The sequence below is a fragment of the Ricinus communis genome, chromosome 8, assembly GCF_019578655.1.
Source record: "Ricinus communis isolate WT05 ecotype wild-type chromosome 8, ASM1957865v1, whole genome shotgun sequence".
Taxonomy (NCBI): domain Eukaryota; kingdom Viridiplantae; phylum Streptophyta; class Magnoliopsida; order Malpighiales; family Euphorbiaceae; genus Ricinus; species Ricinus communis.
Genome location: NC_063263.1, coordinates 8,258,004 through 8,316,219, shown reverse-complemented (window position 1 = coordinate 8,316,219; position 58,216 = coordinate 8,258,004). Strand labels below are relative to the sequence as shown.

Here is a 58,216-nt window from a genome sequence, read left to right as displayed (position 1 = left end):
AATAAGAAGTTAGCAATGCAGAAAACAGAAACCCATCTGGTAGAGATTCCATTAGTGGGTTTTTGAGGTCTGCTCAAGGCCATTAATTTGAATCAGAAGAGCTTTAGCTATAAAAAGGCTACCTTGCAGAATTTTTTTGGTGGTACAGTGAAAAAATAAAGACTCCATTGTGCTTTCGAGGAAGAAAAGAAAAGAAAAAAGCTAGTAAACTCTAAAATACGAAAGGGAAGATGGAAAATAAAAATAATGTTACTCTTGTTGCGGCTTTAAACTTTTAATTTTATATATTTGTTTGATTTTATTTCAAATCAGTTATATTTTGGTTTTCAATTTTGCTTTTCTTATTGGATGAATCAACAATTATGGCTGACTCATTCTCCTTTTTTTTTTTTTCTTTTTTTTTTCTGTGATAAAATATACATTACGTAAAAATCATCATATTTGGGTAGTTGGATTATATTAGAGAAAAAAAAAAGAATTTAATAATTTTTATTAAAAAATTGTTAGAATTGGTTAAAATTATTAAAATCTTATGAGTTAAAAAGAATTTTTAGAAAATTAGAATTTTTATTTTAGTCATAAAATTGTTATTATTTTATTTCATTTAATTAAATTTTAATTTTAGTTATAATTCAATTACCTTATCAATTAGAGATTAACAAGACACGTAATTTTTTACTTTTAATTGTTCATTTTTTATTGGTTGTTTTTTGTGAAGCGTTTTATATCTGGAAAGGTATATAAACTAAAATATAATTAAAATTAGGTGATGGAAAATTGACTATTTATAGTAGGTCTAATGATAATGAAAATTTAAATATTTATCTTTTTTTATAAATTTGGCCCATTTTTTAAATTTCTACTTAAATGATCTGATTTGGCTAATTGATTACAATTATAGCCAAATTAAAATCACGGTCAAAATTAGATGCTATCTCTAAATACTAATCTCTTTTTATTTTACCAATATCGTTTGCCTTTTAAAAAAAATATAAAATTATAATAAAAGTGAGAAAAAAAATAACTTCACTCTTTTTTTTTAATTCACGATTTTCACTTGTTATTTACTTTTTTATTCATCTATAACTTGATCTTAGTAACTCGTATAGCAGTGATTTAATTTGACTATAATTGCAACTAATTAGCCAAATCAGATCATTTAAATAAAAATTAAAAGGATGAATCAAGTTCGTAATTGGACGTAAAGATTTAAATTTTTGGTGTCATTAAACCTTTATAGAATTATTCCTAATTGATGAAGAGAGGATTGATACTTGATAGGTAGTCGGTAGAATTTAGTTTGACAGAAAAGGAATAGTGAGCTTGGGATGATCATAGAGTAATTTGCTATAATAATCGAGAGTTTGAAGATGAAGAGGATGAATTGGTATTCTATTCTGCATTGTCAAGCTTTAAAGCCATATAATTTTTATAAAGTGATGGAATAGCTGAGAACGGTTTTCTTGTACTCATTGATTAAATTATAAAGGCTATTAAAAATATGAAGTATATATATATATATTATTTTCTGAAACCTAAAATTTTATTTGATACGTGTGTTTATTTTTTGACAGATAAAATTTTTATTTTGATATGTGTATTACTTTTGATACATGAGATTCAATGTGTAATTTTATAATTTTTTCTATTAATTTATTGATTAATAAATTATATTCCTAATTAAACACCGACTTTATTTCTAAGAGATAAAATATTAATTATTTTTTAATTTATATTAAATAAATAATTTTTTAATAAGATAATAATACTAATTCTATCATAGACAATAGTAGCACATTAATTATATTCTAATATTATATTAACTAATAAATAGTTTCCTAATCAAATAATAATATTAATTCTATCTTAAGAAATAGCATATTATTTATATTTTAATATTATATTAATTAATAAACTATTTTTATAATTAGATAATAATTCTAATATAGGATATAACATTTTAAATTCTATTTTTATATTATATTTAATAAAAAATTAAATTTTTAATTTTAAAAGATAGTAATATCAGTTATATTGATATGTTAATTTATAATATTAAAATTAATTAGATTTTATATTATTGCATTAATAAAATTCTAAAATTTTTAAAAAATTAAAAATATTTAAAAATAGTTAGTTTGTTATTATTTTTTAAAAATTTACAAAGTAATATTAAATATTAAATATTTTATTAAATTGTATATATCAATTTGATTTTTTAATTAAAATAATAAAAACAGCCGTGCGTTGTACGGATAAACAACTAATTTTACTAAATAATAATAAAAATTTAAATAGAAATAGAAAAATATATGTCTATTGATTGATATATAAATGATATTTATGAATTTAGATAATTAAATATTATATAAATCATTAGTAATATATGTACCGAGAAATTACCCATAAAGTAATGAGTATGCAAACTTCCCATGCAAGTAACAAAGAGCTCAACTTGCTTAGATAAAAACAAAATATGATACATAGACCCCCAAGATGAGGATTTCATTAAAAGAAGAAAAGAAAAAAGAGAAAAAACACATCTCCATGTCTGAAGGAGATTGAAGAAGCGAGAGCGCAAGAAAGAAATAAACAATCTTTTATTGAAGAAAAAAAAAAACATGTGAGCGAGACAGTTATGGATGAAAGGCTCATGGGTGATGATGACGAGTGTGAGCATCATGAGGTGGTAAAACAAAACCCCCGCAACATTTGCAGCAATAGCAGGAACAATCCTCCGTAGGATTATCACAGTTACACTCGTCCGCAGGTTCCTTTTTTGGACTTACCTCAGTACTCATACCTGCATGCAAAATTTATAATAATATGAAGAGATAACGTTACTGCTGAAATTGGGGTGAAAATTAAACCATCCACAGAAATATGCCCGATGGATGATGATAATTAAAAAAATATATATAAAAATTATGCATCATCATAATTGAAACTTGACTAGTAATTTGATTAGATTAGTTTAGATGGGATGATTTGGATGTCAATTATTATATACCTTGATGCATCAGCCGAGTTGCATCACCTGGTGGTACCATTAAGGGTAATACCATGATAAGTATGAGGATAGTCGCCATGAGTGACGATCTCCGGGAGGTGGTTATCACCATGACTGCAGGACTTAACAGTAATGATAGAGCTAATTACTGAGCTAAATGAGTGACTAAATGGGTGTTTAGAGAAGTGTATTATTTATAAAGCTGATTATAGTTTACAGACAGAGTTGACTTACAAGATCATGTTTCCCAGTATTTAATTGATTCTCATTATTTCTTAGTCATAGATATTTACAATATTCTGTTTATGATCATTTTTTCGATATGACAGATATCCGCCATTTTAGACCTACTTGTCATTTTGTTAACACAAAAGACAATTAGTTGAAATTACTGATCATTCTGTTGCCGGCAAATTTTAGCTCTTTAGCTCTTTGAGCCATAATTGTTCTTTCTTTTCCTCCCATTGTTGATAAGTATGTTTAGCTGCATTGTATTTTTCATTTAATAAAAAATTAATAACTCTTGATTTCTTTTTTCTTAAATTTCCTTTTATTACTATATGATTTGGACCCTCTTATGTTTTCCTTTTCCTAGTCGTCAAAGTGTACTTTCTTGGCCAGCTTTTTCGTATGGCTTATTATGATCCCTGCGGCATATATAACGAGATGCGTTAATGTTAATTGCATATGGTCACTAAAAGTATGAAAGGAGATTGCAAAAGAAATTAAAAAAAAAAAAAAGAAGATTAAATTATCAATCTATATTATTTTGAAGGCCTTCAGCAGCTTTATCTAATTAAAGTTGATATTAATGAGGAATACGTTTTAAGAGCTAATACATATTGATCTTGAATTGAAATCAAATCTGATGTGGAACAGATATGATGATTTTGGAAGAAGTAGATGATTACTATTGATGCACTTGAAGATTAATAATTAGAGAGCTCCTGAGTTTTGAATTTGACAGAGCTTTAAAGCCTTTTGCCAGATGTGTCTTGGAGAATGAATTTGACAGAGCTTTAAAAAAAGATGTATCATTTATACACATTTATAGAAGTTCTTTTTTTTATTTTTCTGAAAAGTTTTAGAGGTTCTTTAAGTGATACAGAATTTCAAAATTAATCTTTTCACTTGCTCTTACTATATCATTATTGAAATAAATGACTTTATGCTAATTATTAGTTAGTTACCATTATTCCAATGGCCTTTAAAATAAATTTGATTGGCCTTTAAAATAAATTTGATTTGATTTAATTTAATTTAGATTTTAATAAAACAAATATTTCATTGTCTAAATTCTATTTGCTTTATCACAGTAAATATTTAATTAGTCTAAAGATAGACCAAAAATGTTTGATTGGTCAGAATAATTTATAAGACTTCATATGTCTATGCACAACAAAATTTATATTCATGTGAAAAATTGTTAAATACAGAAATAATTAGGGGAATTTAAAATAAATACTTGAAATACCTAATTTGCTTTTATTAGGTTTCAGTTTACTAAAAAGATGGTAAACATTGGGAGAAAAAGAGAAATAAAGTACAAAAAGGAAATACTAAGTAATTAATAAGGATATTCTTGTCAAATATTAATTTTTTCTCTGCCCTATATCACAAGTCATATTATAGAAAGAATTTGCCACTGACCCTATGAAAGTAGCTCCACCCTCATTAATATTATTCAAGAATATACAGGTGCTAATCTCGAACTCACTCTTTTTTTCTAAACCGATCTCGAACTCGCTCTTAAGCCCTTAGAAAAACTACCTACTGTTTAATGATTATACAGCTTAATTTTCTTATATTGGATTCACTTAGAACCCTGGAGCTCAACCCCAAATACCATATTCTACCAGAACAATATTTTGGCCCCTTGAGAAAGCAGATCCTGAAGCAACTTTATGCATACATTAATTCCATGCAAGTAAAAGAGAGTTTCAATTTCATGATTCAAAAAAGAAACATAGTACATGATCCTTAAGATGAAGACTTCATATTGTAATAAACTGTATATATATTATTGTTTATCTGATCTGCTTCTCTGTAGAGATTGGACAAGCAAGACTTGCAAGACACAGATAATTTTTGTTTAAAAAAAAAAGTTATGTGAATATTAGAGTAATATGGGCATGACACATGAAAGACCGACGGACTATGGCCAACTGCTATCAAGAGGTTGAACAGAAGCAGTGCAACACTTGCAACAAGACCCTGGTGGTGGAGCTGAGCAACATGTGCATTGAGGACACATTGGCTCCTCCTTTAAAATGAGACCTGCAAGAAGAGGAAAGGAGAAAGAAAAAATATTAATCGACATCAGAACCCAAGATCAACAAATTATTTTTAATTTGGTATCTATGAATTACTGATTTCTGTACGTACCTTGATGGGCCAACCTAGCAGCATCGCCAGGCGGTACCATCAGGGGTAATACCATGACAAAGATGAGGATAGTTGCCGTGAGAGACATTTGATAGTTAGCAGCTGTCATCGCCATTAACACTAATTATAAGCTTATTAATGAGATAGTTCGTATATATGGGTGGATGGAGGATTTATATAGTTGTTAAGGATGGTTCTTGGGGTTCATTAGGGACCTATGTGAACCGTACTGTTTGAATTCAAACTTTTGATTCTTTTTTTATGCTGACAGACGCTGTTACCTTGCAAGCTTATACTTCCAATTTTTATTTGATTTTCAGTTAGTCTTAATTTATTATGTAAAATTTTCTGGTATAAAATATATTTCTAATGATAGGTATCCACCATTTTCAATGTTTTGAACATATATTGTGAATACAAAATAAAATAAAATAAAATTATTGAGTATTTTGACAATTTAACATATATAAATATAGGGAAAATTCTGACTTTTTAACTCCTATTCAAACAACAAAAGATTTGACTTATTTATTGTATATTTCATTTTAGATAAATATGTTTGACTGAACCTTATAATTATAATTTATGCATGCTGGTGGTTTACTTGAATCAATCCAATTTCTAGGAGCCAGTATTTATATAATATGGTTTGTCCAAATTAGATTGTCAAATTGATTAAACCTCTTTTTCTATTATCTTCAAAATCATAAAGACGTTGAAACTGGTGGATTTCTTCTTTAAAAAAAGAGAGGATATGATGACAGAAGTTTGCAAGATATGAAGACTAAGGAATATTGAAAATAAATTAAATGTTCAAAATGTAAGATTGCAAGTTAAGAGTATCTATAATAAATTATCAGCATATAAAATCAAAAATTGAATTTAGTAACAGTAGCTATGTCCCCCAATAAATTCCAAACGTCATTTATGATGATCTATGTAAACCCCAAATAACTATACTCTCATCAATCAATTTTACTATAGTGTTAATATTAATATCAATGGCAGCTAACTATCAAAGGTTTGTCATGGCGACTATCTTCGTCATTGTCATGGTATTGCCCTTAACCGTACCACCGGCCTATGCAGCCCGGTATGCCCATCAAGGTGCATACATCTTCCGTGGTTACTACTTTGAATTAAAGTTTTGATCTTATGTCTTCATACTGACTAACTTATGTTTTGCAGGTATAATTGAGGTGAGCCTGAAGGAGGAACCATTGTGCCCTCAATGCCAGTGTTGCTCAGCTCCACCACCAGGATCTTGTTGCAACTGTTGCTCTGCTTCTGTTCAGCCTCTTGATAATTCCATGCCATAGGACTGTAATTTTTCATGTGGCTTTCTTAAGACAACATAATAAAAATATTTGTATGAATAAGAAATTGTTTCTTATTAATGTAGTTTTGATTGTAAAATCTTTTTAAGATGAGCATCAATTGTACTACATTATTAAGATGCACATGTTTCTCATTTGACATTTTATTTTAAAGAAGTCTATATGTTCTTTCTTTTATCTGATAGAGTTTGGTTAGATAGAGCATAAATAAGACATATAACATAGTTTGTCAAAATCAGATAAGATTAGACTTACTATGTTGTACTTCTGAATTTCTAATATGTCCAAAATTACAACTGATCGGCCACTCAAGGATACAATATGTGATAATGGAATTATAGTCGAGCACTGCTAGCTTTTGATACTCTTCTGCAGACATACAAGCTTCTATAATGGAAATAGGATAAAAAAGAAAAGAAAATAGTTTATTACCATTCTTCAGTTGCATACCGATAATTATTTAAAAATTATATTATATTGCATTGGTGTAATATGAAAAGTATTACTATTTATAAGTAGATGCAGAGACATATATTCAAAAAAAATAAATTTAGGACATTTCATTTATCTATGATTATAGACAATATTATTCGCATTCTCCGTAGAATTCGAAGTTAAACTTCTATTCATTATTTCATGAGCTCCTTTATGGTTAGATATACTGACATATATCTAATTATTATTATTTTATAGATGAATTTTACTGATTCTTATATTTTAGATACGCATATTTAATGTATATATTTTTATACATTTAAAAATTTAAAATTTATATAAAAAACTACATTGTGCTGTAATATTTAAAACACATTAGGATTTTATAATCTTAATTTATAATTAAACATAAAAAATTTACATCAAAATAGTAAAGTTAAATCTTTTAATAATAATTCGATTTTAGAACTACTGATCGGTCACTAATATAGTTAAAACTCGATTATACTAATTAGTAATAGTCGATATATAAATTGGCATATATTTATTATTAAATTTTATAAATTTTTTTTATTCTTATAACCCTCTAAATATTTAGAATAATTTTTCTTTTTGGCCTGAAATTAAAATCCTGGTTATTAATATTTAATTGATCTCGAATAATTAGCCACATCTCGTGAATAATTCAAGTTGGATCTCGACCTTTTTCATTGAGAAGGAAGAAGACAAACAACATTGAGCGACTCACAACATAACTAAGCCACTGTTAGCATACAAATCCATGCAAATTACCAGAAATTGAGGCAGTAGTTTAAAAATACAACATGGCACATGGGCTCACAAGACGAGGATGTCTGATTTCTTAGATTTCTTATTTTCGTTTTTCTAGGCCAATCCAATTTCAATCTTTAAGAATGTTTCTAGATCATGTAGACAACAGTTTTCTTTTTCTTTTTTCTTTTTTTCACATTTTTGGCAGGTAAAGATTACGTTTAATTTTGGGGCTTGACCTGATCATTTCAGATTAAACTATAGCAATTTGTGTTCTGTGTACATGCATCTCTGCTTATAATTGGAGGATGCTGTCCAATGATCAACTGGAATGTGTCATAGATGATTCGTCAGTTGAGTTGAATCCATAGTTTGAGTAATACAGTACCTTCTTTTAATCGGAAGTTAAATTTTGGACATATAACTTCAATACGTTCAGTCAAATTTACTAAAATAAAAAAATAATAATTCACTCTGAGCATTTCTTTTATATTCCAATAGTAGTTGGCCAAAACTTTGTCCACATTATATTGTCAAGATGATCAATATTTTTTTATTATCTTCGAAATGACAATTACAATGAAAATGATGGGAATCTTTTTTGTAAGATATTAAAAATAAATGAGGTGATGATTGCAGAAGTTTCCAAGTTCATGAAGATTAAAAAATAATGAAAATTAAATAAATGCCCAAAATATAAGCTTGCAAGTTAAGAATATCTATAAACAATTATCATCATTCAAAATCAAATTTTGAATTCAAACATGCATACAGCATAATTGCTCCATAATTTAGTAAAACTATGTCCCCCAATTAATAAATCCCAAAGATCATCCCTGATGATGTATGTATAAACCACAATTAACAGTTCTCGATCATTTTTACAAGTGTTAATTATTATAAAAAATGGCACTTAACTATCAAAGGTTTGTCATGTCGATTATGTTCATCATTCTCATGGTATTTCCCTCTAACAGTACCACCGGCCATTGCAGCTCGGTTTGCCTATCAGGGTACAGCACGTTTACCCTGTATAGTACTTAAAAATTGAAGGTTTTGATCTTGTGTATTGAGATTGAGTAGTATATCATTTTCAGGTATAATTGAGATGTGCCTAAAGGAGGAACCATTATGTCCTCAACGCGCATGTTGCTCTACTCCACCACCAGGCTATTGTTGCAAGTGTTGTACTGCTTCTGTTTAACCTCTTAAAGAAAATCCCATGCCGTTGGACTCTCATTTTTCATGTGGCCTTTCTTTAAGCCAACATAATAAGACAATATTAATATGAAAAAGAAGAAACTGTGCGTCTATTATGTATTAAGAATTCAAGTCTTCTTTCTCTTTTAAAGTTTGGTTTAGATAGAGCGTAAAAGAAATCTGTCAAGTGAATGAATAAAACATTTACGTTGTCAAACTTGGAAATATATGTACTTTTAATTTCAATAGCATGTGGAAAAATACATCTGCATCTCAAAGCTCTGCTACTCAAGGATGCAATTGTATAACAAAATGCAGCCTTTCGAGCGCAACCAGCATGTTTATACTCTTTTCTAACGATAACAAGTGACAATATTTCAATAAGCCATTTGTTAAGACTGACAGAAGGATTAATGAGTATGTAATTACAAGTGCCAGTTGGTTTTTACAACATGGCAGAGGGGGCTAACAGACGAGGATGTCATTTTCTTTTTTTTACTTTTTCCCTTAATGCCAGTTGAGTCACTCATAATGAAGGTTAGTACACCATGAATGCGGTTCGTACATCTTTGGCAGGTGAAGGTTACTTAATTTTGGTGCTTGACCTGATCATTTCAGATTATATTTAGCAGTTTGTGTGCATGTACCTCTGCGTGCAATTGGAGGATTCTGTTCAATAATCCAAGTCTTTTTGTGAGGTGAAGGTGGAAATAACTATCATGCCTCGTTGATGACTCATTTATTGCTATGGGTGCATGCCGTATTTCATGAGCGGCAATTCATGAGTGTTACCTGAGTCGACAGTTTGAATGATGCAGAACCTGCTTTCTAATCAGACATTTAATCTTGAATGTAAAACTTCAATGTGTTGTTAAAAAAGAAAAAAAGAAAGAAGTTAACAATTAAATCTAAGAAACATAATTACCATTAATATGATATCAAACAAAGCTCAAACAAACCTAGTAATGAAATGATAAAAATTAAATCACTTAGACAAAATCTTGTCCACATTAGATTGTCAAAATGATCAATGTTTTTCTTATTATCTTCAAAGTAATAGATACGTTGAAAATGGTGGATTTCTTATAATACTTTAAAAAAATAAAATAAAATGATGAGCAAAGAAATTTGCAGGCCAAGAATACTAAGGAATAGTGAAAATGAATTAAATGTTCGAAATGCAAACTTGCAAGTTAAGAGAATCTATAAATAATCATTAGCATACAAAATCAGAATTTGAACTCAAACAATACGGCATATTTGCTCCATTATTTAGTAACACTATGTCCCTAATAAATCTTAAAGGCCATCCATAAGGATCTATATAAACCCCAATGAATTAATCCTCTCATCAATCATTTCTACTCAGTGTTAATTAATGTCAATGGCAGCTAACTATCAAAGGTCTGTCATGGCATTTATCTTCATCGTTGTTATGGTATTACCCTTAGTAGTACCGCCGGCCAATGCAGCTCGGTTCACCCGCCAAGGTACACACATCTTTCTTGTATACAGCTTAAATTTAAAGTCTTGATCTTGTCTCTTACTGTTGGATAATTTATCTATTGCAGGTATAATTGAGGTGAGTCTAAAGGAGGACCCGATGTGTCCTCAGTGCGCATGTTGCTCGTCTCCACCACCAGGCTCTTGTTGCAAGTGCTGCACTACTTCTTTTCAACCTCTTGATTATCCCATGCCATAGGGCTGCCATTTTTCATGCGGTTTTCTTAAGCCCAACATAATAAAAACATTCAGGATAAGAAATTTGTTTGTCGTTCTATGTAGTTTTGATTGTACACATCTTCGTGATATGAGCATCAACAATTAATAATAATTTATAATCACTTGTTTCCACATATTAATTATAAAGAATATGCATAAATTTTTTTTTTGTAAGATCTTGTTTACATATGGTACCTTTTTCATACTCTATCTCATTAGAATTTTTCGAGAAATTCTTATCTAAACTTGGTATATACATCACAATTAATAAAAGAGTGACACGTATAAATACGTATTTTATATTTTGATATTGGATGATTGACACATATTTTATCATTTAAAACTAATACATATGTATTAATGATTTGATATACATATAAAAACATATACCAAATCTAAGTAAGAATTTTCTAAATTTCTCACCATTATTTAATAGTCAAATAATCAGTTTAATCAGGTGTCCATTGTGTTTATCAAATTCCATATCTCTAAATGCAAACACCCTTTTAATCATTTCATCCTCTTCAATTTCCCTTGCAAAATTAGATCAAACACTCTTTGATAGTAAGTGCTCTCTCTCCATTCCATTTTTCTTACGAACTGTCTTTTTCCAAAGACTATCTCCTCGGATCACTTGGAAGTTTTATTAGCACTAAATATAATAATCTTCCCTTTCCATCCTTTTCATTTTGTTCGGAAACTTACAAGCCACTTTTGTCCTGTGAGCCAAGATTTTTATACAATAAATTACAAACATGTAAAAATACAAACTAAATATTTAGTTTTCAATCCAAAAAGATTGCCAAGGAAAAATAATCATGCTCTGAAGCAATTTCGGCATAAGTGCATTTTCTTATAGGAAGTACATTTCTTTTTCTTTTTTTCGGTATTTTATGAAATATTGCTAGAATGAATCATCAATGAAGCATTTGAATTGATGAAATGCCAACAGAAACTTAAAAATTATTTTCTTCCTCGTTTCAGATTCATTTATAAGAAATGACTTGGACTTGGACAGAATCCTCCAAATATATGGGAAGAGTAGATAAAGTACAGAACACAAATTGCTAATAATGCAAACCATATTAATCTAAAATGGCTCGAGCACCAAAAGAAACCCTCGTCCACACAATCCTTCCTAGCTTTTGTGAAACAGAGTTTATGGTACTCAAGTTATTCAAAAGTCTTGAATTGCAAGGGGGTGTTCACTGTTCAGTGTTCTTCACCCACTAGCTCTTCTACAGCTTTTACTATGTAGCCTTCCTTTGGAATTGCAAACAATATGGCAGAGTATCTTGTCTTGTTTCCACCAATCATAACACGATGGTATGGGCTATGTAATCGACCATTTGTCCATGCCTACAAGAAATTAAAATGCAAATTTCAATCAACGCATACTGTACTAGATAAGATTGCAGCTCATATTCCACATAAAATACTTAAAACTGAACAAGAGAGATAAAAGAACAGCAGGTTGAAGAATGGAGGGTCATACAACATGAGGTTTAATTCGAAATAAATGGAAAAAATGACTTACACTGAGAGATTCTCCAATTAGGACTATAAAAGAATGAGGGGAGAATTTAACATTGAACCATTCACCATCTTTAGTTTGTACCTCTAACCCATCAATCTGATTTTGGTACAATATGCTTGTCATGGTCTTATCTTTATGAGCATTAATCCCTGTCTTCTTCTCAACAGATTTTGGTGCTTTATATTGGTAAGCTTGAAGAAGTTGTAGGTATAGTTCATATGCTCATCCATATATTTCTCTAATCCAAAGCTCTCCAATATCATGCTTCTTATAATTCGATCCAACTCTGGTAATATCTTAGAGAAGGAATGTACAGTTTTGCTGAAACCAGAAAAGAACCCATCAATATTAAGCATTCCAGTTTACCAGCCAAAGAGAGGTAAGAATAACAAACCTGAAATTCAAGTTTCCGTGAGGCCACAAAATGTTGGTGAAGCTTTGGACATTGTCAAAGTTGTCAGCTGCTTCAAAGCCTATGCTCTCATGATTAGGCAATGACGGAGATGGTCCAATATAACCATGGTAGGGTATATCAGAAAGATGAAGCTTCTTTATTTCTAAGGGTAATGCAAATAACTCTTCCAATGCTGCATCCATTGCCTTTCGTAGCTCCTGAGGAACATTTTTTACCAAAGCTTCAAAGCATCCGTACTCCTCTGCTGCTTTCCTGACTTGGGATTTCACCGTCTCCCACACAGGGGTCCCTGGCTTTAGTTCTGTGCTTGAGAAATCTATGACTGGAAGACTAAGAGCAGTTTCCGAGCTCATTTTCGTTTCCAGCTGGTTTTTGTCTTTTTGGTGAATAAAATGTGGAAGAAGTGTAATTGAATTCAGCTTTCTTTTTGGCACAAAAATGGGACAAATGCCACAGGGTTAGGGTAAACACCCTGTAGCCCAAGAAACACCACCACAAGTACCTCTTAAGTAATGCCTTGAGTTCCACCGTAGACCCTCAAATATGGAATAATTTCTCATGTATACTTGGTCACCAAGCAATTCAGTGAACTTGGAGGGCACAGCTTGTCCACGTGCAATCAACCCTTTTATCCAATTTGGGACTTGGGCACCAAGTTTTGGCAACGCCATATAAGCACTTGTGCTATCATTTTCATATATATTTTTGGCCTTTTGGGTAATGTCACTTTTTGTAAGTTGTCCAAAAAGAATTTGTTGCTTTTTACAATAATTATTAACTGGAAAAAAAATATTAAAGCCAAGAACGATGAACCGGACCTCTATCTCTAGGCGCTACGATGTTATATTATTATGATCATGTCTTGCTTGAGGGTTCCAAACCTCACCCTTCTCTAATAGGGAAGAGTACAGACCCACGCCATATAAGCACTTGTGTTATCATTTTCATTATTATTTAAGTACGTAAATTATTTTTCTTTTATTTTAAAATTTTATGTGTTTTTTTAACAATTAAGTCAAGATTAATATAGTGTTGTAGTTTTATCAATCAATAATCATTAACGGTTGAAACAACTGGCGACGGCCATAGACTGCTAAGCGGTATTAAAGTCCTTTTTCTTATATATAAAAATTAAGTTGGAGAGAGAGTGTGTATTTTTCAAAATCCCCTTTTACTGACAATACAACTCTTTTATTTGATAGTTGCATTTTGATAATTATGTAAATTTTTCTATCCGAATTAGGTGATCATCTCAAGTTGGATAATCCCTTAGTTATAGCTTCTACAACTTGTTTTATGAGATGAGCAACTGCTCGCAATTTATCAACGCGTTATAAGTAGTAATTATTTTGATTTTAAATAATAATTTAAATTAGCTTAATATAAATTTTTAATATTTTATAAAAATAATAAATTAAATATTTTTAATTTATATATATTAAAGATAAATAAAATCTAAAAATTAACATAAATTATAACATAATTTTTTTATTTATTCAATTAGTCATACTCTGAAAAATTAAAAATTGATAATATATTTTCAAAAAATAATAAAATAAATTATCTATAAAACTAATATAATATAATCTTTAGGAACTCTTAATATTCTAAATTTTTATATTAATAGTGAATGAAACTAATCTTTTGTACATTTGACAATTTAAAATTTTTAATAATATGCAATTGATAATTTCATAATTAAAAGTGTTATGTTTTTGTAATGTGCATCAATAATCAGCATTCATAAGATAATATTCATAGTTTACTATAATGATGTTTAGTATTTTCTCAATTTTTAAATGCTCATTATTTTAGTGAAGGATGTTCATCATTTATAATCTACATATTCATTAATTTGTTATTGTCAATTTAGTAGTTATAGCTTTATATATATATATATATATATATATATATATATATATTTCTCAAATCACTATGAAATATTAACCTAAAGTTATAATATAAATATTTATATTATTGTACAGATATCTTTGGCCGAATGCATACGTGGCCCCTTAAGCTTTCTGAGAATAGTCACTTGGCCATTTAAACTTTTATTTGGTCCTTATAGCTATCTAAACTAATTTTTTTAGATAACATAAATTATATTTTGTTGACTTATATATACGACTGTATTCACGTAAATAAATGTAAGTAGAAGTAAATTAGTATACATAGCCTTTTAAATTTTCTAAGAATAGTCCCATGGGCATTTAAACTTTTATTTGGTCCTTATAGCCACCTGAACTAGCACTTGTGAACCACATAAATCTTCTTTTGCTCTTTTTGGAAATGCATGCAAGACAAATACTCTAACATGAAATTCACTTATACAAGTGTTAAAAGAATACTGAAAAATAAGCTGGAAAAGTAAAAACAAAGCTTTCTATAATTTTAAATTCTCAAATTTAAACTTTACTTCTCATCTTTAATAAATTTAGGTTTTTTATAATAATTATAAAATTTTATTGTCATTTTGAATACATTCACTCTTAAAATTATAGTATCTTTTTAAAGAGTTTCATAAAAAATGATTTGTGTATCACATAATCACCATCATTTGAATACATGTCAACCAAAGCTAATGGCACAGAGAAGTAAGGGGATATAGGGTTCCAAAAGGACTAATTTTCATATGCTACATGCACTAAATAAAAATTCAAGTGACTAAGTGATTATTTTTAAAAAAATTCAAAAGACCACATAGATATTCGGTTGTATTCTTTTAACACTGGACAAGTAAAATCAATGTCAGACTTTTTATCTTACATGCCTTTCTAGTAACAGGAATATGAGATTTATATGGACTAAAAGAATTAATTTAGGTGGCTATAAAGATCAATTAAATATTTAAATGACTAAGTAACTACTCAAAAAAAAATCAAAGATCCACATTCAGTCAAATATTTTTTTAATAAAATAACAAATAATAAATATTTATGTTTAAATAATTAACATTTAATATTAAAATAATAAAAATATTCAGTATATAGATTTAATAAATATAAATCATTTTAAAAAAGACATTAAAATTTTGCCACACCATTATATTTAAATCGGATGACAGCGACCAGGATATAATAAGGCCCCGGCTATTATTAGTGGAAATACCTAAAAGAAATTGCTAAACAAAATCATACCTCAAATGTTGTTCCATGGATTCTTTATTCTTTTCATGATTATATATTATTGTAATCTTTTTCTTGCTCCCAAATTGGGGCACAAGTCCTTGTCAGGGCATCTTGACCAGTTAATTGAAAATTCATTACAGACTTTCATGTCCTACTGGCAATAAACAGAAGAGAAAAGTCAAAGGTTAATCCTTTGACAATCTTCTGAATTGGTCGATTTCTTTGTTTAAAAATACGGTGGATTAACAGATTTATTATTTGGACGTTGATTTTTAAGTAATTTATTATTAAACTAACTATCACAATACTCATAAAATTTACTGTAATCAGTTTAATAAATTATTATGAAATTGTCAATATAAAAATAAATTACTTTATGACAATTTATTTAGTTGATTTCTAATAAATCCTAACTATGAATATTTTCAATTCCTACATCTCAATATGAATAGAATTTAAATTTGAGTCATATATTATCAATTTAAAATTTTTTTATTTGTTATTTATTAAAATATTTAATTGTTAAAAAAGTTATGTACTCTACATTTATTATCAAAGTTAGCTAAATTCTAAATTTCAATATCGTATTTTAATATTAATTTTAATTTTAAATTCAGATAAATACATTAGTCAAATTTGTTAATGTGATATAAATCTTAATGATAATAAAAGAAGTAAATGAACAATTTTATTACTAAAATGTTGCCCTATAAGTATATAAGATTAATAAAATTTTAAAATAAAAAAAAAATATTATATGTTTAACAAATAATATTTTAATAATACATGAGTCGATAACTAATATTGATTTATTATATTCACACTACGGAGTTAATATTTTACTATAGATTAGAATTAAAATTAATGCTGAAATTATAAAAATCTAAAAATTCTATATTGAATTTAATAACAATAGGAAAATATGGGACTATTGTGTCAATTAAGCTTTGTTTTTTGACAAATATGCAAGAGGATAATTCTTGGCTGCGTCAGAAAATTACTGGGGAAAATCAGTGGGAATAACTTGGTGAGCAAGCACAATTTCCTCCATAAAATCTCTCACTCTGCTAACTCATTGAAAGCGAATCAGCCCCAACTCCAAGCACCAATCTCTGAACTTTTCTATAGCCAAACCAAAAAACCTTGATTAGATCTATACAATGGCACCAACATCTCTCCTTGGACCACCAGAGCTCCACGACCCAACCTTGCTCGCACCAAAAAAATCACAAGTTGCAATACAAGCCACAACAGATCATCTCGTGGATCTCATGGTGGCAAAATTCAACAAAATCGCAGTTGATCCTACGCCAATTGCTCAGATGGGCTCCGCTGAGAGAGGCTCAGCAACTTATCATTCATCAGGTAATCCATGCCTCGACTTCTTTTACCATGTAGTACCCAATTCTTCATATAACTCTATCAACAAAAGGCTCACCTCTGCTTGGGGAAGCAACCCTTTAACTACGCTCAAGCTTATTTGTAACCTGAGAGGCATTCGCGGCACTGGAAAATCTGATAGAGAAGGATTCTATGCTGCCGCGATTTGGTTCCATCGGCTTCACCCGAAAACATTGGCATGTAATATTCCTCAAATTGCGAGTTTCGGTTATTTTAAAGACTTGCCTGAGATTCTTTACAGGCTTTTAGAGGGATATGATGTCAGGAAGAATCAAAAACTTGAGTGGGAGATGAGAAAATCAGGAGGATCAGGCAAGAGGATTAACCATAGGCGTCCCACTTTTCGAGGCCCGTTTCAAGAAGTACGATCAAAGAAAGTTAAACTTAGTGTGACTAGAGAGCTCAGGATTGCGAATGCTATTAAAAGGAATGCAATTGAGAAGGAGAAAGCTAGTAAATTAAGGAAAGAGAAAAAGGTTGCTATGGCCAAGAAGATTTATGAGAAATATAATCAAGATCCTGATTTTCGATTCTTATACGAAAGGATATCACATTTTTTCGCGGATTGCTTGAAAGCTGATTTGGAGCATTTGAAGGCTGGGGAGATGAAGAATATAAGTCTTGCTGCTAAGTGGTGTCCGTCTCTTAATTCTTCCTTTGATCGATCAACATTATTATGCGAAAGTATTGCGAGGAAGGTATTCCCTAGAGAATCCTATCCTGAATATGAAGGTGTGGAAGAGGCTCATTATGCTTATAGGATTCGTGATAGGTTGAGAAAGGAGGTTTTGGTTCCTCTGCGCGAGGTACTTGAATTGCCAGAGGTTTATATTGGTGCTAACAGGTGGAGTGACATTCCTTACAATAGAGTTTCTTCTGTTGCAATGAAGCTTTACAAGGAGAAATTCTTGAAACATGATTTCGCACGTTTCTCGAAGTACTTGAAGGATGTGGAATCAGGCAAGGCCAAGATTGCGGCTGCTGCGTTGCTACCTCATGAAATAATTGTCTTTGAATGATGATGATGGTGGGCAAGTAGCAGAATTGCAGTGGAGGAACAAGAAGAAGAGAGTAATGCAAAAGGTGAATAAATTGAAAAATTCTATAGCTATTTGTGATGTGTCTGATAAAATGATTGGGACTCCTATGGAAGCATCTATAGCATTAGGCTTGCTAGTTTCTGAACTAAGTGAAAAGGCATGGAAAGGGAAGATAATTACTTTTAGTGCTAATCCCACACTTCAAGTGATCAAAGGAGATAGTCTTTTGGAAAAGACAGAATTTGTTAGAAATATGGATTGGGGAGAGAGCTCTAACTTCCAAAAAGTGTTTGATCTGATTCTGCAAGTAGCTGTTGAAGGGAAATTGAAGGAGGATGAAATGATTAAAAGGGTTTTTGTGTTTAGTGATATGGAATTTGATACAGCATCATCCACACCTAATGAAACTGACTATCAAGTGATACTGAAGAAGTTCAGTGACAAAGGGTATGGAAAGGTGATACCAGAGATTGTGTTTTGGAATTTGAGACAGTCCAAGGCTACACCAGTACTTGCAACACAAAAAGGAACAGCGCTGGTGAGTGGGTTTTCCAAGAATTTGATGAAGCTGTTCTTGGATAGAGATGGTGAAGGAGATATTGACCCTGTTTCCATTATGGAAGCTGCCATTTCTGGAGAAGAGTATCAAACGCTCGCTGTGATCGATTGATTCCATCCAGTTATGCATTGTATCCTTGAGTGGCAGAGCTTTGGAGAGGCAATCGTATTTTTCCAGAGATTAGAAAAAAACAAGTTTATAGTCGTCGATCATAATGTTTACAATTTTAACAAACTATATACATGTTTTATATTTATACTCGATGAGAATTTCTTTTATGGTCTATCTAAACCAGAATTTATATGAGAAAAGCATGCGCAGACTTTCTGAAAATTAATGTCAAGTCGGAAACATGCCTACCAAATTGAGTCATACACTCAAGAAGATTATATAAGAGAAACTACATAATTGACAAACAATTTCTTATTCATATGATTATTATTTTGGTTTTCTATAAGAGAGCCACATGAAACATGATGTAGTCCTACGGCATGTTAGTATCAAGAGGTTGAACAGAATTAGTGCAACACTTGCAACAAGAGCCTGGTGGTGGAGCTGAGCAGCAGGTGCATTGAGGACACATTGGTTCCTCCTTTAGACTCACCTCAATTATACCTGCCAAAGAGTCAATATCAAGACACAAGATCAAGCCTTTAATTTAAGCAGTATACAGGGAAGCTGTGTGTACCTTGTTGGGCGAACCGAGCGGCATTGGCCGGTGGTACCATCAAGGGTAATACCATGAGAATGATGAAGATAGTCACCAAGCTAGACCTTTGATAGTTAGCTGCCATTAACATTAACTGAAAACTAGTAGAAATATTTGATGAGAGAATTGTTAATTGGGGTTTGTATATATATTATTAGGGATGACCTTTGGGATTTATTGGGGGGCATAGTTATGGTTAATTATGTAGCAAGTACAATTATGCCATACTGTTTGAATTCAAAGTTTGATTTTGTTATGCTGATAATTGTTTATTAGATACTCTTAACTTGCAAGGTTACATTTTGAACATTTAATATATTTTCACTATTCTTTAATCTTCATGGCTTGCAAACTTCTGTCATCATCACCATTTTCAACGTATCATTTTGAAGATAATAAAACAAAATATTGATCATTTTGAAAATGTAAATATGAACAAAATTTTGGCTAACTCAAAAAAGAAAAAATATATCATTTTAATAGGTTTGACTGAATTTAAATCTGGTATCATGTTACTGGTGGTGATGATGTTTGTTGATTACTCATTGATGTGCAATCTGGATATCAATTACTAATTATTGTTGATTTTCTCTTTTTTACAGAAGTTTAATGTCAAATATTAAACTTCTGACTAAAAATCAGCTGCTGTATCATTGAAACTATCGTCTCAAGTAACACTTGTGATTACTGCAATAATAAATCGTCAATAAGGCATTCCATTTTGATGTTCCAAAAGGGAAGTTGCATCATAGTTATTTCCACACCCACATCACAAAAAAACTTGGATTATTGGACAGAACACTCCAATTATAAGCAGGGATACATGTGCACAGAACACAAATTGCTGAATAAAATCTGAAATGATCAGGTCAAGCACCAAAATAAGCCTTTAAAGGCGATTCAAAGTTTTTACCAACTTCTGCATAGCGTAGTTTAAGGTACTCAAGGTATTCAAAAGGCTTAAACTGCAAAGGGTGTTCATCATCCACTAGCTCTTCTACAGCTTTTATCACGTAGCCTTCTTTGGGTACTGTAAACAATACAGCGGAGTACCTTGTCTTGCTTCCAGACATCATAACTCGATGGCATGGACTATGCAATCGACCGTTTGTCCATGCCTACAAGAATTTGATTACATGCAAGTTTGAATCCAGTGTTATGTTGTACTTGTCGAAATAATTGCTCATATTCAGGGAAAAAGAAAAAACTTACATTGAGAGATTCACCAATTATGACTATGAAAGAGTAAGGTGAGAATTCGACATTGATCCATTCACCATCTTTAGTTTGTATCTCTAATCCATCAATCTGATTTTGGTACAATATACTAGTCGTGTTCTTATCTGTGTGAGCCCTTAGCCCTGTTTTTTTATCTGTAGTTTCTGGTGCTGCATATTTTGTGACCCTGAAGATATTGTAAGCGGAGTTCATGTGCTCATCCAAATATTTTTCCATTCCAAAGCTCTCCACAATCATCTTTCTTATCATTTGATCTAACTCAGTTAATGTTTTTGAGAAGGAATGTACAGTTGTGCTGCCAAAACATAGAATTCATAAGTAGTAGTAAACAATTCTTTGGCAGCCAGAGAAAAGTGAATTTGAAATATGTCCATCAGAATTTAGAAACAATAAAAGAAACCTGAAATTTATGTTTCCTTGAGGCCACATGATGTTGGTGAAGCTTTCGACCTTGTGAAAGTTGTCAGGATCATCAAAGCCAATGCTTTCATATAGTGACAATGGCGAAGATGATCCGATATAACCGTGGAAAGGTCTATCAGAAACATTAAGCTTCTTTATTTCCAAGGGTAATGCGAAAATCTCTTCCAATGCTCCATCCATCGCTTTTCGAAGCTCTTGAGAAATGTCTTGGAACAAAGCCTCAAAGCATCCATACTCCTCTGCTGCTTTCCTGACTTGGGATTTCACCGTCTCCCACAAAGGATTCCCTGGCTTTAATTCTGTGCTTGAGAAATCTATAGCTGGAAGCTTAAAAGTGGTCTCAGAGCCCATCTCTGTCTTCTTAACTTTTTCCGGAGAGTAAATGTGAAAGAAAATGCTTGAGAGTGTGTTTAGAAATGCAGCCTTATATATGTGATACTATCTGAGTTCAATAATAGGAGAAGAATGAATTATTCTTCGGACAAAGTGTCAATTTGGCCCCTCAGCTTGTGTCAAAGGATCAAATAGACCGAATTTTCATTCTTTGACAAAGAAGTCCAAAATTTCTGCTTCTATATCAAATAGATCCAAATGCTTGATTAGCACGTTCATAATAATCACATATGCTAGAGAGTGAATAAAATATTTTATTGATAAATATAATTAAAATACTTTTGTTTTTTAATTTTTATATTTAAATTTATTATCTAATATTATATGAAATTATAATTTTTTTAGTTCCGATCTAATCTTTTTCACCTTCGACCTTTCAAACTCCCGATCTCCAACTCCGACATCTCAGTCTCACTTCACCATTGCAATGCCACTTCTCATTTCCACTTCAAACTCAAACCCATCATGAATTCTATGTTTACTGACAATAAAGTTGTTACCTGAAGCGCTTACTTCGCCATTATAAAGGCAACACGCAGCAACAACACTAATAACAACATCGACCATTTCACCATCATCTATAACAATGAGAGAGGTGATTACCATAAGTAGTTGCTCCAAAAAGTCCTTTGCCTATTTATATTTTTCTGGATCTCTTAATGAAAAAAATTTCTATTTGTTATTGTGGAGTGATTTTTGTTCATTGCATTGTGGGTGTAGGTGTGTAGTGGTGGCGGCATGCTGTAAGGCAGTGATAGTGGTGGCTTGTCGTGAGGTAGTGGTTTTGGGTTTGCTTTGAGGGAATAAGAAAGAAAGAAACTACGAAAAGATCATGAGTGATTATTATTGTTATGGGGTAATAAGTGCTTGAATGGAGGCTTTAGGTGGAAATGGAGCAACTAGCATGGTGATGTTGGTAGTGGAATGACTAGTGTGAATAAAGGTGATGATGGAGGTTGAAATGGCAACGTTAACGACGATGGTGATGAAGCAATAGCTTGAGTTATGATATGGTGGTAGAGTGATAGATTGAACGATAGTGATGGTGTTGGGTTTAATTTCTTTTATTCATTTTTTTAGTTAATAATTATAATTTTTATAATTTTAGATAAAAAGTCAAAAAATTTCTAAAATCAAAAAATTATTTTATGGAATTTAAAAATGGAGTTTGTAAACCACCCTCTCTTCCAACTGAAATTTAGATTCAAATGGTCTTCGAATTGAAATTTTTGGGGTTATTTGCCTGAAAAGTTGAAATTTGGTCTATTTGTCCCTTTGATTCAAGTTCGGGGGTAAATTGACCCTTTGTCCATCAATATTCTCCCGACAAAATGTAATGTTCAGCTTCTAGTTGTCTTATTCTTTAATGATGCTTATACATATTCTTAATATTCGTTACTCACTTCTAATAATTGTACTCTAGGATAGTGAAAGCCAAATTTGTGAATTAATTGTGGGTAGTGCTTGATTAAAATGGGAATTAATTGTACTTAATGCAACTTCATTTCATCTGTTGGTGCATGCATAATTGATCTATTTTGCTCAGGACCATTTTGGGTCCTTCTCATCTTAGGTTTTTTTTTTTAATTGATGGGATAATCGGAAAAGATAATTAAATAAAATGATTAAGTTCAAAAGAAACAGATAAAAATGCTTTGTTCATCAAGATTTGAGTCCTGGAATTTTGTCTTTGATGATGCAGAAGATCTGGACCACTTGGGTCTAACCAAATTGATTTTGGTGGCTGTTTTGGCTTATTTGGATGGGAACTGCCTGAATATTTGATGGAATCCATTATACATTTGGGGCTAAAATTGTAAGAACTTAATCAGCTTTATTAGTATAAACAAGCTAACAGTGAATTTATCACACTCAAGCCACAACTAGATACACAAAGCTGTAATCACTGCTATTATTTGTGGGAGATTTTGCCAAGGAAAAAACTGTAGCAGCTTCCTGAAGGACCATCTTTTCATCTAATCTCTGCAAGCTAGTAATTAAGCATCCTGATCTTCAAACCCTTCAAGGTTCACCATTTTAGCTTTGCGGGGAAGTACTGCAAAATCATATTAACAAGATTAGAGCAGTGGAATCAAAATATTGTTCAAAGATCAAACGATTAACAAATAAAATCCATCGTTAGTGGTTTTACCTTTTCAATAAGGGAAAGATAGTATGGCTTGACCTTTTCCACATCAATTCGAACTTTGCTCTTACTGTATAAATCATACTTGCTGCATTTGAAAAGAAAAACAGAAAAAACCAAATCAGAATCACCAAATATATTAAGTCCCATGACTAGTTAAGCTAATTTAATGTGATTTACTTGAATATTTCCAGCCACTTCAGATTTTCAATATCCTCTTCATGCATCAAGTGCTTGTATGCTCCTGACCTATGCAATGCTGGAACACCAAAGTTTCTTTTGTTATAAAAAGCGATGATTAAAATCAACTAATTAGCCTCCTCAGTTCTTTGATTATACACAAGTAAATACCATAGAATGAATGGTATCTGATGATGAACAGAGCTGCTGAAGGCAGAGTTGTCTTATTCCTCTTGGCCACCTGAAAGTAGGACACAAATCTCAGTACTTCCTAATAAAAATTAACCAATAAAACAAGTACATTTACATAATCACAAGAAGATGAATGCAGAATTTTGAAATTTCTTACAAAATTACCAGATACATGTAATCATCATGTCCCCATGACATCATAACATTGTTTAATCCGCACCCTTCAGAGTAAGCTCCATATTTGTTGTTGTAAGCAGGATTATTATAGTCAGGATTTTCCTTGAAGTACTGTGGAGTAAAATAACAGCATACATGTCAGTACATTTTAGCAGAAACTTTTTTGTAATGTGCTTAAACTTTCAAATGAATTGCAGATAACCATGTCTTATGTAAATTCATGATAAGAAATACTGGACCTTGTGGTGGACAATTGATTCGTGGAAAGCACATCCAACAGGATAAGTGTCACCTGCAAGTTGCATCAACGTTAGTGACTATTCGGATTAATATCATGATTTGATATGGTAGTATATACATTATACAGACTCATGATCCTCACCTACAACGGCCCACTGAGGAAGATCGCCAAAAATGGGAAGAAGAAGCACCTTTCCAAGATCTAAAACCAATACAAAAAGATAACACCTTAGATAAATTTAGATTTTTTTATTTTTTTTTTGTGTATATTGTAAAATCAATATGCCAAATCAGTTTTCCTCAGACACTAGCTTCAAAAGATAAAAGAAAGCCCATGTCAAGGGACTGTAACCTTCCCAGCCCAATCCACGAAAAGAAAAATGAGAGCATTTTTTTTTTTTCCTTGGCTAGGTTTGTCCATATGTGAGATATCAAATCTTCTGCAAAGCAAGTTTCATTCTGCCAATAGGCTACTTGAGCTCTACCTCATAATGCAAGGGTCTATGTTCAGTCATTTTCCTTGGAAAAGTTTTCAATATATATATATATAAGGAAACAGGAACAAGAACAAAAATCCTGCTGTAGAGTTGAGAGATAAGGTTTACCATGAATAAGGCCAGTAAGGTGCAACCAATCTTCATTGGGATAATCCTTTCTAAGGGCTTCAGCAGTTTGCAATAAATGCATAATTTGAGGTTCATCCAAGTCAGGATCACTCTCATCCACAACATCATTAAGAAGTTCACAGCACTCCCATATGCTCATTTCCACCCTATTCAGTTTCCCATACTCTTCCCTCATCCTCTTCACCTAATATTTTATTGTTTTCCCAAAAGATCTCTTTAAGTCAGTTTCAACATGATTAATTTAAACTTAAATTTCTAACATATTAAATAAAAATATTAAAAAACTATCAAGATAATTATGCTTACAAAGTCATAGGTTTGGTTGATGTGATTGATCTTGTAAAAATTTTCCACACCTGGTTGCCTTTCACCTTCAGCATCATAATCCCTGTTTTTTGGACAAACATACAATTAGATTAAGATTACAAAACCCACTTAAAATATAATCAATACTCTGATAGACAAAGAAAAATATTAATTCCAATTATTTTAATCCTCATAAGAGTTACAAGGTTGATAGTTAAGCATCAGAAAAGTAAAAATAATTTTCAGTCATTATTCAGTCTGTTCAATGTCCTGGAATGTTTGAATGCAATATTGGTAACTTGTGGCAGATATGAGATATGGGCCATTAGAGAAAGAATTTAGGCATGGATATTTACTTGTTCATAGTCATGTCTCAAACTGCCATCTGGCTCAGGTATTTGTCATACAATCCTTTTATTGCTCACAATTTTTTTGTGCTAAAAATAATATTGGTTTTTTCTTTAAATGTCCTTCATATTTTTATATCCTTATTGAGTATTGGTATTTTTTTAAAACCCTTCTTTTCTACCATAGACAAATGTTTACTTTTTAATTAGCTTATTTTGTAAAGTTTGGACCAAGCACAATAGATCTGGCTCTTTTAGGGTCTTATTATGCAATACAGGGAAAAAAAGAAAAAAAGAAATCTAACATATGAAAGAGAATAACCTAAATGTTTGGCCAAAAGAGTTGGTATGTGGCACAACAAATCCACCATTTAACACCAGTTCTTTCTCATCACCAGGGATCTTCTTTTCCTCTACCTCAACTCCTGTAATTTGTAAGCAAAAAAAGAAAAATGAAAAAAGCTTGTAAATGAAAATTTTAAAGAAAAATGGGAGAGGTTGCCTTCTTCATTCCACTTTTTCACAAAACCAAGATCTGAAAATTTCAGTAAAACAAATAAAACAAAAGGAAATCTAAGGATTTATTAAATCAGTAAGAAAAACTTAAAAGAGAAAGAAAAATTAGCAAAAGAAGATGTAAAAGAATTAAAAGTAAACATAAACCCACAGCATCCTTTTTCCTCATATTCCATATATGACAAAAAGAATTGACAGAACAAAAGGAGAAGATCGCCGAAAAAAGATTTACCAAATTGTGGTTGCTCAATGAGAATAGTCATCCTGAATCGAGAAAACTAGCAGCAATAATTTGGAAAAAGCAAAGAGAAATGCAGAAAGCAAGAAACTTAGAAGAGAAACAAACAGGAAGAAGGGGTGGTTGCATCGTGGAGAGAAGAAAAAGAAGGTATTTATAATTGGCCGGAAGTCCTTCCCCGAGAATTCGCAGGAACCGAGTCCTTCCCTGAAAATCCAAAACTTTTGTTTCTTTATATACTTTATGGCCTTATACGATATTATTTCAAAGTTGTTACTTATATATTTTTAAAAACTCAGCATTTGACAGTTGCAAACACTAAAGAAGATACACTGACACAGAGAGAGAGAGAGTCCCATGCAAGTTGGCAACATCCTCGTACACATACACTCCTTCTCTTTTTCTACTCCTCTTTAAATATTTTTGGCGACTCTCGATGCTATAATATTTGGCTAAACCATCATCGTAGATAAGTATATAATCAGTTAATTTCTAATAAAAAAATATTTAACTAAGTAAAACCATACCAATTAAATAAAAATATTATTTGCTATTAAAGATAAAATAAACACTAAATGAATAAAAAGTCATATAAATTCTAAATGTTGACTTAAGATAATAATATAACCATATCATTCAATAAAAAAAACAAGTATTAATATATCAAAACAGAAAGAAAATATGTTCTCTTTTTTATCCTTTTCAATCCAATCTTATTATAACATTTGGTTTTTAATAGATTGCCCTTGAATATAGACTTCTATTTGAATCAAATCCAGACATTTGAATATTGAATAAAATCTTTTTATGCACTTTGTTATGAAGCATTAATTTATTCTGCTTTTGGGTATTGCCCCTTTTCTTATAAAATTAATTATATTTCTATTCTTTTTTTGAAAAAATACTTAACATCTCTGTTTTTCTTTTTCTTCAAAGCTAGAACAGGTAAGACTTATTAAAAAGTACAGTCAGATCATATCTTATATGTAATGGATAGGAATGAGATTTCACTCAAATGCTAAAACTTACAAAGTTGAGGTCTTAGGAATTAAAAATGGCAAGTTAGAATCTGTCCTAATTTTTGAACTGCAATCTATCCTGATGACTATACATAGAATCAAGTACACTATATGTTAATTCATTCATTTTTACTCAAGATATAATTATGTATTTAAAATGAATATTGCTATTTTAAACCCTATCAGAGACATTTTTATTTTTTAAGGAAAACTATGAGAGACAAGTGTAACAGAACATATGGTTACCAAGTTTTGTTGTTTACTATAGTTTTTTAGTCCTTCACGTTTCATTTTAATTAAGAACTCTTAGAATTACATATAATAAAAATATATCTCAATTTAATTTAAATATAATTTTGAGTTTAATCCTTTAACTAACTTAAGTAAAATTTTGAGTTTAATCTTTTTCGACTATTTACATTAAAAATAATTAATTATTTTAATCTCCAAATTATATCAAATCACACTAATGAATTCTCATACATTAAATAATTAATTTTAATATTTTTATTTTTATTTATGTTAAAGTAATACATCTATTTGTCAATAATGGGCGTTAAATATATTAAAAAGAATCTGAAATACACCTAATAATTTAATTGATTTAACATTTCTAAATTCTATAATATTATTACAAATAAGTTTATGTTTACCAATAATTAATATCTATTTTGTAGTATAAATTATTACATTATTTAGTCAAGAATATATATTAATTAAAATTAAAATATCAATTTATTCTCACTAATATCATAATATTATAAACTAAATTTGTACTTTTTATGTATAGTATTTTTCAGTTTATTCATAAATTAGGAATCCGATAATATTATTAATTCATAGTATTAACTCGATAATTATAAGAAAATGTTATTAATTATTGAAGTATAAAGAATTAATTAGTGCAAGCTAATAAAACTTAAGAATGTGAGTATTCCTTTTCTATAAGGGTAAATTTGATATATTGAATAACAGTTGTCTAAGCAAAAAAACATTGTTTGTGGTAATTATAAGTTATGACGTATGGTCCCACATAGCTCATATCTTCAGAGTCATGACTGAGTCAGCTTTGGGCTGGACAGCACAATTACAATTACGTGACCCTGCTTGTGGGGTCCAGTGACGTGGCACTGAGTCAAAGTGGACAGCGATGTTTGTCTTACTCTTTGTTACGCAATCGCTATTTCCACTCCGAAGTTAATTGCCACACCAAACCATTTTCCACTAAGTTTTATCAACATTATTTAACTCTTCCATCTAAATTATTAATGGATCAAAATAAAAAATAAAAAATTAAAGTCTTAAATATTTGTAATAATAATAATTTAAAACACAAATAAAATTTTAAGAATCTGGTGGCAAAGATCAAATAATTGAAAAATTCTAAAATAAAATATGCCAACGTAAAATCAAAAACTAATGATACTTAATTCAACTTGTTTTAAAAGTTATCAGAGTTTTTGTTTATATAAATGATTGATTCAAATCAAATTAAATGTAAAGAGTATGAGTATTTTATCAAATAGAATTCATATTTAAAAATAAAGCTTAATTAAGTTTTCATTGAAACTTTAAATTTCTATAATTGGACCTGTCTTAAATTTAATAATATTTAAATTTAATTATGCAACATCATATATTATGGCTTAATGACCTATATTTTAGGTTTTGCTCATAGAATTGTATTTGATATAAGTTGAATGATACTTTATTTTAAAATATAGACAATTTTATTAAGTAAATTTAAAAATTTAATTAAGTATCAAATAGTTAAGAAATTAAAATTAAAATTTAAGAGTGTATAGGTGAGATAGTAATGATATTTTTAAATTTAACTAAAATTTTAAATTCAAATATTGAATATGCAGTTATGTTAAAATTCTTGACATACTCTAAATCAGCTCTAAATAGTATACTAAAAATTTATTTAAATTAAAATATCAAATAAAAATTAATTATTTTTTAATTATTTCCAAGAAATATATATTTTACTCAAATCTTTCCCCTGATAGTTTAGAATATTTTCTCCATTAATATTGTCAAATTATGAAACAGTAAGCCAAATTCTATTTAAAGAAAATCTTGATTAGTATCTTTTAATAGTTATTAAAAAAAGTTATTGTGTTGTACCATAAAGTTTCAAGACATTACATTTTAGATGTCTTAACCAAATTTTATAATATGAATCATTGATAATATGCAATGTATCATTAAAAATAATATCTTATTTAACTATATGGCTTCATGATATTTTCTTTATATCTTAAGAAATGTGTAAACTACTAACAAGTACCTTTATGTTATACTAATACCTCATGTTTTTCTTTCTTTGAGCTTCGGTAAAAATTTCCTTCGTTTATTTTTACCAAAAATTAACTAATAAATCTAAGAAAATTAAAAGTTTTATTTAGTCCCTAAACTATTGATGTAATTAATTTTATTCAAAATTTGAATTTAAATTAGAATAAACCATTTATTTGATACACTTAAAAAGAGAATTAATATCTTATCCAAGTTGCTTTAAATAATTTTTTTACCAATTAGCACATATTTATTTTACATTTTTTATTCAACTTATTATTTTATTTAAAAATATAAAATAAATAAATTTTTTATTTTAAGACTATTTCAAATCTTAAAAAATATTTTATATTTATAGTTAAAATCTTACACCTGCAAGTGTACAGGATAAATGCAGTATAGAATAGTGAATCAAAGTCGATCCCACAAGAATAACTCAATTAATATTTGCTAAAAACTTGTGTAAGCTAAAAGAATCAAATTGTAAAGATTATGAATTGATATAATAAAAGAAATTAATAAAAATGATTGAAGTTTAATAATTAAAAACACTAGAGATCCAGATTTTATTTAATGCCAATCATTATAGAAGTCAAATCAAATTCTCAATTTTTAAATGCAATTGTTTCTAAGAACTTCCAATACTCTTTCAAGCTATTAGATTGTATTCAATTAAGATATTACCGATTTTTCAGGGTAATAAACATAATCAGACTCATTATCCAACAATTCAAGCATCATAGTCTATTAGATATATTTCATTACTTAAAATTACTATGTGTAATTTTCTAGATCTAGATATATACTTTTCCTTTCAGTCCATCATACAAACCCTAGAATAAAAATACTATAGTGACCAGTCACAATATTCACAATAAGTACAAGAAGATTAAATCAAGAAATAAAGAGAATTGTTATTGAATTCCAATCAAAAATCCATTAAACTATATTCTTTACTCTAATAGAGAGATTAGTTACTCATACTAGATAAAAAAATAAATACAATAAATAACTTAAGAAAATATAATTAAGATTGAGAGTTAGAGAAAATACTATTTTAATGTCTAAGGAATTATGAATTTCCTTTCAATCTTGTAGCAATCTCAACTTTCTCTCTCTAAATAGTATTTTCTCTCTCCAACTGAATGTGTATCTCTAAAACTAATAATAGACGCCAACCCTAAGTAATAATGATGGATTTATAGGGCAATACATAAAAAAATCTAAACATAACTCTTAAAGTATCTTTTTTTATTTTTTATATTGCGAGCTATCATAGGACCTTATAGAAATCTAATTTAGACTCTAATTTTGCATAAAAGTTGTATCCCTTAAAGAGTGTATCATTTTAGGCTTGAATCACCTAAATCGGACCTCTGTAGCTCTAGATAAGGCCTAAACATTAAGATTGACACAAATAAAAATAGACTGTACACCATCTAATTTCGATCCAAGTTCACTTATCCTTACCAATCTGATATGGTGTTGAACCCTTCATAAGAATTACAGCTTAGGAAGTCTTCTACAAAGTTGATGGAGATCACTTTTCAATTCTGAAATTTTACAATCACGAAAAACTCACCAAAGCTAATGCGACCAATGTTGAAATTCGTTATTTTCTTCATAAACTCCTTTCTCGACATGAACTGATTCTCCATCCAGTTTTGATCCATTTTAAGTACCTGAACCGGTTATAGAAATGCTTTATAATAGAAGGTCAAGTTTTTCTCAAGGTTCAACCTATCCTTCGACCGGGTCTCGCCCAATTGCTTGCTCTGAACCTATTGGTGAGTTGCTTCAACTTAAAAATTCAATTTTTATGACTTAAGTCACTTCAGCATTTGACACTCTCCTAAATCGATCCAAGAGTTGATTTATATTAAAAAAGGCTTCAGATTTTCTTAATATTATCAAAATACTTTGAAAATATATAAATAACAATTAAATAACTAAATTATATTAAAATTCTATAAATTATATATATATTACCTAATAAACAGACCATAAAACTATAATTATGTGCTTATAAAAAAGAGTTATTGATACAATTAGGAAAATTCTAATTTTCAACTCGACAATCTGCGTGTGAGTTACCTGCAAAACACAAGTTAGGAGGGTCCAAGCGATGTGCCTAGAGAACCACTCTGAAATTTAAGTTAGTCTTTGAATGAGATTTAGATGTAAGTGTTTACAAGAGTTAAAATAACTTTTTATTTTAGCAAATGACTTCTTTGGGTTTATAATGATGATTGTTGGGAGTTTATTTTATAGAAAATAGCTAGTAGTGGTGTATTAGTAGTGGAGTAAATGGGTTTCTAAATTCATGGAGAAAGTGGTAAATGTGGATTATGACCAAGTATGTTGCAGTAGTTCAGTCATGTGGATCGTTTCTGATCTGTGATGGAAGATTTTAGTGGCGAGCCATAGCTCGCCTTGGGTGATCTACTTTAGCCGATTCGTATCACATGTTTTCCCACAAGTTCTGAGTTAAAAGCTCGGAATATTAATGGAAGTCTATACAATATAATTGATAATGGAGATCTACATGGGAGATTTGTACAAAAGATCTATATTAGGGGATTTGTACGGAAGAAATCTATATTGGAGAGATTTGTACGGAAGAATTACCAATAAATACCTTGTGTGTTGGAGACATGATCTCATATTTTTAAGAAGTGGAGAACATGATACATGATCATGATAACTGATGGAGATTATGGGTTGTGATATATGGGAGATCTCATAATTCTTTAGGCGATCCCATAGTTCTTTGTCTGATCTTAAAAAGATCTAGAAGCGATCACATGGCTCTTCATTCGATCTCATAGCTCTTCTAGGTAATCCATTAGCTTTACAAGCTATCTCATAATACTTTGGCTAATCTCATAGCTCATATATGCAATCTCTTTAGGCGAGTATGCACACACTATGTCCCCCTACAAGTTCCGAGTTAAAAACTCGAATGATACTTGATGTAGTATATCATTTCTAGGACTTTCTTGGAGATCTCTTGGAACTCTTCTTTAGAGACCTTCTTAGAAGATCTTTTGAAATTTTCTTTGTTTGCAAATATCTCTTGGAAATTTTCTTTAGAGATCTTTTTTGGAGATCTCTTGAAATTTTATTTGGAGATCTTCTTGTAAAGGTCTCTTAAAAAATTCTTAAATTTTTTTTCTTTTGATGGAGATTTTCTTTGAGGATTTTGTTGAAGATATCTGTGGAGATCTCTTTTTTATGGAGATTTTTTTTAAAAGATCACTTGAAGTTTTTTCGCTGGAGATTTTTTGGGAAGACCTCTTAGAGATTTTTAGAGATTTTCTCTTAGAGGATCTTTAGAGATTTTGAGGACATCTTCTCTTAGAAGATCTTTTTGAGATTTTTCAAAAAGTCTTCTAACAGAAGATCTTTCAGAAATTTTTGAGAGATATTCTCTTAAAATATCTTTGGAGTTTCTGGAGATCTTCTCTTGGAAGATCTTTTAGAGATTTTTAAGAGATCTTTCTTTTAATAGATCTTTGGAGTTCTTGAAAATCTTCTCTTGAAAGAGCTTTTGGATATTTTCTTGCAAGAAGATCTCTTGAAGACTTTTTGGAGATGTTCTTGGAAGGTCTCTTGAAGAAATTTCGTTAGAGGTCACTTTGAAGTCTTCTTGGAGTGTCTCTCATTGATTTAGAGATCTTTCTATGAAAACCCTTTTGAAATTGTAATTATATAGCTAGAAGCATATAAAAAATAATTAGATCTTGAATGTAGGATCTTCTCATAACATCATAAATAAATGTCATATAAAAAATATGTATGAGGAATCTTAAAGAAATCTTGATATTAACTGTTGGACAACTTAGATATTGGCTCTTTATTGAATAAATAATGACAAAAAAAATATTAGGAACAAATACTCTAGTACTTTAGTAGGCTCTCAAGTTGTCCGAGTTCTATGAGTAGAAAAAGATCTATGGGAATGACTAACAGATTAAATCACAAAAGAAATATATTTTCCACGCTCACCGCACTAAATAATACAATTGGAAAAATTTTGATTTTCAACTCGACGATCTGCCTATGAGTTACCTGTAAATTACAAGTTAGGAAGGTTCAGGCGATGTGCTTGGATAAACACTCCGAAATTTAAGTTAGTTTTTGAATGAGATTTGAATATAAGTGTTTACAAGAGTTAGAATGACCTTTTTTTTTTAGCAAGTGACCGCTTTGGATTTTCATAATGATGATTGTTGGGAATTTATTTCTTAGAAAATAGCTAGTAGTGGTGTATTGGTATTGGAGTAAATAGATTCTTATATTCATAGAGGAAATGGTGAACGTAGATTATAACCAAGTATGATGCGGTAGTTCGGTTATGTGGATAGTTCTTGATCTATGATGGGAGATCTGATCAGTATAGTGGCGAGCCATAACTCGCCTGGGGTAATCTATTTTAACTGATTTGTATTAGTTATTATATATAATTAATTTTAAATGATTAATAAAAACTTTTTTCTTACCTAACATATGGGAAATGTATTTTCTTTGGCAAAAGATATGGGCAAAATAAGTTGAAAATAGTTTATATAAAATATTTTAAAACTTAATAAAAATTAAGACAAAATTATTTACTTTCTATTTATTATTGGAAAAAAAATTATGAGCCAAAAAATAAAAAAGTATCTGCCTTAATTCGATAAAATGGATAGGCTGATTTTGATATTTTATAAATTTTTTTGAAATATATCAAATAAATTTTATATTCAATTCAATAATTTTAATTGCACAAAAAGTTTAGATTCTAAATAATTTTTTTAATATGGTTGAGCGGTCCACTAGCTAACTGAGTTTTTGACAAAAATAGAGATGAGATATTAGGTACAAACCCAAATAAATAGATATAATAATGTAAAACTAATACTATATCAAAAAATATAAAGATATCTATCACTTAGCCATTATTTTTTAAAACATTAAGGGTTTATTTTAATTCTTTGTTCATATTAATTTCACCTATAAATTTAGTTTGATCATAGATACATATTAAGATATATGAGATAATATTCCAAGTTAGAGTCCGGCCCCTCATTTATAACTCAAAAAGAAGAATATTCATATTCCATTATTAATTTGGATAAGAGATTCGTAATAGTTTAGACAACTTTCAAACTTAAAAGAAAAAAACTTGAAGACTTGAATGCTAAGAAATTCAAAAAGTTTAGGGACTTGGGGATGAGTTTACCATCGGATATTAATAATATGGCGTGTCAACCTAGAAATAGTACGTGTTTGACACACGAGTGAGGGCAGGCCACACGTGTTAAAAAAGAAAAGGCGAGAATTTGTTAACTTGTACGCTAATTATAGTGTTGTTGATGAACATATACGACGCTGACTGTGATCTAAATATCTGTTTTGAATTGGCTATCAGAATGAGCAAATATTACTTGATACAGTCATCGGTCCGAATTAGATTATAAATATATTTTTATGGTAATTAAATCTGTACTTTTTAACTATATTTTTAAATTATTTATAACGAATTCAAAATAATAATAAAATATTTCAAACGACAGCCCAACTTAGGGCCAAAATAGTTATGCCATTAATCAGTGTAACTGTTGTATGTGTAACAAAATTGAAAGGATTGGGTGGATTATGCTTATCTGGTCATTAAAACCCATCTCTTTATGTTCTATTTTGACAATTCATAACCCATGCTTTTGTTTGTTTCCTTTTTTTTTTTTTTTTGTGTCGGTAATAACTTACACTTGTAATGAAGAGAAATAAATTATAATTTGGCCATTAATTTTATCACATGAATTTAATTTAATAATTTATTAAATTTATAAAATTTTTTAACTTAAATAAACTCTATTTAAAAAAAATAAGAGGAAGAGAGTCACTCGCTCTCAAAATTAAAAAGTAATTAAGAAGTTATAATATTATTTTATATAATATAATTAAATAATAAATAGCTATTACTATATTATTTTTGCTGAAATTGTTCTCACATTCAGCACTCTCAACACTGCTACTATTATAACAACAGTCTCTCACAGTTGTTATTGAGAAAAAAAGTAAGAATATTGTAATAATTTTATTTTTTTATTATATTTTATTAAACAATATAATATATATTTATTATTTTAATAATTTAATATAAAAAATTTAGTATTTTTATTTTTTATTCAATTTATTTTCTTTTTAAAAAGTATGTAATTTTTTATCTCATTTTTATACATATATAAAGCTAATTTAAGCTAAATATATAAATATTTAGATTAAATATTTAAAAATATTTAAAAAATTAAATTAAGTTCATATAATAAAATTAATGATCAAATTAAAATTTATTCCGAATGAAAATAAAAAAGAAATGGATTGAGACTGGTGACCATTCATTTGAAAATTATATTGATTACCACAGCCCAATAATATTATATAATGATGACACATTTACGTATAGAAATTTGTGTCAAAGACTAAAGACGTCATGAATGATCATGTGTGGCTTGGGTGTGCAAGCAAGTCATATTCGAGTTTCAGCAACAAGGTGTGAGTCGGGGCAACAGACAGGTAGAAGAAGAAGAGATGCTCGACGAATTACAGCCAGACAAACCCATTACCAACGGCCTACAATTAAACCACATATCATTTCATGCAGACAGAACATGCATGGCAGACACTTCCTTTTCTTCACAGATTTTTATTGTTTTTTCAGACCGTGAATAATGCTTTTTTGTTCTTTTTCCTTTTCCGACCCCCTTTTTACTCGACGCCACAGTTTGTCGGCACACGTCTATGAAATATGATGAACTAGCAGTCTTTATTAGCAAAATAGAAAATATATTTTGTTGTGGGTAGTCTACTTTTGATTAATTTGTATGAGATTATAGTTTTAGAAATTCTGTTGAAAATTATGGAGTGCGTGTGAGAACTGAGAAGTCCTTATGAAAAGTCATACTGTAAAAATATTGTAATTGAAACATGGATTTGCTTCTTAATTAAAGTATTTAAAATGTCAAATAAATAGACCAAACACGAAATTATGTGATGTTTGCTAGTATTTTGGGCTTTTCATATGTGTTTTGTATAACCAACGTGCCAGGAGCGAAGGTATGATTGTACTAAAAAGAAAAGAAAAGTTAGTCAGAGTTTGGATAGAATAAGCCGGATCAATGTTACATTCTGGTTCAAACAAATAAAATAAAGGAGACACAGAGGAAGTGAATTCTTACTTTAATGTCTCAAGATTTTCTTTTTTATCTTATTTCATATTTCAACTTACAAGGCTAAGCCAGCCCCAGGGAAATCTCAAACAAAGAGCATTCATTCATGAACATTTTGGCCAGATTTCCAGGACAATCAGTTGTGCATCAAAATGCCTGTAGTGCAGAAAGAATGAACATTTTGACAGTCTCTAGGGCAAAATGTGCAAAATTGGCGCTGTGCTCAATGATTAATTTTAGTAACCCTTCAGAATTTTATAAGTAGCAGTAGAAAAATTAATTTATCCAACAGAAAATGAGAAGAAAATTATATATAGAAAATTTAGTCAAAGATTATAACTTTATAATACAATATTTCTTTTTTAAAAAAAAAGAAAATATCCTCCCTAAGACTTTTGACCCCATTTCAAGAGCAGAGATGAAAAACATTTGAATTGAATTTTTAACCTAATTCTTATGCGCGCAAGCCAAGAAGATCTTTTTATAAACCAAAACAAAGTTTTTCTCTTTAGGAAAATGAGATGAAGAACTTTTTAGAATATTTTATACAGATATGTATATTATGAGAAATAAATAATTTTTGCCATTTTGCTTCCTCATTCCAGTGAAAAACCAGGCTATCTACAATAAAATTGAGGCTAGAAGGCAGAGAGTAAATAACTCAATATTCTAAACGACAATATTTTTAACCATAACAAGATGCAAGATACTGCCACCTCAATGATAAATGCATAGAATCTCAATACAGAGGTAAAAAATTCAAATCTCTGTAAAGTATGACAACGGAAAAGAGGTACACGTTGTTTGGGATTTTGGTAGCTAATCAATTGACCAAAAAAAAAAAAAGGAAGGAAGAAGAAGATGCAAGGAAAAGAAAAAACAAATTGCAAGAGAAATTAGATTGAAATTAACAAGTAACATCACATTACATAGTTGCAATGTATTATAAACAAAGTGGTCCATTTAGCATTGTACTTTTACATTATAAGAGAAATCTAAATCATCTACAAACAAAAGCATGAGATTTGACAGGCAGCCCATTTTCCTCAACAAATTGACTAAGCCTATTCTCTAAAATGTTGGCATGCTTCAACCATAACGAAAAGAAGAAGAAGGAAAGGAAAAGAAAAATTTGTAATTCAGAATTTCATTCTTTTCGCAGGACCTTGATCAATGATTGGATCAACAGGAGGAGGTTGCGTCTCTACTGCTTGTCGAGTTTCAGAACCTTTTTCTGCTTCTACAGTTGCAGGGGGTACATAGCCTTCTGGAAATGGTGGAGGTGGGGGGGCTGGTGGTAACTGCAAATATGCATAACCCAGATAACATAACCCTCTTTTGATTAATGATGAGACGAGTTATGGCTCCTCATAGAAAAAGGTTTATTTTTCAATAAAAAGAATCTCAAAAAGAAAAGAGAATGATTCATCAATCAGTTTAAACATAACATCATTTCAACTTTCTTACATTTGATACCTAAATATAGAGTAAAGATTCACAAAAGAGCATTCAAACTGTACACAATGTTCATGCATACTGTTCTCATATAATGACAAGATTTGCATGAAATGGAAAATTGCATCTCACTATAAGATATTACTAATAGTAAACTGGCGACATGATTGTTGAGATGATTAATATACACTAGGAAATATACTTGAATCATCTTTGACATGAGGCCATGTAGTGGCTTGAGACGTGTGAAAAGTTACCTTGCGTTGTATGGAGGCAAGAATATGATCTATTCGCTTAACTTCCTTGAAGTCAATCACCTCTTTACCAACTTTTGATTCAGATGCTACACCTTCACCTTCATCAACTGCATAAGAAGTGATGTACTTAAAGCTGACAATGATGTAAATGAGCTTCATAAAGAACTACAGACATACAGACACAGATGAGAGCAGTGAGAGGTTGCACAGCTATACTGCTCTGAATATACATAATTGAAATATATAAGCTTCAAGCATTAGAGAAAAAGGGTATGGGACCAACAAAATGAGGGAAGTCCTATTTGTAAAATTCTATCAACCATGGGAATTCACCCTCAAAATTGTGGACATAACATTAACAAAGGCCATCATTCTCACCAATAATTATTTAAGGGGCTCCAAGACAATCTGAGACATTACATTAGAAAATATTACTGAATTAGAAGGCTATAATGCTGAAGAAACCAGAGAGCAACAACATGCTTCAGGTTGACAGTGCCAACAGGAGAAGATAAAAAAAGGTAAAGTCATAAAAGATGTTAGACAAGGGCTGAGGAGCATCTTCATCAGATAATGACCATTATAGAATTTACCAGCATCTCCCTTATTCTATACAAAACTAAAAGGGTTATCATGTTCCTAGCAAAGAAATGTAAACAGCTGAAACATGTATGCCTCTGTAGCATTTATAGTGAGTGGAATTCTTTATTGATGACCATCACAACTAAAGAATCATAAAATATGTGTGGCATCCAATCTTCTGCCTATAATTACTCCAACTTTTACCAAAATAAAACAAACAGTGGATTCAAATTGAAGTTTTGGAAATAAACAGGCCAGGTACACTGCTTCTGGGTAAAGACGAACAGTAGAAACATCTGCTATCCAATTCCAATTATTTGAGTGGATTGAAAAGTCTGTTTTTCATATTCATACTATCTGGTGAGACCATATAAGATAAATGGAACTAGTCCTGTCCAATTACACCAAATTTCAATCTGAAAGATGCAGGAAGGGCTATCAATTATTTAGAAGAATGAAGCCACCTCATTCCCAAGCTTCATACTAACTGAAAACAAGCAAGCTGCACTCTTCCGAATGCACAGCTACTCTCATAAATAACTAAACATCAAAGTTAAGCATAGGGCTTCAATACCATATCCAATCTTTTCCAGCTTTGAGGCAGCAGTAGTAAAAGCCTTTGATATATGATATAAAGCTCGTCCCTGCCACATGATTACAGTCAATTCAGAAAAAATCATAATTATGGTGTACAGACAGATTTCTCAGCATTATCTGATTATAAAAGCTTATGAATATGCTGATCATATGATAACAGTATCATTAACATGTCAACTTCCTATGACATCATGCTCCAATATCAGCTCTCAAACTTATAGCCCTGGCTTCAATTCTAAAGAATACCATCCAACTATGAATTCTACTTGGGATTTTGATTTCTTTTTTATTTTCATTTTTCATCTGGACGATTTCAATGTGATGCAATGTATAACGTTAAATTCTGGTACAAGAAAAGACTTGATTTTTCCTTCTACAAGGTATTCATTCCTCAGAAGACCTCATCAAAATGAGTGCAGCTAATATTATTTGAGACAAAACCATGAAAAACGGAGGTAAAATTGAAAGATTTAACTTACTATTCGAGCTGCAAAGACATTACAAAGCTGTGGTGCTTGATATATTGATCCATCCAAAACATAATATGTCAGCATTGGTGTGACTTTCTCAGGACTATCCCTCTTCTGCTTACGAATAACAAACAAATTGGGCTCAATCACTTCATTCAGCATGTACTCTGTGCCCGTCATTTTCCTGAATAAATTACACTCTTTCATGTTCTTAATTTTAAAGAACTTGATAACACATATCAATAATACCCCAAGAAAGAAACCAAAAGTTTGATTCTTTATATATTCAAGCATTAACAACCAAGAAGTACCCAATTTAACTCATAACACAATCCCTTAACAAAAACCCTCAATTTTTTATTCTTTAAGCTATAAATTTATATAAAAAGACTTCAAATTTCTTTTTTCCAATCTAATTACAAGAAACATAAATTGTTGAAGAGACATACTTACGAGAGATGAGAGAGATCGAGAGGGTGAATAGATTGCAATCGAAGCTGCTCATTATTGCAAGTCCAATCATAGAAAGGGGACAGAGCGAAGTAATCGAATATTAGGTTTCGGTCGAGTGGGTATGTGTTTAGCCATAGCTGGTCTCTGAAGCATATTCCTGTCATGTCTGTCCCCGGCGGCTGCGGTGGCGCCGGCGCCAGAGGATTTCCGTCGAAGTTTGCTCCCGGCGGCACTGTGGCCATTTCTGGTTAGGGCTTAGTAGGTGGGACTATGGAGGTCGACGACGGAATATTTGGGTTTTAGTTTCCTAAGGGCGACTTTCTACTTCTAGGGACAACATACATATCGCAGACTTTTGATGGGCATGTCGTCGCTAAAATTAGTTTTCATTTGTAAGTTCTGGTGACCCAAAGTTGAAGCGCCGCGATCAGTCGCCGCTAATCGTCTTCTCATATATTTCATAGTTAAGCGGCACCATGAGTAATTACTAAAAGGGAGAATTGCTCACGTGATAATCCCTCGTCAGAACTCAAAGCGTGGAGATCCTCAAGTTAAGACACAACTGGGGTCTTTCTACTCTTTCGGATCTTTAAATTGAGTTAGCTCTTTCGGATTACACCATAAACGGATCGTAGCAACTATTAGAACATTGCCATTGGATCAAGAGAAGAGAAATGAGAAAGTTAGAAAGCCATAAGAGAGTGTAGAGAGAGTTTTAAAGAGACTTGTTTAGAGGAAAACTTGCTTGTCTATTATTATCAAAGACTTCTCCTTATATAGAGTGGAGAGTCGGTAGAAAATGTATAAAGGTTGGTGGGTATCCCACTAAGATTAATAATACAAAGCACTATCAAACAAAAGTTAGTGGATATCCCACTAAGACTAATAATACAAAGACTATCAAACAAAGTGGACATCCCACCGAGACTAATAATACAAGACTATCAAACAAAGGTTAGTGGACATCCCAACGAGACTAATAATACACTTCACTTACATAATAAGGACAAACAATAATATAAAATAGTGAAATATGTGGTCAAGACGTCATCATATGAATCATCATCCATTGGTTGGGAGTCTTGCATGAGGGCTTCGCGTCTGGTTAAGGTAGGGTCATCCAGGAGGAGTTGGAAGATCGGAGAAACAGAAATGTTCTATGGATTGTTCAGTTGATTGATGTCCATTGAAGGTGCAGACTAATGGTGCAGACACATTAGCTGTCCTTAATTCATTCCTGTACTGCAGGGCCCGTTTTAGTTCTTCTGTGATTGGTGGAGGAGCAAGATGTAAAGGACTATCAAGCGTTCTCCAATAGTGACAGATATTTTGAGTTGCATAGGTGTCTTCTGATAGTCGGAGATAGGGCCTGTGTAATATGAAAATAGCATGGTATTCCGAAGCTCTGGAATTATTGTCTGAGAATAACTGGTGCCCATGAATAAGTTTAAGGAGATCTCCTGTCCATTGGTATGGAGTCTTGAACCAGGTAAGGAATCTCCATGGATAAGACCCCGAGTTAGCTTCATTATTAAAGAAGTGTAAGAGATTCATAATAGGCACCTCTATAGCATGATGACAGACTGTAGATAGGCACCATAGAAACCATAACTCACTTTCATGCTTTGGATGTTCAGGAGATAAGTGGTAAATCAAACACCAAGGGTAGTCTAGAAAGAAGAAGTTGGGTTGGATTGGGAGTGAGAAGATTTGTTGAAAAGTTGCCAAATAATGGAACATCATGTTTCTGGCAAAGTCTGTGACTTGTTTGGTTGTAAGGTTGTTGGGAAGGTCTGGTGGTGAAGGAGGTTGCAGGTTGGATCTGAAGGATGAGGAGGCCATAAAGATTATGGGAAGATTTATTGTAGAGGTGAGAAGAACTATAGGGTACGATTCCGAGGCTTAGAAAGTCCGGATAAGAAATCCGGGATTAGGTTTCTTATCCCTTTTATATGCTCAACCTTAAAGTCATACCGAACCATGATTTTAATCGCAATAGTTGGGGCTCGGGGCAAGGTCTTCCGGTTGGATTCAAGAATCTTGGGAAGGAAGAGTTGTCCATCCGAACCGGAAGTCTTTGTCAATCGGGAAGAATTCAAACTTTTTATCCCGTACTTGACGCTGAATTTCCTTGTAGGTTGTGTGATAATGTTTTTCCAAGAGGAAAACTGACCCGATGCATATCCACACAGTTGTTCTTTGTCGTGGAGCTTTTCTAGGAGGATGGCCCCCATGCATAGTCAGGATGCATCTGTTTGGAGAATAAGTTCTCCTACTGACGGGATTGTAAGAGGTGGCGGATTGTGGGCCGACTCTTTTAATTTTTCTGACAATTGTTGTTTGTTCCGCTCCCATGGGGTTCTTTGAGCATCTTTGAGAGGTGGCACGTGTAACTAGACAGTGTGGAATGGCCTCTCGAACATAATTCGGGGATTCCAAGGAACTGTTGAATTTGTTTTCTTTGATAAATTTTCTTCCCGGGAAAATTATCAAGTTCCTTTGTCAGTGGGGACCATATGTATCGGCCATTCTTGAAATGCATTCCAAGAAATTCAATTTCTCGTTGGCCATTAAAGCTCTTCTTTTCGGATAGCATAATGCCATATTTTTGGATGATGGCAAGGAAATTTGTAACAGTTGGTGATGGTCCTCTCATTTCCGAAATAGAAGGATGTCGTCGATATAGATCAAAGAAGAGTAAAGGATAGGCCCAAAATCTCAATCATTGTCTTCCCGGAATTGAGATGGGGCCGTCTTGAGCCCAAAAGGCATAACGGTCAACGGTATTGGGCATTAGGGATACAAAACGCAGTTTTGTATCTCTGTCGATACCGAGTTGCCAAAAGCCCGCCTTTAGGTCAAATTTGGAATAATCTTGGGCCTTTTGGATGTGGACCTTGAGATTTGAGATTCGAGGGAGAGGGAATTTGTTGTCTTGAAGGAAATGGTTTAAAGGTTTGTAGTCTATGACAAGCCTCTTTTTCCTCGGATTCTTTCGGACCTTTTCTCCACATAAAAGGCTTGGCAAGCCCATTGTGAAGTAGTGGGCTCAATTAAACCCCTCGCATGTGATGTCGGGCATTCGATCGGGCAAGGGCTAGGTCATGGGAGACATTCCCATGTGTGTGGCTTTAGTAGGGTTAATGTCTTCATTAAGTTTGAAGGGAGGCCGATATAGAATTGTGGATTTTCCACGGAGGAAGAGGATGTTGGAAATGTGAATGGGATTCCGGAAGGAATTTTTCCCGTGTATGAAAGGAATGGAGGAATAGTATTCGTCACGAAATGATTTGAAGTTTCGGTGTATGACCTAAACTGTCTTTTGAACTTTATACCGGTTGGAAGGATTTGGAGCTTTTGAGCTTGGTGATAAACATCAAATCCTATCGAATATCCTTGCTTGGAAGATCTGAACCAATGATGTGTGTCCACACAACGCAATCGGGAAAGAACCTGAATTCGATCTTACATCTTGTAATCGAGTAGTTTTGAAGGTTTGACCATTGGCTGCCCTGAAGAACTGATCATGGGGCTTCCAATACTCTGATGGGAGAACCATTGGGTTCATCATGCTTCTTTGAGCTCCAGTGTCAAAGAAAGCTATTCACCGAACAGGCTTGGAGTATTTTGAGGACGGTATCTGTATGGGAATATATGGGACTGGAGGAGGTTTTATAGTAAATTGAAAAGTTTCAGGAGGTGGAGGAGAAACAAAGAAAGAAGATAATAGGGTTGGAGAAAGAGGATATTGTATTGCATCTTCCAGAATATCCTTCTGACTTTCTTCATTCGGACCAATCATCGGGATTGGTATTTCACTATCATCCCGAATCAAGAAGATTCTTGTGAAGACTCATGGAGTCCGAGAACTCCATTCTAACCCAAATAAGCTTTCTGGGGTAAGATCTTCTTGCTCTGAAAGTAGGGATTCTATTTCTTCTTCGAAAGAGTCTGCAAGAGATAAGGACATGCTAACTTGTTGTATCATCCTTGCTGACTTTTCTGGATTCCTGGGACAATTTTTCGCATAATGTCCCTTCCTTTTGCAGATGAAACATCTATCGGACTTGTACCCCGGTTCCGCTTTTACGGAAGTATTTAAATCTCTTTGGGTTCTTTTCCCGAACTTCTTGTTGCGTGTATTTCCGGAAATGATGTCCGGATTTCTTCTTGTGATTTGTGGGTTGGTGGCTTTGCACTTGATCTTTAGGTGGTTTTTGTTGCAAGCCTTTTGGACAATCAAGTCCCTTTGAGACAACCTTTTGAATAATTCCTGCTGATCACGTTCTTAATGGAAGAGAGTGTGAATTGCCGATTTCTCCAAGTGTAATAGAGGTGGTCTTTTGTATCGCAATCATATTGTTAACCTCAGGTTGTATCTCATCCGGTGAGAGGTGATGAAGGTATACTTTAGTGTATCATCACCATCATGTCCTCCAATGACATAGTAGAGCTTGGACATAGCCGAATAATGCTTTTCCGGATCCTTCATCTTGAATGAGCGGCATTTTCGATCAAAGAACTCTTGTTTCGCCTTATGACAAGGTCATAACTTCCAAGGAAACTGGTTATGGAGGATCGTTCACGATGGAGTCGGCAGAGTGACAAATTGAAGCCTAGTGTATTCAGTCGACCGAAACCAATCTCTTAAGCTCCGGTAAACCTTGTGACAAATTCGGCAAGGACTTTTTTGAGTGTGGCCCTTCAAGGGTCATCCGAAGATCAATCCATGCCAAGAATTCGAAGCTTATCCTTCCATTTTGATGGTGGCAAGTCATCAAAAGTGAACCAAGGTCCTGTACGGCTTTGGCCTTGGGTTTGGAGCTCCAGTGGGAGCAAAGAATGACCGAGCATCTTCATCTTCGTTCTACTACTCGGATCAGTGTTCATGAGAATTTCAGTGATGTCCGCCATCTCTCGAATCCAAGAAGATTCCGAATCATACGGACCGATGAGAGATTGCTCTGGAAATTTGTCTTTAGGGGCTAGAGGAGGAGAGGATTTCTTTTCTTTGGGTTTCTGTGTTTTTGGGTAAAGGTGAGAAAATGTGCCAAAGGGCTGATAAAGGGTTTCTTGTGGTTGTTCACGGTTGTGAAAGAAAAGGGAAAGAAGAAAAGTATGAAGGAGTAATAGCCGGGTGAGGTTGGTATGAATGTTGGAATTTGGTCTTTCCGGAGATCATTTTCAATTTGATCTATTTGCTTCTTGACGGGAAATCTCCTTTGCTTTTGCATGAAAGAGGGGGTAATCGGTGAGGTATCCGGAGTTCTTTGTCCAGAGCTTGATACTTTCTTGTCAAGGATGATTGCAAGACTTCTTGTGAAAAGTATCCGACTTGTGATCCATGTTTTGAACCAAGTGCGGGCTTGATCCAATTTGCCATCTATCTTCTTCAAGTAAGTGTTTTGGACAATAGAATTAGATGTCCGCTGATTGAGAACTTCTTGAGGGGGTGTCAGTTCTAAGTTTCCGAAGGTGAAACTGTAGGAAGGATTTCGGATCTTTTGTTCTCTGTTTTTCCCAAGGGAGGGAAATCCTCCGGTTGTAACATGAAACATTCTTGAACCAAGCGGAGATGAAGTAGGTCCAAAGTTCGTGGCGTTGTTATACGACGGCGTTTTGTACCTCACAAAACCGGGCACCGGTTTCAACCTATAAACCTTTGGATCCGACTCGATCTCCATTCGCAAGTTCGCAGGAAGGGGTTTGCCATATTCAATGTTGAGTTGTGCCATAATTTCTTTGAACTCATCATAAGAAAGCGTCAATGACCGTTTTTCCTTCTCCGGCAAGAAACTCAATTGCCTCGTCGAACATTGGCGGTGGCTTTTATTCTCTTCCGGGAACCATCCGGATCTCGATCATCCGGCTTAGGATGAATCTCCGAACAAGAAGTATCCAGAGACATCCTTTTCTGATTCTTCACGTGATGCCGAAAACAGGTTCAAGATAATCCATGTCATCATGACATAGGCACTGGCTTGCACATTTCGGGGCTACATCCCGGACAAAGTGTCCTCGACTCAGGCAAGATAAATCTGGTTGCCGGATGCTTGAAAGGAGTGAATAGGGACCTTCTCCCTAGGCCGTGATACTGGTTGTATCATTGATGCTTGGAAAATTAGCCGGGAAGATTCCTCAGTTCTTGTAAAGATCGTCTTAACAGTCCCATCCTTTTGCTGTATAAAGAGGGGATCTGTGGCTTGAACTGGTTTTGATTGAGATGCCTGGAGCTTCTCATAATTTGTTACCCACTCAATAGGAATTAGTTTCGAATCTTCCTTTCAAGTCGCCGAGGAGCTTGAACTATTGTAGGGTTTGACGAATCGGCCATGATGTACAAAGCATCCGATGAGGCTTGGAAGCACAGGATCTGCAGGTTAAGTGCATGATCCTGCAATCGATAAACGATCTGATGGTGAAGAGTCGCTGAGAGAGCATTTTCAACTTGACTAGCTCCCGTGATTTGGACTTGTACTTTTAAGGCAGTGGATAGATAAGGATCACTCAAAGAGAGGTTAAAGTTTGGAAAGAAAGTCAAAACAACACTACCAGTGTTGAGTGTTGTGACTATTGTCCCAATCACTGCATGCTCGTACTTGAGGTAACGAGTGTCCAAAAGCGACATCCGTGCTGTAACAGGCAATCCCATCCTTCCATGATAGGAAAGGACAAGTCTCACAGCTCCGAGATGGAGATGAGAATAGCCTTGCTTCCGCCATTGTTCTATGAAAGAGGTGGGGATTTCTAGTAACATAACGCTCTTCGAAGTAGCAGAAGTGAACACCGAGAAAGTGAGGAGGATTGAACATATTCTTTTATGGTGAGGGGTTTTTGTGGATGATTTGGTTAAAGGTTTTCTAACAAAGTTTTGTTTCTTGAATATGTTGTAAGGGTTGATGATAGGTACTAGAGTATCTTCTATCCCATACGTTATCGGAAATATGGGAGATCTCAACAAGATGATCTATCTTGTTAGATATGGTTTTCTTACAAGAGGAGATAATTGAAGGGTAGAAGTATGAGAGGTAATCTCGGTTGACATGGTGTTTAGGTTTTCTCCGCTATCACCAAGGCTCCGATACCAAAAGGGAGCCGAGAGTCATTCATGGCATAATCCTCATGTCAGAAACTCAAAGCATGGATGATCCTCAAGTTAAGACACAAGGCCTCTTGCCATGGGGGTCTTTCTACTCTTTTGGATCTTTAAATTCATATTCCGATAACGCATGTGATAGAAGATACTCTAGTACCTATCATCAACCCTTACAACATATTCAAGAAACAAAACTTTGTTAGAAAAACCTTTAACCAAATCATCCACAAAAACCCCTCACCATAAAAGAATATGTTCAATCCTCCTCACTTTCTCGTTGTTCACTTACCGCTACTTCTCAAGAGCGATGTTACTTTAGAAATCCCCACCTCTTCATAGAACAACGGCGAAGTAAGGCTATTCTCATCTCCATCCTGAGTCGAGACTTGTCCTTTCCTATCATGGAAGGATGGGATTGCCCACATAAAGACGGATGTCGCTTTTGGACACTCGCTACCTCAAGTACGAAAGCATGCAGTGATCGGGGACAATAGTCACAACACTCAACACCGGTAGTGTTGTTTTGACTTTCTTCCAAACTTTAACCTCTCTTCGAGTGATCCTTATCTATCCAACGCCTTAAAAGTACAAGTCCAAATCACGGAGCTAGTCAAGTTGAAAATGCTCTCTCAAACACTCTTCACCATCGATCGTTTATCGACTGCGGATCATGCACTTAACCCTGCAGATCCCGTGCTTCCAAGCCTCATCGGGATGCTTTGTACATCATGGCCGATTCCGGTCAAACCCCTACAATAGTTCAAGCCCTCACAGCCTTGAAAAGGAAGATTTACGTAAACTAATTCCTATTGAGTGGGTAACAAATTATGAGAAGCTCCAAGCATCTCAATCAAAACCAGTTCAAGCCACAGATCCCCTCTTTATACAAAGAAAAGGATGGGATCATAAGACGATCTTTACAAGAACCGAGGAATCTTCCTCAAAGACCGCCAATTTTCCAAGCATCAATGATACAACCAGATCACGGCCTAGGGAGAAGGTCCCTATTCACTCCTTTCAAGCATCTGGCAACCAGATTTATGCTGCACAAGTCAGAGGACACTTTGTCTGGGATGTAGCCCCAGAAATGTGCAAGCCAGAGTGCCTATGTCATGATGACATGGATTATGTCAACTCGCCAGCATCAATGTAAGAATCCGAAAAGGATGTCTCCGGATACTTCTTGTTCGGAGATTCATCCTAAGCCGGATGATCGAGATCCAGATGGTTCCCAGAAAGAGAATAACAAAGCCACTGCCAATGTTCGACGAGGCAATTGAGTTTCTTGCCAGAGAAGGAAAAACGGTCATTGACGTTTCTTATGATGAGTTCAAAGAAATTATGGCACAACTCAACATTGAATATGGCAAACCCCTTCCGCGAACTTGCGAATGGAGATCGAGTCGGATCCAAAGGTTTATAGGTCGGAACCCTTTTAGATCCGCCTGGGCTTTGTACGTGAGGTACAAAACGCCAACAGTATAACAACGCCACGAACTTTGGACCTACTTCATCTCCTCACAATCAGATCAGCCAGACAACCCTTGGTTCAAGAATGTTTCATGTTACAACCAGAGGATTTCCCTCCCTTGGGAAAAACAGAGAACAAAAGATCCGAAATCCTTCCTACACGGATTTCACCTTCCGAAACTTAGAACCACGACACCCCCCTCAAGAAGTTCTCAACCGCGACATCTAATTCTATTGTCCAAAACACTTACTTGAAGAAGATAGATGGCAAATTGGATCAAGCCCCGCACTTGGTTCAAAACATGGATCACAAGTCGGATACTTTTCACAAGAAGTCTTCAGAATCAGACTCATCCTCGACAAAGAAAGTATCAAGCTCCGGACAAAGAACTCCGGATACCTCACCGATTACCCCTCTTTCATGCAAAAGCAAAAGGAGATTTCCTACCGAAGAAGCAAATAGATCAAATTGAAAATGATCTCCTGAAGACCAGTCACGTAATTCCAACATTCATATCGGCAATTTCAACCTCATCTAGCTATTACTCCTTCATACTTTTCTTCTTTCCCTTTCTTTCACAACCGGAACAACCACAAGAAACCCTTTATCAGCCCTTTGGCACATTTTCTCACCTTTACCCAAAAACACGTAAACCCAAAGAAAGAAATCCTCTCCTCCTCTAGCCCCTAAAGACAAATTTCCAGCAATCTCATCATCCGTATGATTCGGAATCTTCTTCTGATTCGAGATGGCGATATCATCGAAATTCATGAACACTTCGCCACCGATCCTACCCGTAAGTAGTAGAACCCGAAGATGAAGATGCTCGGGCCATTCTTTGCTCCCACTGGAGCTCCAAACCCAAGGCCAAAGCCGCCTAGCACAGACCTTGGTTCACTTTTGATGACTTGCCACCATCAAATGGAAGGATAAGCTTCAATTCTTGGCATGGATTGATCTTCGGATGACCCTTGAAGGGCCACACTCAAAAAAGTCCTTACCGAATTTGTCACAAGGTTTACCTAAGGCTTAAGAGATTGGTTTCAGTCACCGAATACACTAGGCTTCAATTTGTCACTCACCGACTCCATCAGCAGAACGATCCTCCATAACCAGTTTCCTTGGAAGTTATGACCTTGTCATGTTAGGCAGAAATAAGAGTTCTTTGATCGAAATGCCGCTCATTCAAGATGAAGGATCCGGAAAAGCATTATTCGGCCATGTCCAAGCTCTACTATGTCATTGGAGGACATGATGGTGATGATACACTAAAGTATACCTTCATCACCTCTCTACCGGATGAGATACAACCCGAGGTTAACAATATGATCATGCTACAAAAGACCAAATACCTCTATTACACTTGGAGAATCGGCAATTCACACTCTCTTCCATTAAGAGACTGTGATCAACAGGAATTATTCAAAAGGTTGTCTCAAAGGGACTTGATTGTCCAAAAGGCTTGCAACAAAACCACCTAAAGATCAAGTGCAAAGCCACCAATCAAGGCTCAGACAAATCACAAGAAGAAATCCGGACATCATTTCCGAAATACACGCTAGCAACAAGAAGTTCAGGAAAAGAACCCAAAGAGATTTAAATACCCGAAAAACGGAACCAGGGGTACAAGTCCGATAGATGTTTCATCCGCAAAAGGAAGGGACATTATGCGAAAATTGTCCCAGGAATCCAGAAAAGTCAGCAAGGATGATACAACAAGTTAGCATGTCCTTATCTCTGCAGACTCTTTCAAGAAGAAATAGAATCCCTACTTTCAGAGCAAGAAGATCTTACCCCGTAAAGCTTATTTGGGTTAGAATGGAGTTCTCGGACTCCACGTAGTCTTCACAAGAATCTTCTTGATTCGAGATGATAGTGAAATACCAATCCCGATGATTGGTCCGAATGAAGAAAGTCGGAAGGATATTCGGAAGATGCAATACAATATCCTCTTTCTCCAACCCTATTATCTTCTTTCTTTGTTTCTCCTCCACCTCCGAAACTTTTCAATTTACTATAAAACTACGTGCCTCAAAATACTCCAAGCCTGTTCCAAGAATAGCTTTCTTTGACACTGAGCTCAAAGAAGCATGATGAACCCAATGGTTCTCCCATCGAGTATTGGAAGCCCCATGATCGTTCTTCAGGCGCCCAATGGTCAAACCTTCAAAACTACTCCGATTACAAGAAGATCTGAATAGCTCGATTGCGCTGTGCGACACATCATTGGTTCAGATCTTCCAAGCAAGGATATTCGATAGGATTTGATGTTTATCACCAAGCTCAAAAGCTCCAAATCCTTCCAACCGGTATAAAGTTCAAAAGACAGTTTAGGTCATACACCAAACTTCAACTACGACGAATACTATTCCTCCATTCCTTTCATACACGGAAAAATTCCTTCACCGGCCCGTAATCCCATTCACATTTCCAACATCCTTCTCCTCGCGTGGAAAATCCACAACCCTATATCACCCCTTCAAACTTAATGAAGACATTAACCCTACTAAAGCCACACACATGGGAATGTCTCCCATGCGAAGCCTCCGCCCGATCGTAATGCCTCGACATCATATATTACAGGTTTAATTGAGCCCACTACTTCACAATGGGCTTGCCAAGCCTTTTATGTGGAGAAAAGGTCCGAAAGAATCCGAGGAAAAGAGAGCTTGTCATAGACTACAAACCTTTAAACCATTTCCTTCAAGACAACAAATTCCCTCTCCCTCTAATCTCGAATCTCAAGGTCCACATCCAAAAGGCCCAAGATTATTCCAAATTTGACCTAAAGGGTGCTTGCATAGAGATACAAACCAATTTGATCCCTAATGCCCAATACCAAGGATGTTATGCCTTTTGGCTCAAGACGGCCCCATCTCAATTCCAAGACAATGATTGAGATTTTGGGCCTATCCTTTACTCTTCTTTGATCTATATCGACGACATCCTTCTATTTTTAAAATGCTAGAGGACCATCACCAATCACATACAGCCTTCGCCATCATCCAAAAATATGGCATTATGCTATCCGAAAAGAAGAAGCTTATAGACCTTGAGAAATTGAATTTCTTGGAATGCATTTCAAGAATGGCCAGTACACATATGGTCCCCACTGACAAAGGAACTTGATAATTTTCCTAAGAAAATTTATCAAAGAAACAAATTCAACAGCCTTGGAATCCTGAATTATGTTCGAGAGGCCATTCCACACCGTCTAGTTACACGTACACCTCTCAAAGATGCTCAAAGAACCCCCATGGAGCGAGAACGGAACAAAACAACAATAAAATTAAAAGAGTGCTGCCCACAACAACCGCCTCAATCCCGCCGCAGAGAACTTATTCTCCAAACAGATGCATCCGACTACATGGGGGCCATCCTCCTAGAAAAGCTCCACGATAAAGAACAACTGTGGATATGCATCGGGTCAGTTTTCCTCTCGGAAAAACATTATCACACAACCTACAAGGAAATTCGCAACAAGTACGGGATAAAAAGTTTGAATTCTTCCCGATTGACAAAGACTTCCCGGTTCGGATGGACAACTCTTCCTTCCCCAAGATTCTTGAATCCAACCGGAAGACCTTACCGAGCCCCAACTATCGCGATTAAAATCATGGTTCAGCAGTATGACTTTAAGGTTGAGATATAAAAGGGATAAGAAACCTAATCCCGGATTTCTTATCCGGACTTTCTAAGCCTCGAATCACCCTATAGTTCTTCTCACCTCTACAATAAATCTTCCCATAATCTTTATGGCCTCCTCATCCTTCAGATCCAACTGCAACCTCCTTCACCACCGGACCTTCCCAACAACCTTACAACCAAACAAGTCACGGACTTTGCCGGAAACATGATGTTCCATTATTTGGCAACTTTTCAACAAATCTTCTCACTCCCAATCCAACCCAACTTCTTCTTTCTAGACTACCCTTGGTGTTTGATTTACCACTTATCTCCGAACATCCAAAGCATGAAAGTGAGTTATGGTTTCTATGGTGCCTATCTACGATCATCATGCTATAGAGGTGCCTATTATGAATCTCTTACACTTCTTTAATAATGAAGCTAACTCGGGGTCTTATCCATGGAGATTCCTTACCTGGTTCAAGACTCCATACCAATGGATGTGAGATCTCCTTAAACTTATTCATGGGCACCAGTTTATTCTCGGACAATAATTCCAGAGCTTCGGAATACCATGCTATTTTCATATTACACAGCCCTATCTCACCATCGGAAGACACCTATGCAACTCAAAATATCCGCCACTATTGGAGAACGCTTGATAGTCCTTTACATCTTGCTCCTCCACCAATCACGGAAGAACTAAAACGGGCCCGCAGACAGAGTAGGATCCATAGAACATTTCGATCTTCCAACTCCATTCCTTCCCGACGGTAGCCACTGTGCAACCATCGATGATGATTATGATGACCACACGATCGCCCCCCACTTATTTTATATTATTGTTTGTCCTTATTAGTGAAGTGTATTATTAGTCCGGATGTCCACCAACCTGATAGTTGTATTAAGCCCGAGGGATGTCCACTTTGTGATAGTCTTTGTATTATTAGCCGGGATCCACCAGCTTTTGTTGATAGTCGTTATTAATCTTTGGGACTCCACTAACCTTTGTACATTTTCTGCTCTCCAGTGGGAGAGTCTTTGATAGACAAGCAAGTTTCTAACAAGTCTCTTTAAAACTCTCTACACTCTCTTTTCTCCTCATTTCTCTTCCATCACCAAGGCCTCGATACAAAAGGGAGCCAGAGTCATTCATGGCATAATCCTCATGTCAGAAACTCAAAGCATGGACAGATCCTCAAGTTAAGACAAGGCCTCTTGCCATGGGGGTCTTTCTACTCTTTGGATCTTTAAATTACCGAGTTAGCTCTTTTGGATTACACCATAAACAGATCGTAGCAACTATTAGAACATTGCCATTGGATCAAGAGAAGAGAAATGAGAAAGTTAGAAAGCCATAAGAGAGTGTAGAGAGTTTTAAAGAGACTTGTTTAGAGGAAAACTTGCTTGTCTATTATTATCAAAGACTTCTCCTTATATAGAGTGGAGAGTCTGTAGGTTGTGGGTATCCCACCAAGATTAATAATACAAAGACTATCAAACAAAAGTTAGTGGATATCCCACTAAGACTAATAATACAAAGACTATCAAACAAAGTGGACATCCCACCGAGACTAATAATACAAAGACTATCAAACAAAGGTTAGTGGACATCCCACCGAGACTAATAATACACTTCACTTACATAATAAGGACAAACAATAATATAAAATAGTGGCCGAAATATATGTGGTCAAGACGCCATCATATGAATCATCATCCATTGGTTGGGAGTCTGCATGAGGGCTTTTCGTCCCGTTAAGGTAGGGTCATCCAGAGGAGTTGGAAGATCGGAAATGTAAATGTTCTATGGATTGTTCATTGATTGATGTCCATTGAAGGTGTACTAATGGTGCGTATACATTAGCTAACCTTTTTTATATTTAAAATTATATATTTTTATTTTTTACTTTATAATTTTATATTAAAAATATTTTTCATTAGAATTTCTATTAAACAACCATTAAATTTTATAGAATCAAACTTACTGTATATTTTATATTTAATAAATAAGATATTTATTAAAATTTATAAAATTTCTTTTTAAGATAAAGAGTTTGAGATATATAAAGAGTGTATAATGAAACTAAAAAAGATAATTAATGGTTCTCTATATTTTTAAAATGGTATTTAATTTAAAATAAAATCTCTTACTTCGTAAACTGATATTAATTTTAAAATAGAAAAGATATATTTTAAGCATATAATACAATTAGAAAAGAATTCCAAAATTAATGACTTTGCACGATGGAACATATGAAAGTAGTGAATATGAAATTGAATCAAAACAGTCAACACATACGTTAAGATAATATTTGAAGAGCAATGTGAGATAAGAGTTTGATGGAAACTTAGATGATAACCCCAACGTGAAGGCAGTGCTTATCTCACCATTAGATCTGTAAAACTAAAATAAAAAAATAATTGAGATAGAAACTATTTCAATTCATAGTATTTATTTGGATTTCGCTGATTTTTTTAATAATATATTATTAGTGTCATGTTTAAGAAAATTTTTGCCTGCCACATTAGTAAAAAATATAAAAATTCTAATGAACATTGATGTCACTAGAAGTGAAAGGTAACAACAATATAATTCATTTTAAATAAGAGTTTAAAGAGTAGTGTTTACGATTGTATTAGTATTAGTTTTTTATTGGTGTTTTAGATAGATATTTATAAAAAAAGTTCTAATTATTTTTATTTTTGGCATAGTCCTAATTTTTTAGGAATAGTATTTTCTGGCCATATAAAATAGTTATTCACCTATCGAGTATGATAGTGGTCTAGGCAAACTGTCGAGTATTGGCAAGTTCTTAACTCGTATGTAAATTTGTCTTTAGACGAGTCTCTATTAGGGACCATTGATTAAAATGAAAATATAGATTCGGTACTAAAAAATTAAATTAATGAATTGATACCCTTTAGATATAAATAACAAAGCTTTGGTATCAATATAACAATTTATCTAAAGTCAAGCGTGATATGGATAGCGAGTGAAATTCTAACGTGGAACTCCGCCCTATATATCATTAAAAATTGATTGAATTTTTAATACGTATCGTCACGTATAAAAGAAATTAAAATTTTGATACTAAAAAGAAAAAATTAATATATTAGTATCAATTAAAAATATAAGTTAAAAGTTTAGTACGAATGAAACTATTATCCAATCGTAACGTTTTTAAAATATTTTTTCTAAATTTGATGTATATATTATTTATATATCAAATTGAAAAATAAATAATACATATTCATTAATTTTATATAATAAAATATCTATAAAATGAGTTAATATAAAATATAAAACACTCTCTTTATACTCTTATATTGATTTTTGATATATAAAACATGTCTTGATAAGAGTTTCCGAAAAGCACCTTCCTCGGATGGCCCAGGGGAATTCATGCATGTACAGGAACGTGAATAATACGTCGTACTAACACGGTCATGCAGACTAGCTAGCGTAGACTTCAGTCTTGACTTCACAAAATAATTGAATGCTTTTTTGTATATAAATCTAAGTACAGGCAAGCTCAGGCATAGTATGATAAGCCAGGTGAAAAAGAGAAATCAGACTATCTCTTCTCCAAAAACCATTTGCTTCTATAAAAGTGAATATTTGGCTCGTCTTTCCCAGTGATGGTTGCCGGAGCAAAACTTACTAGGAAGATACTTGACGGTACTGGCATTCCAGGTGAGTATTACATTGCTGTTTTATTTTCTTTCTTTAAATGGCTCGAACCGGTTCAAACTCCAGAAATGAATTTGTTGGCAATATTTTGCTGGTTCTTTAATGTAAACAAATGTGTACTTGTGACGTATTCGTAATCTCTTTATTAACAGGAAAGAAAAATCGCTATAACTTTGATAATCCCAAGAATACGGTGCTAATAATTAATAATACGTGTAATTAAACCCAGCATTTGGTCAATTTTCTTGCATGAATTTGCTGGGAGACCAGTTTGAGACAGGGCACCCAAACATCCCAACTGGTCTGACTCCCCTTTCGCAATTACATCACTAACTAAACCAACTCTTTATTCAAAAATAATAAAACAAACTAAAGAATACACATAAATATACATTGTCTAATCTTTATTTTTGTATAGTAATATTGCGCTATCCTCGGCAAGAAAATATACTAGAAATAATTATATTCACAATTTGATAGCAACTACTGTGACCTTAGGTTTGATGATTAAGGTTCCAATCCTTTTAGGAACAGACTAAAAACAGCAGCTAGATAGCAATTAATTCCACGATCTTCTCACAGGAAAGGAGAAATTAAAGATTGAGATGGAGACATTAAGTTGTTTCTTCTTTGTGTTGGTTAGTACCTTTGCTCTTTCAACTCTGGTGGGTCATGCACAGGATCAATCAGGTATAACTGTTACTTATAAACCTCTATCTTTGAATGTCAGTAGTATTTATTATCCTCTCTTAGCTTTTCATAACTCGAAGCCTTTTGCTGTTTCTCTCTCTCAGGCTTCATTAGCATAGATTGTGGGTTACCAGATAATGATAGCTATACCGATTCATTAACGAAGCTAAATTATAATTCAGATGCAGCATTCATTGACACTGGCATAAGCAAGAGTATATCATCTAATTATGGTGGATATGGCTTTTCTCGACAGCTACAGCATGTTAGAATATTTCCTAAAGGAGACAGGAACTGTTATAAAGTAGGCCTTGATATAGGAGTCAAATATTTGATCAGAGCTACTTTCTTGTATGGAAATTATAATGGCCTGAACAAAATACCACAATTTGAAATACATCTAGGACCAAATAAGTGGTATACAGTGCAACCAGAGAGCGCAACCATTTTATTTTCCACAGAGATCATACATGTAACAACAAGGAATTACATGTTTGTTTGCCTTGTGAATACAGGCTACGGGACACCATTCATATCGACATTAGAGTTCAGACTTGTGAAAAATATTGTTGCTTATCTGTGATGAATTGTGTATATTGTAAATTCTAAGATTAC

The 58,216-nt window shown here is 33.1% G+C and overlaps 4 protein-coding genes, 1 long non-coding RNA gene and 2 pseudogenes across 6 annotated transcripts in view; 2 read left to right on the top strand and 5 right to left on the bottom strand.

Moving 5' to 3' along the window:
- Positions 1–11,816: 11,816 nt before the first annotated feature.
- LOC8281603 lies at positions 11,817–13,329 on the bottom strand (annotated as a pseudogene).
- Positions 13,330–16,932: 3,603 nt separating this feature from the next.
- LOC8281601 lies at positions 16,933–19,206 on the top strand (annotated as a pseudogene).
- Positions 19,207–19,348: 142 nt separating this feature from the next.
- On the bottom strand, positions 19,349–19,958 carry LOC112534346. Its single transcript, XR_003078645.2, has 2 exons — positions 19,632–19,958; positions 19,349–19,558 (listed from the first exon to the last, which is right to left on the bottom strand). It is a non-coding gene; the product is annotated as an uncharacterized LOC112534346 (long non-coding RNA).
- A 361-nt stretch (positions 19,959–20,319) lies between these two features.
- Positions 20,320–21,726, bottom strand: LOC8281598 (probable 2-oxoglutarate-dependent dioxygenase AOP1). The gene is made up of 3 exons (XM_002515868.4): positions 21,292–21,726; positions 20,865–21,186; positions 20,320–20,770 (listed from the first exon to the last, which is right to left on the bottom strand). The coding sequence occupies exons 1-3, from the start codon at positions 21,663–21,665 to the stop codon at positions 20,522–20,524; spliced, it is 945 nt and encodes a 314-aa protein (XP_002515914.1). The 5' UTR covers positions 21,666–21,726; the 3' UTR covers positions 20,320–20,521.
- A 1,795-nt stretch (positions 21,727–23,521) lies between these two features.
- LOC8281597 (inositol oxygenase 1) lies at positions 23,522–27,109 on the bottom strand. 2 transcript variants are annotated; one of them, XR_007217169.1, is made up of 11 exons: positions 26,670–27,109; positions 26,244–26,346; positions 25,575–25,656; positions 25,248–25,452; positions 24,785–24,844; positions 24,642–24,694; positions 24,383–24,513; positions 24,205–24,274; positions 24,034–24,112; positions 23,860–23,941; positions 23,522–23,763 (listed from the first exon to the last, which is right to left on the bottom strand). XR_007217169.1 is itself a non-coding variant. In XM_048378698.1 (11 exons), exons 1-11 carry the CDS (start codon positions 26,698–26,700, stop codon positions 23,737–23,739), a joined length of 915 nt encoding a protein of 304 aa, XP_048234655.1. In that variant the 5' UTR covers positions 26,701–27,098; the 3' UTR covers positions 23,522–23,736. The 2 variants fall into 2 exon arrangements, 1 of the variants encoding a protein (XP_048234655.1); XM_048378698.1 differs by having other exon boundaries at positions 24,391–24,513; positions 26,670–27,098.
- A 10,982-nt stretch (positions 27,110–38,091) lies between these two features.
- LOC8281596 (mediator of RNA polymerase II transcription subunit 6) lies at positions 38,092–41,500 on the bottom strand. The gene is made up of 5 exons (XM_002515866.4): positions 41,024–41,500; positions 40,580–40,754; positions 40,078–40,147; positions 38,922–39,028; positions 38,092–38,510 (listed from the first exon to the last, which is right to left on the bottom strand). The coding sequence occupies exons 1-5, from the start codon at positions 41,263–41,265 to the stop codon at positions 38,349–38,351; spliced, it is 756 nt and encodes a 251-aa protein (XP_002515912.1). The 5' UTR covers positions 41,266–41,500; the 3' UTR covers positions 38,092–38,348.
- A 15,282-nt stretch (positions 41,501–56,782) lies between these two features.
- The window catches only part of LOC8281595 (probable LRR receptor-like protein kinase At1g51890), an 11,779-nt gene continuing 10,345 nt past the window's right edge, over positions 56,783–58,216 (top strand). The window contains 3 exon segments of the mRNA XM_048378348.1: positions 56,783–56,914; positions 57,494–57,601; positions 57,706–58,181. Of these exon segments, the coding sequence (XP_048234305.1) occupies positions 56,860–56,914; positions 57,494–57,601; positions 57,706–58,181 (639 nt within the window). The 5' untranslated portion in view covers positions 56,783–56,859.

Bases quoted from the DNA above. Each gene is read 5' to 3' on its own strand.
- LOC8281597 (XM_048378698.1), bottom strand. From the start codon at position 26,700: ATGACTATTCTCATTGAGCAACCACAATTTG. The intron at 24,514-24,641 runs GTCCAGTATTTC...TTTACTCCACAG, and splicing joins AATCAATTGTCCACCACAAG to TACTTCAAGGAAAATCCTGA. The intron at 23,942-24,033 runs GTAAATCACATT...TTTCAAATGCAG, and splicing joins AAGTGGCTGGAAATATTCAA to CAAGTATGATTTATACAGTA.
- LOC8281596 (XM_002515866.4), bottom strand. From the start codon at position 41,265: ATGGCCACAGTGCCGCCGGGAGCAAACTTCGACGGAAATCCTCTGGCG. The intron at 40,755-41,023 runs GTAAGTATGTCT...TAATTTATTCAG, and splicing joins CTCGATCTCTCTCATCTCTC to GAAAATGACGGGCACAGAGT. The intron at 38,511-38,921 runs GTAACTTTTCAC...GCATATTTGCAG, and splicing joins TTGCCTCCATACAACGCAAG to TTACCACCAGCCCCCCCACC.
- LOC8281598 (XM_002515868.4), bottom strand. From the start codon at position 21,665: ATGGGCTCTGAGACCACTTTTAAGCTTCCAGCTATAGATTTCTCAAGC. The intron at 21,187-21,291 runs GTTTCTTTTATT...ATGTTTTGGCAG, and splicing joins CAAGGAAACATAAATTTCAG to CACAACTGTACATTCCTTCT. The intron at 20,771-20,864 runs GTAAGTTTTTTC...AAATTCTTGTAG, and splicing joins TAATTGGTGAATCTCTCAAT to GCATGGACAAACGGTCGATT.